The sequence below is a fragment of the Lissotriton helveticus genome, chromosome 2_1, assembly GCF_964261635.1.
Source record: "Lissotriton helveticus chromosome 2_1, aLisHel1.1, whole genome shotgun sequence".
Lineage (NCBI taxonomy): Eukaryota > Metazoa > Chordata > Amphibia > Caudata > Salamandridae > Lissotriton > Lissotriton helveticus.
Window position 1 is genome coordinate 1,233,620,598 of NC_136059.1, and position 72,089 is coordinate 1,233,692,686.

The window sequence follows — 72,089 nt, forward strand, 5'->3', positions numbered from 1 at the left end:
TACCTTTGACCTCACTTCCGGGTACTGGCAGATCTCCCTTACAGATGGAGCAAAGGAAAGGTCAGCCTTCTCCACGCCTGAGGGCCACAACCAGTTCTGTGTAATGCCCTTTGGGCTCAAGAACACTCCTGCCACCTTTCAGCGGCTGGTGAACCAGGTCCTCTCCGGGATGGAGGCCTTCTCCGCTGCTTATCTGGAGGACATTGCCGTCTTCAGCAGCAGCTGGGAGGACCATTTGTGTCATCTGCAAGCTGTTCTCCAGGCCCTGAAACAGGCTGGCTTGACAATCAAGGCCAGTAAATGTCAGATCGGGCAGTGGTCGGTGGTATACCTAGGCCACTTGGTCGTCAGGGTAACGGCGCAGCCCCTCCAGGCAAAGATTGAGGCTATCATGGCCTGGGAGCCCCCCAAGACTCAAACCGAGGTCCGAGCTTTCCTGGGCCTCACAGGTTACTACCGTCGCTTTGTAAAAGGGTATGGCACAATTGTGGCACCCTTAACTGAACTTACTTCCAAGAAGCAACCCCGACGGGTAGTCTGGACAGAGGCTTGTCAGCAAGCCTTTGACACTTTGAAATGGGCAATGTGTGCAGCTCCAGTCCTAAGGGCCCCGGATTTTTCCAAGGAATTCATTGTCCAGACAGACGCATCAGAGCATGGCATTGGGGCAGTGTTATCGCAACTTAATGAAGAGGGTCTGGATCAACCTGTTGTCTTTTTGTCCAGGAGACTGCTTCCCCGGGAACAGAGGTGGAGCGCAATTGAGCGGGAAGCCTTTGCGGTGGTATGGGCTCTGAAGAAGCTGCGGCCATACCTGTTTGGCTCGCCCTTCCTGGTGCAGACCGACCACCAACCCCTTTGTTGGCTGATGCAAATGAAGGGAGAGAATCCCAAGCTGTTGAGATGGTCTATCACCGTACAGGGAATGGACTTCCGGGTGGAACATCGGCCTGCAGTGGACCACGCCAACGCAGACGGTCTCTCTAGGTATTTCCGCCTTAGTGATGAGAAATCCCAAGGGGTTGGGCAGCTCTCCCTACTTTCAGCTGGGGGGACGCGTGTTAGACCTGTCGGCCCTTGGGGTGGTCCCTCCTATTGGTTGTTTATTTTGTCCCTTTTTGCCTCCTGGTATTTTTCATTTTTATGTTCACCGGAAATTTTTGGGTGTTGTCCTAGGGGTTAGGTGCTACCTTGCCCCTCTAACTTTCTGAAGCCAAGTTGCCCACATAAAATGATGAAAAACAGAGTCACAAAATGGAGTCCTGCCAACTGCCAAGTGCTACCTCAGGGCTTGGGGCCATTGGGTAATATGAGGGGTTCCATAACTTTCTGGTCCACTATAGACCCTCTGGTCCTGGGCTATAAATATTGGAATGTTGTGCGGCCATTTTGTGTGGAGAGAGTTGAGGGAGGTGATACTCAGGTCAAGGGCGAGCTGGAGTCCAGGCTGAGGAGCGAGGAGGTGGGCGCGCGGTAGAGGGTCTGACAGCCTCTGGGGGCTGCTTCCTCTTCACTGACTGATACCCCCCTCATCCGTAGATCTGACCCGGCGGAGCTGTCTCCTCACAACAATCTTTGAGGTACCAGAGAAGAGTATCCTTCACCCCCAGCAAGGATCGCTAGTTAAGATCTAAGTGGAACTTACAAGTAAGCGTGCCTGGGACTGATTTATAACGGGGATTACTACAAAAAAAGAACTCCCGTGGAGTCAACATCCTATTTGGTGGTTTTTAGTGACAGAGCAAAGAGATTCCCCTCAGCTATTGTGAGACTTGCCAGAATTTGCCCCTCCCTGCCCCCTCTTTACGTTGCTGTAGTCTTACCAAGGCCGGCCTGAACTCCCGGTGGCAGCCGCTTCCCTGTACCTGTGTGAGACGGATCGGCAGGTCTGCGAGGGATCGTGTGAGGAGGGGGCGCTGCGCTGAGGAAGAGTTGACGGCAGCGCCTCCCAGTGAGAGCCGAAGGTGGGGGACGGGACCCGAGCAGGACTTGATCTCCGACGGAGAGAAGCCTTCGTGCCCGTAGGAGGTCCTGCCATTGGAGGCTGTCCCGGCACTGAGAGTTGGAGCCCGGAAGGGGAAAGGCAAGAGTAAGGGAAGTGTGGAGCCCGAACCTCCGAGGGGCGCGGGGAGGAAGGGAAGCGCAAACGCTGAGGCGCTCCAGTTCCACGGAGATTTCATAAACGGATGTGGCCGCTTTAGCATATCAGGCCAGAGTTAACCCCTACACTCCCCGGATTGACGCCGTGAACCTTCAGTCTGCTGGTAGCGTGGCCGGGTGATCCTGTTAAAAAGTAAGCAGGGAAGTAGGCTGGGAAACAGAGGGTGAAGAAACCTCTCTGGGAACTCTCCCTTCACGCATAGCAGGCCAGAAAACTAAGAGAGAACTGTGGAAACATTATATACTGTGTTAGTTAGGAAAAAGGAACTGAATGTAGCAGTGCTTTCAGGGGAGGAGGATTAACACCTTTGAAGGTATGCCAACTCTGACAATCCTCTTCCTATACTTATGTGAAAGTGAGAAGAAGGTGAAACTAAAAAGGAAACTGCATTTAGGGTGTTATGTTGTTGTAAACCATTAATGTCATTGGAGACTTTTCTTTGTTGTATGCTAGCGGCTGATATTTACTGGCTATGGTGCTTTAGCAATGGATAGTGACGAATTCTCCCACTAGCCTGAGTCAAATTTGAGTAAGCCAATAATTGTATGGGTTGCGTTTGGAACCTTTTGCCCTGACGTAAAACAAAAGCTAAAGGGAGAGTCTTAGAAAAATGAGAGTTGGAACATGGGGTGTAAACTCAGAGTCAAGTACACTAAAAGTAAAATGATGAAATGTTAATGTAAAATAACTGCTGGAGGACTGAAATGCCAAGGGTTTTGCTAAACTTTTGTGTAATTGGAGAATAAGTGTAACATGTAAGACAAAACAAATTGGTGTTCTATTTATGCAAATAAGTAAAAGGTGGAAGTGCTTAATGTATTAAAAAATTTGAACTACTGAAGGAGTAAACCTATCAAAAGATTTTTATAAAGCATTTCTATTTTTCTAAAAAGGTGTGGAGTCTTCTTTTAGTGGATGGGCGCTGGGTTACTGTGATAAGTGCGACGCAAGCATAACACGATTGCCTTTGTGATAAGTCCTTACACTCTGTACCAGGCTACCCTATGTGGACTGGTAACCCCAGGTCCAACACCTACCTTAGCACCCCCACGGCTACCACCCTCCAGGTATAGGACAACCTCACTAGAACACCCCACCTGACAACGTTCCATCTCCTTATACCCCCATTCACTTTAATCCAGAATTCCCCCTGGCTCTCCAGGAGAGTCCATTTGAGCGTTGACAGACAGGTGAATATCTCATGATATCCGACCTCTACAAAAAAGGGGAAATACTGTGCTTTGAGGAGTGCACACGACTATTCAAGTTGCTACCTACAGAAGAATACCACTACCTGCAGCTTAAACACTGGATGCAGCAACCTCAGGTGAGGCTGGCCGCAACCAGAGACTTGCTACAGATTGTGAAATTTGTGCCGTCAGGGGCGGCAACGAAGGGGGCCATTTTCTATCTGTAGTCCCTCATTCGGGCAGTGAGCCCGCAAATGACCCGGCGGCACCGGAAAGTCTGGGACACTATCCTCACCAGCTCCCTAGAGGAGAAGCAATGGAGCTCTCTATACAAAGACATTCCCAAGCGTATCCGATCCATGTTTTTATGAGAAGCGCATTATAATATAATGAACGAATGGTATCTACACCCCCAGAAACTACACATAATATTCCCTAACACTTCAGATAGATGCTGGAGGGGTTGCGGGCTTTTGGGAGACATTTTGCCACATCTTGTGGGACTGCCCCTCTATTCAGCCATTCTGGAAGGAAATACTTTCCCAAATCAAACTGATCCTGGGCTACCCAATCGCAGCCACCATAACGCACACTCTCCTGGGGACCTGAGACCACAGGTTGAAATATCAAACGCAAGGGGATCAATCTATCATGTGGCTGTGCCTTAGTGCTACCAAGATGGCAATAGCCACAGCATGGAAGAAGGCGGAGGCCCTTCCCTTGCACAATGGCATGCTAGATCATGGCAGGCACTAGCCATGGAACGAATGGCAGATATAGTGGATGAATCCAGAAAGGCGTTTGACTATCTCTGGTCCCCACTGGTGGAGTATCTGTCAGAGAGCTTACCCTTGTTTGCTTCTAACCCCAGATGGAGAGCCCTTCACCTCTTTCATATCTAATAGATTGGGGACTCTTTCCCACAGGTCGTAAGACAAGACTGCCTTGAACCCCGTCCCCCCCATCTTCGACCAGACCCAGCACTCGGCCAGATTCGTAACATAACCACCATGATTTGATTGTTTGTTCATGTTTTTTTTTTAAAAAAATGTTATTACTTCAAACATGGAAGGCGACAAAAACATACATACATGCTTGCAATATTTTTAGCATATACAGTGCAATTACAGTTTAGTCCACATCATTATATCATCTGTAAGGCAATAGGGCAATTCTTAACACGGAAAGAAATACCTCTCTCAGCATACGGACACTCAAGCCGAATACTTAACCTGAAAGGGCCTCATCCGAGTCAACCCGTGGCGGCTCACATATGTCCCCTCTGAACTTGTTCCATGCCCCCCAGAATTGTTCCCATTTCCCAGGGCATCCCCGATGGACAAATATCGCCTTCTCGGCCACCATCGATACATCCATGTCCCTGCACCAGTCTCTCAATGTAGGCAGCCCACTAGAACCCCATAATCTAGCAATATTACGTTTTGCCACCATCATCCCTATCATGGCCCAGTCCTGCTGACGATGGGTTAAGTCTGCTGCATCCCATATATTTAACAAACAACAACGGGGGTCGGGTAACAGGGAAACAGCTGTGGTTTGGGAGATGGTGCGCATCACTGCAGCCCAGTACATGGCCATCCGACCACTATCCCAAATGGTGTGATAGAACGTTCCCTTCTCTCCGCATCCACGGAGACAATACTCGTGGGAGGCCTTTCCTATCTTGTGAAGGACTTTGCGGGTCATGTGCTCTGTCAACAACCTATCCTCAAGAGGAGTGGATTCCTGTAGGTTCGTCCCCGTCGGGACGACTGTCTGCAGTGCATGCCGGATTTGTATATACCTGTAGTGTTCAGACTGTGCCATATCATATTTGGTTTGTAGAAATGTGAAGTCTACTACCTTGCGCTTTTTCCAGAGGTCACCTACTACCGATATGCCTATGTTGTCCCAAGCCTGGAACCCCTTACTGTTGCACATGAAACCTAGTCTATGTGAGTCCCACAGGGGTGTCATTTGCGTGATCATATTAGCGCACCAAAGGTGTCTATGTGCCCTATACCAGAGTTGAATTGTGTGACGCGTCGGACCCAATAGATCGGACGGTACGCTACGACTGTAGAGGCTTCTTAACAGTCCCTTGGATTCCAGACACTGCCTGTCTGCCAAATAAGCGGGTTCCGTCTGCGGGGCATGCAGCCAATAATTGATTTGCTTGAGGTTGGCCGCCCAGTAGTAAAGTTCGATATGAGGAAGTGCTATACCTCCGTCATACCAGTCTTTCACCAGTTTGCATTGCGCAATCCGCGCTGGTTTCCCATCCCACAGCAAAGTAGAAACCGCCGCTGAGATCGCCGTAAAGTAGGAGGGCGGGACCGGGAATGGTGTATTTTCGAGGAGATACAGGAAGCGCGGAAGTGTCATCATTTTGAACAGTGCAGCTTTGCTCAGGAGAGTGAGAGGGAGGGAGCGCCACACCTTTACATCCCGCTTGAACCGGTCCAGTGAGGGTTTCAAATTCAGGGCGTAGAATTCGCCCAGGTCTGATGAAACGTAGACGCCCAGATACTTAAAAGCCGCCTCGGTATAACGTAAAGGGCAGCTCACCGGGAGCGAGGGTGGGAGGCCAGCAAGCATGAATAGGACCGATTTTGTCCAATTAATCCTATATCCTGACACTCTCCCAAATTTTTCGCAGACATTAAGTAGTTCTAGAATTGACTTTTTGGGGGAGGTGAGATAAAGAAGGATATCATCTGCGTAGAGAGATATTCGATCTTCCCATGTCGCCGACCACCGGATACCTTTGATGGAGGGTTCCCATCTGATCCAGATCGCTATTGGTTCAAGGACTAGCGTGAATAATAAGGGGGATAGCGGGCATCCCTGCCTCGTCCCCCGACCGAGCGGGAAGTCTCTAGAGATGTGACCATTTGCTGCTATCTGGGCCATGGACTTGGAATAAAGTAGACGAACCCAGGCGCAGAACTTGGGGCCGAAGCCCATGTGGTGGAGCACCGCAAACAGATAAGGCCATTCCACAGTGTCGAATGCCATAGTGGCTTCAAGGGAAAGGAGAACAGCCGGTTCCTGTATGTGTTCCCGGCGGGCCATCACTGCCTGCAGTCGGCGCAGGTTATGTGATGTATTACAGTATGGCATAAAGCCAGACTGATCTGGGTGCACCAGAGTGGCAAGGTGGGGGGCCAGTCGCTGCGCCAGTAATTTGGCGAGGATCTTTGGTTCCACATTTATTAAGGAGATGGGGCGGTAAGAGGCGCACGCCCCTGCCGCCTTGCGGGGTTTATGGATCGGAATGATCGTGGCGAGGTGCTGATCTTTAGGGAGCTCTCCTGCTTCTAGGCTATCGGCGAACATCTTGAGGAGATAGGGGGCTGTTATTTGAACCGTGCTCTTGTACAGTTCCACTGGGAGTCCGTTGGGGCCCAGAGCCTTACCGGACGTTAGTGCGCCGGTTGCCTCCTGTATTTCTTCTACGGTGACGTCCGCTTCAAGCAAAAGCGCTGCTTCTGGGGAGAGGCAGGGGATTGTCAGATCTTTAATATACTCATATGCTTCCTCTATCGAGTATGACGCTTGGGGGGCGTATATTATTTCAAAATGGTCAGCCAGCAGGTCGACTATGGCCTTGGGATCCGAGGTCGTTTAGCCCTCAGGTGAAGTCAGCTGCGCAATGACTCTGCCTGCCCTTTCCTTTTTGTTCAGCCAAGCCAGCATCTTCCCGGCCTTGTCCCCTAGCTCATAAACCCTGTGACGGGTAGCTTATATGGTATTCTGAACCATTTCTTTTTGGTATGTCATCCATTCAGTGCACCGTAGCCGGACTGTCTGAGTGGTTTTCAGGGATGGGTGAATCTCCTGTTCACGAATTGCTGTTTTAAGAGCCTCCTCGAGGGTGCTAAGTTCTTGTCGCTGTGTTCGCGTACTGTGGGAGTCTACTGAGCCTGAGTTCTCCTGGAAATAGTGTTTGGTGGTATTGGTTAGGATTTTACCCAAAGGGGTGGCCTGCAGATAGCCCGCGTGGATAGGGAAGATGCGGCTTCTGTGGGCGCGGTGGTTTGTGTATGTGAGTCGCAGCGGGGAATGATCAGAGATCCCCCTGAGGCGGATATCCACCTCCTTAATGCCGTGCAGCCCATCCCCAGACATCAATACGTAATCTATCCGCGAGAGACAGTCATGGGTCGCTGAGTAGTAAGTGTATTGTTTATCGTGAGGGTGTTTGTGTCGCCAGCAGTCTGTAAGTCCCAAAGCATCCAGCAGCCCGGTGAGTCGTCCGCCTCCCCGCACCGTTGTCATATGTGGGTGCCTATCAAGCTCATGATCTACAATGTCATTAAAGTCGCCCCCTATCACCAACGTCGCCGTCGGCAAGGTCAACAGGAAGGTCGTGAGAGCAGTGTGTGCTGTAGCGTGTAGGCCTGGGGGGATATATACGGACACAAAGTTGAAAAGTTGGCCTTCCCACTGAACCGTCACAGCTGCAAAGCGGCCCTGATCATCTATTCGTGTCTGTTGGCATACCATCTGGAAGTTCTTCCTTATAAGGATCCCTGTCCCCCTTGAACCAGAGGAGAAGTCTGCATGTGCGATGAACTTGTATCCCCATCTATCCATTGCCTTTGAGGCCGAGCCCACAAGATGAGTTTCCTGCAGTAGGACTATTGCTGGGTTACAGCGTTTTAGGTATTGCAGCACCAGGCCATGCTTCACTTTGTCCCCCAACCCCCGGACATTCCATGTCAGGACTGTTAGAGCTGACTGGTGGTAGGGTTCTGATATACGAGTATCAGGTGTATCTGTTACGTGTGTAGCCATTTACCGGTGTATGTAGCAGCGTGTAAGTCAATAGGGGACGTTCCTGCAATGCACTTTCTTACAAGAAACCTGTCGCCTTCCTTATCGTACAAAAAAGAAAAAGAACACAAAAAACAACCCATGCTCCCACCCACCCTGCGAAACAACCTCCCTCCCTGCTAGACAAACTTTCAACTGCCCGCCACCCCAACTCAGCAGAGCGCTTTATCCCTCCCATTACCCAATACTTGCTTGTCGGGGGAAGAGTTCAGCGAGGCACCAGCCCCTTAAAGCCCCTAGTCTTGCCCCAGTTCAGAGTCACAGGCGGCAGAAGCCTGGATAGGCGCAGGATCGCTGTCGGAATCGGAGCTTATTCCTCTTCATTGAGCAGAGAGTGGTTCAGTTCGGGGCCTCCAGAGCTAGAGCTCCCGGCCGCACCCTCAGTGTCCCGGTGCCGCTGTGGTTTTGGTAGACGATCTGATCTGCCCACAGTGCGCCAACCTTCCAGCCAGTCATGTGCAGCCTCGGGCGTGTCAAAAAACCACGTTCTCTCGTCCGCCACAACCCGAAGCCTCGCAGGGAAGAACATCCAGTAGGGTAACTCCTGTGTCCTGAGTAACTTCTTTACCTCAAAGAATCTTCGTCGTCTCCTCGAAACAGCTGCCGTGTAATCCGGAAAGAACGTCACAGCGGAGTTTAAGACGGACCGGGGGGGAGTTTCTTGCTGCTTGTAAAATGGCATCTAGGTCCATGAAATTGAATAATCTAGCGAGCACTGGTCTAGGAGGCGCACCCGGTTTAGGTTTGCCACCGGGCACCCTATGTGCACGTTTCACCAAGAAAAAGTTCGAGAGTCCCTTGGGCTGCAGTTTGGTGGTAATTAGCTCCTCAACATATAAGTCCATAGCTCTTGTACCTTCTGACTCCGGAATACCAATAATCCGAACGTTGTTGCGTCTTGCCCTCCCTTCTTGCTCATCGAGCTTCTTCGCCAGTGTTTTGTTCTCCTTTTCAAGCAGGGCGACTGAGGTTTGCAAGTCAGAAGTGTCCGCAACGAGAGACTTGGCGACTATTTCCACTTCTTTCACCCTATCCGCCATCTTGTGAAGATCCGCAAACAGGAGTGTAACGTCCGTAGATATAGTGCCCACCGACGCCTGTACATTAGCTAGCGCCTTCATCACATCTTCAAGGGTGATCTTTTTCGTCCCTTCGTCGTTCGCAGGCTTAGTTGGAGGGTGGCCGGGGGAAGATCATTTTTCATAGCCGAATTTATCCAGCTTCGCCTGTGTGGTAGTATGTCTTGGTCCCCTGCCCGCAATGGCTCCTTATTCCTGTAGCGCACGGTGTCCGCAAGTAGTTCCAGCGGGGGGGGGGCACCCGGTCAACAGGGGTCAGTGGTCCGTCTATGTGAGTACCAGTTCAGCCCATAGAGCCCAATAAACTGGCAGTTCGGCAGTCACCTACGTCAGGCCGCTGGATGAGCGCGCGCCTGCGCCAAAGGATCCTCACTGTGTAGTGTTCCACCGGAGCAGGGAAAGGCGCCGTCATCGCACCTCAGGGCACTGGCCGGCGGCCGGGTCGCAACTTTAGTCCCCGGTCTTGGTTACTCAGGTAGGCCCCAGTTCACCAATCCGTCTCTCGGCCTGATTTTAAGCCCAATTCATACGAAAGTTACATCAAGCTGTACCGCCCGCACTCCGATCCTTGGGGCCGTCGTCGGAGCAATATAATTTTGCGGATAAGTGTGCGGAGTAGTGGAAAGGGCGGCTGGGTCCCCGGAGCTCACAGGCTTGGTGGCCATCTTGATCGGCCGGTAGCCACGCCCCCTCGTTTGTTCATGTTTTGAAGTTCATTGTTCAGCATCTAGTCCTGCTCCAATGTAAGTTTGATATGGGTAATTTGGCAATGTTATGATGAACTTGATTGGGACACAAATGTTAAGAATTAAGCTAGGCTGAGACCCTGGAAACAAGCTGTATCTTCTTTTGTGATCTCTGTAACTCTTGGCCTATACACAGTGCTTGATGCATCTGCAATTTCCTTTGTAATGGTTTAAAATCAATAAAAAGATTTTGACATAAAAGACACTAAAATGCACTACATTTGAGGTAGACAATCTGGTAAAGGCAGAAGTTATCAGATTCATCATCTCACCCTACGCCCAATGCTCCTTTGCACGAGCTTTGGTATACCAACACACTGACAATGCAAGTGAATTCACTAATTCCATCTCCCAAGGTCTGTTATGCTATTTATTTACATTAATTTGTATAGAAAAAGAATACACCTGCTTGTCCTATCTTGTTTGGTTTGTTCTGTTGTGTTTGTTAGTTTTGTTCTGATTTAGTCCTTTATAATTTTCCAAATTAAGTTTAACAATTCATTGTATTGAGGCCTCTGCTTTGGGTCCTCAGAATTGGTTTGTTAAACATTTAACCGAACTGTATGTAAAAGTAATCCCTTGTAGGCACCTTTACCCAACGTTACTACTCTAGAACAATTAGAAAGGCAAACAACGCAAGAGAAATTTTCAATATTGTCTCAAACTTCACTAATCCCCAAAAACATGTGTTATTGTTGAGACAAGTGCCACTTTCCTTTCTCTCATCAGCTCCTTCTTCAAGGACAAAATACAAAAAATTCAAGATAACCTCACTCTAATTCAAGACACCGCTCCCATAAACAACCTGAACCTCCCTATACCTATGGCACAGGACAAACTATAGCTATTTCTCTCCCCAACAACTAAGGAACTGAAAGAGGTATTATCCAAAAGTAAGTCTGGTTCCCCCTTGGACTCCCTCCCACCCCAAGTTATTTAGATGTTCGGGACTGGCTTGGGTGTCATCTAACAAGAAATTTTCGCCACTTCACTGGACTCAGGGATGGTGCCCTCCCGTATGGAAAAAGGCAAATGTCATTCCTCCATTAAAAAGCTTAATGCAGACCTGGAAATACTATCAAATTCCAGACCAATATCTTTGCTTCCAGGAGTCTCTAAGTTCTTAGAAAAAGCAGTAAACACCCAGCTAATGTAATTTTGGAAACCTTCAATCTCCATCACCCCTCACAGTCCGATTTTAGAATCCGTCACAGCACTGAATCTGCACTGATGGAGATCACAGACTCCATTAAATTCGCAATAGATAAAGGACATAACACCGCACTGATCCTACTGGACCTCTCTGCAGCATTCGACACAGTCTCACATGAGATCCTGCTATGTCGCCTCACCTCCATAGGGGTGGAAGGTAAGTCCTTAGCCTGGCTAGGATCCTTTTAAAAACACAGACAACAGGCAGTCTGGCTCAAACTGTTCCTCTAAGAAACAAAAGCAAATAAATATGGTCCCCCTCAGGGCTCTGCCTTATGCCCTACTCTTTTTAATATATATATATATATATATATTTTCGCTCCTTGTTGCGTCCAGCCGCGCACTCTTGCACGGGTGCATGTCGCGAGCGACGCTGCTCGCTAAAATTACCGCTACTTTCCTTCTCTTTCGTAAAGAAAACAGCACTCGCGGGAGTAGGATCTAAGCTTTTATTATTTGATCCTTCGAGCACCAGACGCGTTTCGGCTCCTGCCTTTGTCAGTGGTACACTGACGCGCCATTTTTCAAACTTTTTTATACACACCTCATGTGACACACATTAGAGTAGTAGAAACAGGACTGCATTGAGCGCCATCTTTGAATGTCTACATAAACGCTTGATGACATTCTCACCCTTATATAAGGTTATCATTCCTCATTGCGCCCTGAATGGGCTTCCATACGTTTGAATACTGTACACATAATTACAGATCAAATTGTATATTACATACACTTATTTAGCCCTGAATGGGCATTCTGGCCCCTTTGGTCCGTCCCGCTACCACAAATATTTACACATCATACAACCTTTTCCCATCACCATTTTAAAACCATAAGATTTTCACAGGATCTCCCCCTTGCATAATTTCAGATTTGCACAATTATTTCCTTTGTTAACAGTTCTCTCTCTATACACTAAAGATTCATTTTACATTATTGCACTCAACCCAAATGTACTGTCATTTCCTCGTGACTGTTAAGACCTCCTGGGGTCTTAGTTCCGATATCTATAATGTGCCTGGATTCTAGCCTTCTTAACTTCTTCAATCTGTCCCCTCCCCGGGGATTGTTCGTTACTTGGTCCAAGGCAAAATATACTAATTGGTCACTGTTACTATTGTGATGTTGTTTGTAATGTCTCGCCACTGGGTATGTGGGATCACAGTTCGTGATTGCTCTAGAATGTTCTAGGATACGCATTTTCGTTGGATTTACTGTGCTCCCTATATACCTTAGTCCGCAAGGACATACTAAACAATAGACAGTATAGGGTGTAGTGCATGTTAGAAAAGACTTGATTTGCCGTTGTTTCCCTCGAACTTGGTATGTAAGCACCTTCTTGCTGTTTCTACACGCTTTGCAGCGTCCACATGGGTAGAAGCCTGGCATGGATTTCCCAAAGGGGTCTATAGTTGGACGGGGGAGGTAACTGCTTGTTAAAGCGTTTCTTAATGCCCTCGCTCTTCTGTAGGTTATCATTGGTTGTGTGGGGATGTCTGTACCTATGACGGGATCCGTGGTGAGCAGATTCCAGTTCTTTTTCATCACTTTTCTTAACACCCCTGCTCCTTCTGAGAATACAGTGATTAACCTAAGATTCCCATCTTGTTCTAGATCCCTTTCTTTAGCCTTTAGTGTGTCTTTACGTGGGATGTTCTCCACTTTTCTCAGGGCTTCCCCTAAGCTTTCTTCCCCATAGCCTCGCAGTTTGAATCTTTCTATACTTGCCCTAGCATTGGCTCTAAAGTCTTCTTCTGATGTACAATTACGTTTAATACGTAGGAGTTCGCCATACGGTATACTCCTGATCAAACTCGTGGGGTGACTGCTCATGGAATGAAGGGTGGAATTGCCCGCTGTGGGTTTTCTGTACAGTTGTGTGCTTATTTTACCCTGCTCAAGTCTTATTTTTAGGTCTAGGAAGCTCACTTCATTTTCATTTATCTCATGTGTAAAGCGTAAGTTATAACAGTTGACATTTAGCCTCTCTATATAATCTTCCGCTTTGCTTTCTGGGCCCCTCCATATGATCAGCAGATCATCTATGTATCTATACCAAACCAGTATGTGCTGTGTCCATTCCTGATATTTGGGGTCCCAGGCTATATTTTCCTCCCACCATCCTACAAAAATGTTTGCAAAACTGGGAGAATAGCTCGTGCCCATGGCCACTCCCACCAATTGTCTGTAGTACTGGTCTTGATACAAAAAGATGTTATTCTGTAAACTGAATCTAAGGAAGTCCAGAAGCATTGCGTTGTGCTCCCGATAGGTGGCCGCTCGAGTTTGTAAGATTTTCTCCACTGCTTCCATACCATGTTCATGACCTATGCTTGTATACAAGCTAGCAATGTCCATTGTTATCAATAGGTCTCCTTCTCTACACTCAAGCTGTTCCAATTTGCACAACAGGTCCTTTGTGTCTCTTATATAACTCCGCAAGGTCTTTACATGATTAATCAAAAAATAATCAACATAAATGGAAATAGGTTCTAAGAGGCTGCCTTGGGCACTTACAATTGGACGTCCCGGTGGTTTCTTTTTGTCCTTGTGGACCTTCGGGAGGTGATAGAAACAAGGTGTGGTTGGGTTGAGGCATCGTAAGTACAGGAACTCCTCGGTCTCAATTATTCCTTTCCCATGCCAATCCTTCAGCATTTCATGGCACTTACTGATGCTTTCCTGATAATCTTTCTTCCCCACTTTACAATAACACGTTGTGTCCTGTAGTTGCCTTAATGCTTCCTCGTTATAGGCCTTGTATGTTTGCAGGACGACATTCCCCCCCTTGTCGGAGGGTTTTATAATCAATTTTCTATCACTCTGTAAGTTCTTGATAGCCTCTTGGTGTTTCCGGGTCAGGTTCCACTGTTTATTCGTTGGTCCCTTCTTTTCGATTCTCCTTAGTTCTTTCGAGACTGTGTCTATGAAAAGATCTATATTGTCCGCCGGCATCTGTGGTACAAATGTTGATGCTGGCTTGAAATTAGTACCCCCTCCTTTCTGTGGTATGTTCAATTGTGATATATCTTCAAGTTGGCTCGCCCCCTCCGCTCTCAGTTCGTGTAGGGCTTCAAGAGCCGGGATGTCCTTCACACGAATTTCTTGTACCTCTGTCATTGTATTTTGCGTTGTTGCTTTCTTAGGTCTTAATTTATAGAATTTATGCAATTTCAATTTTCTAGAGAATTTGTACAAGTCTATTTTTGTTTGTGTGTATTCCAGCGGTTTGGATGGGCAAAAGGAGAGTCCCAATTTGAGTACTTGTTCTTCTTCTTTGGTCAGACACCGATCACTTAAATTGTACCACTGACAAAGGCAGGAGCCGAAACGCGTCTGGTGCTCGAAGGATCAAATAATAAAAGCTTAGATCCTACTCCCGCGAGTGCTGTTTTCTTTACGAAAGAGAAGGAAAGTAGCGGTAATATATATATATATATATATATATATATATATATATATATAAGACCCCACTGGCCTACCTCATTGAGGGCCAGATGTAGGAGCCATTTACCGACCGGTAACGGCCGATTTCGGCCGTTACTGACCAGTAAATGGGTTTTCGGTATGTAGGGGCACTTTTTTACAGAATCTGTAAATTTACCGATTCGGTAAATTTACCGATTCTGTAAAATACCGAATCGGTATTTTTACCGATTCGGTAAATGTAGGATGTAGGTGGGACTCTTCAGAGTCCCAAAGGCCCTACAAATTCTGTATTTTACCACCCAATCCAATTGGGTGTTAAAATACCGAATTCAGGTGTGCATGCACATGTGTGCATGCACACCTATGCCATGTGACAGACAGACATGCCCTTAGGGCATGTCTGTGTGCCACATGGCGCACATGTACATTTTTGGGGTGCCAGAGGGTGTCAAAGTGACACCCCCTGCACCCTTGCTAAAATCGGTATTTACCGATTCTGTAATTACAGAATCGGTATTTCCCATTGATTCCTATGGGCTTCACCGAATACCGAATATTACCGATTCGGTAATTCCACATCTGGAATTACCTACATCTCCCCCCCTCTATTTTACCACTTCTTAAATACCGAATCAGAAAAATTCGGTATTTAAGAAGTGGTAAAATAGATTTACCTACATCTAGCCCTGAATACTTTGGTGTCCAAGTGGTCTCCCATACGGATGATACACAACTGCTGCCAACATTAACAGTAATAACTACGAGGGTAAGCTGCCTGCATGACAGCAGTGTTGAGTTGGTTCAAATCCAACACATTACAATGCAACCTAGGCAAGACGGAGGTCTTGCTATTTGGATCAGACCCCATCCAAGGTTGGTTGGGGGCTTGGCCATCTGACTGTCCTGGTCCCACCCCTACTGAAAAGGAGAGAAACTTAGTGGTCATAGTTGACAATCACCTAGCCCTCAGATCCCAGATTACAGCCGTAGTCAAAAGTACATGCTGGATTCTTAGGATGTTGAGAAAATTCCTCAAACTGTTACCCTGGGAAGCTAAAAAAACAGTGGTCCAGGCACAGATTTTATCCAGACAGGACTACGAAAATGTTCTGTACATAAGACTCCCAGACTACCTGACACATAGATTACAAAAAGTCCAGAACATTGCGATTCGATTATTATTTATTCTCCCAAAACACACCTCAATTGCTCACTACCGTAAACAGCTACACTGGCTACTGGTAAAGAAAAGGATTATCTTTAAAGCGTGGCCCTCTCTGTCTTCTACAAAATGGGCCCCACCTATCTGCTAGGAAGTCTGACCTTCTACTGTGTGCAAATACCACTGTGCTCGCAGACAGCTCAACTTCTGTCTATCCTGCATACAATAAAAGAAAAAGTGGGTGAGTCAGCCTTTTCACTGCTGGTGGCTAAACTTTGGAATTAATTTCCTTTTCCACTCAGATGTCTACCAGACATACAGCTGTTCCGTAAGCAATTGAAAACCCACCTGTTTAAAGAAGAGATTGTCGCTGATCTCTATATTTGCCACATGCCTAGCGCCCGGTCACTCGAGTAGTAGCTGTACACTCTAAAAATCCCCTCATACATTCAGTCATTCACATATTTTGTGGTTTAGACCAACTATAGCTATAATTACAGGTTTCAATTCCAGATGGGTATTGTAGACTCTAATTGGCTCTTCTAGATGGTCAAGAATATTGGAAATGTAACTGAGAAAGCTGGCTGCTGTTAATTGCCCCTGAAGGCCATGAGGAAAAGAAAGTAGAATAAAACATACCAAGACGGAGCACTGTAGTGAATAGCAGAGGTCGATTCAACTAAAGCCAAAAGAAAAGTTCCAGTGCATACTTTCCACTTCTTTTGAGGTCGAATTGGAGTAGTACTTGGAACATAGAGCATCTTGTAATGCATAGGTTTGGGTATATTGAGATACAAGTATTAGAGCTCTTACGGTGTCTCAAACTTATATCCAAAATTATTTGTTTTCATTCAACACAACCATTATTTACCTTTTACGTTGTAAAACAAGAGTCTAATTAATTATCAACTTTAAAGGTCCAAGCATTAATTAAATTTTGACTAATGATATCCTGATGTGGACATATACATCAATCCATTGTGCATCTAAATTAAACGTAGGTGCACAAATCAATCAATCAATCAATTAATCAAGGAACCAAATGAGGCTTGTAGAATGCAGCTTTTCACACATGAGGGCATCCAAGTGCTGCTGAGATCCTGCTGTCCTGCTGCATACAGTCTTGGTGAAACAGCCAGGTCTTGAGTCCTTTCCTGAATTCAGACAGGGTCGGTGAAGTTCTGGAGGTGAAGGAGGAAGCCATTCTAGGACTTTGCTGTGAGGTAGAATAAGGAGCGTCCTCCACTGTTGCTTCAGCGGATGCGAGGGGTCTGTGCAAGGGCAAGGGAGGTACGGTAGAAGTCCAGTCTGTGGTTGATGAATGCTGGCCTAAGGTCATAAAGGGCCTTGTAGGTGTGGATGAGCATCTTGAATTGGCATCTCTTATGGATAGGGACTTAGTGGAATTTTCTGAGGTCAGGGTTATGTGGGTTCACTTCAAAAGGTCAAGGATATGTCGGGCAGATGAATTCTGTATTGTCTGCAGTCTTTCATGCTTAGAGTGCCTTGCCGTAGTCCAGCAGGCAGGTTACTAGGGTTTGGGTGAGGTTTTTCCTGGCTTTTGACGGGAAGCCATTTAAAAACCTTATGGAGCATGCGAAGAGTGAGACAGCAGGTGGAGGAGACTGTGTTGATGTGGCTTTTCATGGTGAACTTGCTTTCAGAATGATGCGGAGGATGCGGGCATGGTCTGTAGGAGTGGGTGGGGGTCCTAGTTTGGAAGGACACCAGGAGTTGTTCCACGGGTAGGAGTTGTTCCCGTAGATCAGTAATTCCATTATATCTGTGTTGAGTTTCAGGCAGCAGTCTTTCATCCAGTCAGCAACGCTCGTCATGCACCTGTGGAAGTTGGTCCTCGTGGTTGATGGGTCTTCAGATAGCGAGAGGATGAAGTGGGTGTCATCAGCGTGGGATACGATGTTTAGTCCATGGGTTCTGATGATGTTGGCCCGCAGGGTCATGTAGGTTTTGAACAGTGTGGGACGAGCCTGGAGAAATGCCTCAGATGATCTTCTTTAGTTCCGAGGAGTAAGGAGGAAGGGAGATTCTCTGGGTTCTGCCATTAAGATAAGGAGGCCATCCATTTGAGGGTATCGCCTTCAATTCCAATGTGATGAAGTCTTTAGATGAGAGTGGGATGAGATATGGTGTTGAAAGCTGCTGAAAGGTCGAGGAGGATCAGGTCAGCTTATTCTGTGCGGTTCTGATGTCATCAGTGGCCGCGATCAGAGCTGTTTCAGTGCTATTGCTGGTGGGAAATCCTGACAGAGAGGTGTCCAGAAGGCTGGTGTGCTCCAGGTGTTCTGTGAGCTGCCGGTTGATGGCTTTTTTGAGGACTTTGGTGGGGTAGGGGAGCAGAGAGATGGGGGCAGTAGTTACTGAGTTCGCTGGGGTCGGTGGGCGGTTTCTTAAGAAGACTTTTGACCTCTGCATCTGTTCAATCTACGGGGAAGGTGGCAGTGGTGATGGAAGTGTTGAAGATAGTGGTGTGCTTGCTGCTGATGGTCTTACTCCTGAGGTTGTAGATGTGGTAGGGACATGGGCCCGTGTGTGCTCAAGAGTGGACAGAGTTCATGATAGCAGTGGTGGTTTGTGTGGGAAGGGAGATCCAGGTGGTTGGCAGGTGGTTGGGCTTGCTTCTGTGGGAGTGAGGGGTCTGAGGAACTCAGCAAAGGTGGGATGGGGTTCAAAGTTTTTGTAGATGGTAGAGAACTTATTGTAGAAGAAGTCCTCCAGGGTGTTGCAGAGTTCCTGGGAGGTTGTGATGATGTTTTATGTGGCTTAGGGATTGGAGAACTCTTTGACGATGTTGGAGCTGACTTCGATGTGAGTGGCGAGAGTGCTCCTTTTTGTTTCTTTGACAAATTGGTACTAATGGCAGAGGGATGATTGGAAGGGGGCTCGGTCTGTGGATTCTTTTCTGGTTCGCCATTTTCTTTCAAGTCATTTGCAGTTGTATTTGGTGATTCTGAGTTACGTGGTGTACCAGCTGGCCTGTTTGGAGGATCTCTGGAGTTTGGTGGTCTTGCAGAGATGACTCTGTAAGCAGAGTTGGTTATCCAGGTGGAGAAGTTCTTAACAGCCTGTTCAAGGTTGGTAGAGGAGTTTGGGTGGGAGGTGTTGAGGGCATTGGTCCACTGGTTCTATGATACTTTGTTTCAGGTTTGGTGGGTGCTGCTGTGCAGTTTAGAGGCTGTGCCGTGGGATCTTGTGATGGTGAAGTGGACAATGGCATGTTCAGTCTAGGTGAGCTCAATGACATGGCTGAACTTGATTATGTCGCTGACCGTGATTATGAGTTTGAATGTGTGTCCTTTGATGTGTGTGGGGTTGGTGATTAGTATTGTGAGGCTTATGTTGTTCATGCTTTTGAGGAGGTTGGTGTCATTAGGGTAATTGAAGTGAAAGTTGAGGTCCCCGAGGAAGATGTAGAGTTTGGAGTCAATGGCTAGTGGTGCGACAAGTCCTAGAATGGCATCGCAGAAGCTGGGGCAAGGCCTAGGAGGTCTGTAGGCAAGGGTGCAACTGATGGTGCTTTTGCAGTTCTTTTGGAGTTGAAAGTTGAGGTTCCCCCGTGATTGGGGTGGTATCATCTGTGGGTGTGGTGCAGTGGATGGTTTCCTTATGGATGATGGTGAATCCACCTCTTTCTTTGTAGATGTGGTTTAAGTGTTCTTTGTGTGTGGAGTGCTTGCAGAGAGATGGGGCATTGAGCAGGAGGCAGTGAAGTTGCTCTGAAACGGTCATAGTCCGCATGGAGATGGTCACTATATGTGCGGGTGCTCCAGTGTAGCAGGAGAAGAGACAGTGCAGGCAGGTGAAAGGTCCTACTGTGGATCGCTGTGAGGTGGGGCAGGAATTGCTGTTGCGAGGCTCGGGTTCAGGGCTTGGAGCTCGGTGGATGTGTATCTTCGAGTGACTGGAGAATCAGGGTTCCTACCACTGGGAACAGTCCAGGCAAGGATGGGCGCAGATGGGCTTAACTTTGGTGCACCAGCCATGCTGCAGCCACATAAGTAGGTCCTGGGATGCAGTGGGTGTGACTGGCGAGGAGCGAAAAGCTGTAGTGAAGGATCGTGGTAAAAAAATGGCAGGAAAGCAAGCAGGTGGCAGGGGTAGCGGCGGACAATTAAGAAGACACAAAATGTAAAAAATAACACAAACTATGTGGGCTTGACATGTTTATAATGAAGCTGAGAGCAGAAATACAGTAAAAGTACAATAGAAGATCTAGAAGGCTCTGGTAGTGCAAAAAGCAGAAATACAGCAAGTACAATAACAGGTCGAGAGGGCGCTAAGAAAGGACTATGCAAGGGGAAAGTGATATGGTTAAAAGTAGCTGTATGCTGGCGGGCTTGAGAAATAGGCTGACTTCTGGCTCAGCACCAGAGTGCCCGGGAAGGTACCAGGGAGTGACCACAGAAAGGGTGACTCAGGTTTGCCTCCGCAACGGGAAGGAAAGAACAGGATAGCACAAAAACATTCTCTAAAGGTTCCCAAAAGACTTTTGAGGCGAGGGATTCCTAGACCGCTTCTGAGCAGAGGAAGGGTTATTTTTTATAAAGAAGCACATGCTACCCTATGACCAGGCCCAGTGTTATAACTGTATCCAGCCAGGGCAAACTGTATGTAACTGGATGCCACCCACATTAGACACTTCACTGGGTGACTTATTTAGCACTATGGAAGGGTATTCCCCTAGTGTCCCATAGATGGGAGGTGGACCATGAATTCTAAGTTGATGATCCCTGAGGGTGGTAGAAATCATTGCCACAAGGGCACAGTAAATGGGGTCCCTGTCTATGCTATGTGGGATATCTGTCCCTGTCAGACCTTGGTGGTAGGTTGGCTGTTTTTTTCACAACAGCCAGGACAGGTCTGTAAAGTATCAAAGGCCCATGGCAGGAGCATGTGCATCCTATGACTATGCTATCCTTAGAATGGGCGGGGGTACTTGCTCAAACGATGGTCCAGAGATGCCCATTGATGGCATCCTTGGCAATGAACTCCCACCAGTGATTAAAAAAAGCCTGGAGGAGCAACTACCAGGGGCACGTTGAAGTGCAGATTTCTGGGGGTAGTGCCCCTAAGCAGAGAGTACCAAGGCCCTGACGAAAAGTAAGGAGTACAATGTGGATGTCTTCCTCAGTCTGGGGACCAGATGGTCAGGGGTTACCTGCTCTGAGAGGAGAGCACCACAAGGCTGACCCTGGTGAGGCCACTGACCTGGTTTGCTGCCTGCACTGTTTCAGAGACAGAGGACATGAGACCTGTGCAGAGCAGACCCCTACAGGATACCTCAGAGTTAGTCCCCCTTGGGACTGTGTGTCCTCCCAGGTATTCATGAACTGCCAGTCACATGTTCTGTACCAGGGTACAAACCCTGAACTGAAATGTCAGTCTCAAGGTGTCAACCCTGAGGTAGCAGATGTAAGAGTAGAAGAGAGGTTTCTGCAATCTGAAGTCGTAGACCATCACTCTGAGAAACCTAATATGCTCAAGAGACCTCAGGAGCAAATGGGTGAATCACTGCCAGCCCAAAAGCTGGAGTTGAGGCCTACCCCTGTACAGGAAATGAGCATTCCCTTTTCAGTGGATGACCAATGGCCTCGCTTCTGACACTGAGAGCTGTTAGTGGTCTCTGTTGGTGATTAGTCTTTTGTGCAATGCTTGCCCTCTTTTGGGGCAGAGGTCTGACTCAAGGGGAAGAATGGGCCACATCACCATGTTGACCATCGGTGTACTGTTCTCTTACTGAGGTGGATCTGTGAGCAAGCTAGGGCTCGTCCCCTTACAGGTGGGGTTGGTAGGTGAGAATGTTTCCTCATGGACAAGAGTCAGTGACAAGGGAAGATGTTGATAGAGGGGTACTGGTAGGTGGATATTGTCATGCAGTAGAGAGGCTCCACTGTGCTGCGGCAGATTGCCCACATTCTATCACCTAAGCAAGGAAATCCATCAAGAGATTAATTAGTCTAACCTAGCTCTAGGCTGGGACCGGCCTTTGTAGGAAATCCTCCCTTTCTACATTGCATGGACAGGCAGCGGAAAGGCAGCAAGACAGCAAGTGGCAGCAGGCAAGCTGAAAGGGTTAGCATGGAAAGGCTTGGTCAGAACGCAGTCAGCAAGGCGGCGGCCATAGCAGCAATCCTGTTCGTAGGCGGAGCATCGGCATACCAGGGGATGGCAACGTGCGTGGGTCACGTCTCCATCCGTCCGCCCTTTCGAGTGAAGACGGTCTCTTGCCCTGGTCCGCCCAGTGTATGTGCTTTGGCCCAAAGTGGATATTAGGGTCAGTTGGCTGACCTCCTGTGGCTACAGGGAGGCAATAAGCTGCAGGAGGCCTTTTTCCTGAAAGTAACCAGCTGGCCAGTGGCAACTGGACAATGAATAGACCCTACGTTTGGGTTCTACCTGACATCCTGTATGTATTTGACCTGTGCTCTATCGTGGTCAGCGTGAAATTGACCCAAGGTCCCTTCTGCCACAACAATGGACTGTCGTAGGTGCTTAGCAGTTTTTGATGCTATTTCAACTTAAAACTTTAAAAAGTCAAATCTCCAGATCCCCTTATTGGATTCTTGTCAATGTGTTTATTACTTTTTTTAATTCAGTTTGCGATATATATTGTTTTTCATTTTGACTTTATTACAGTTTTGATGTTTGATAAATACTATACATATTGCCCTAAGTTAAGCCTGCCTGCTTTGAGCAATAGTTACCAGGGGGTTAAGAGCTCAGGTTAATTTTGTGACTTAGAGGGTTCACTGTGACAACGTTTGTGATTAGTCCTTGAAGTTGACAGTCCCCCACATGAAATAATAATCTAATTTCTTACAGTGAAACATTATTGTAGACTTAGTTGTGAATTCTGGGGAGGTCATAAAATAACTACAATCCTAATAACCACAGGATTAAATATCTGACATTTTATGAATTGAGTCCTTTATAGTGTGTAGGCAAGAAATGTACTTACTGCAACATGACACTGATAATTGGGTGTCCATGGCCTTTCCTTCTTTCATATTTTCATATATAATGAATCTATCTTGTTTCCACATTTGCCTACATTTTTCCTTTCAGTGTCGAGTATACCCAGATGTGGTTGCCCTGCTAGCTATCCCATAAGACTCAAGCTATACCTCATTGGTGAGACTTAAGTAGGCCGAAACCGATCTGGGGTTGCTTGTAGTTCATTTTGGAAGGGGCCTAGCCTAGCAGTTCAGGACAGAGGACTATGAGGAGAAGAGTTCATGCTGACCTTTGTCTAAAGTGGCATGGTGGGTGAAAAATGATGGACTGGAATGCAGCCTGAGTGTTTACCCCTGGCTGAGATTAATTTAAGGATTCAATCCATCATCTTGATATTGCGGTTTATGCTGAAAAGGCGACAAGTATGCACAGATGTGGGTGCCCTGTTCACTATGCCATAAGACTCAAACTATACGTCACTGATGAGAACTATGTAGGGTTAAATGGTCTGTGGTTTTGGCAGGTCCTTTCTGGAGGGGGCCTCGCATGACAGTTCAGGATGGACTGTTCCGAGGTGGAGTAGAGTTGGTACTGATTTGCAGAAGGCAGACCTTTCTCTTAGGTGGCATAGTGGGAGAAAAACAGTTAACTGGAATGCGCTCCCAATCAATTGCCAATGGTTAAGATTAATTCAAGCATTCTATCCATCATCTTGGTGTTGTTGCAATCAGGTATAGACAGACAAAGAAATGTGTGTCCTTGGTGAATTAATGAATTAATGAAACGTGAACATGAACATATGCTTGTTTCATTGTTTTATTCTTCAAAATAAATACTATTATTACAATACGAACATAAGTTTCACACAAATTCATTGTGTACATTTATTACAAAGTCACATTAAAAATCCTGCAATGAGGTAATACTTCTTAGAAAGTCTATACAGCCAAGTGAACAATAAATGCACAATGAAATATATTCATTACTTTGAAGCTGCTCTGGATTTGAAAATACAAAAAAACAACCTCGTCATTCCTACACGTCCAAGCAGCAACGTCATTAACAAGAATTTTGAAAGTGTGTCAAGCATATTAGTAACAGGACAAGTTGTCGTGAGATGCATGAAATCACAATTGCTAACTGGTAAATATCCTTTAAAGCTAGTGAAACCTGAAACACGTCTGAGCCTCTGTCAAACTGCCCCAAAATATACCTTAATTCATTTTGCTCTACAGATCCATCTTATTTATATGATGAATCAAACAACTTCTAGGATGATGAAGGGCAATCCTTAAACTTGGGACGTGGACTGATGATTTACCAGAATGACCGGGGTGATGCTGGCTGACCCATAAGCATATGTTGGATTGTACCTACAAAGTTGCATCAGTAAACAAAGGGCACACAAAGGTCATCAAGGGTAGTGTGTTTTGTGAACTATGTCCAAGCGCGTTGGGTTTGTGCACATCTGGTTGGTTCTATTCTAAGCCTGAGATAGTACATTGGTGTTTGCATCTGAAAGGTGACCCATCTGATCAAAGGCAGAGTTATTTTATCATCAAAAACCATCTACCAGATTATGATAAAAATACCTTTTTCAGTTCATAAATAATCCTTGTGGAAAATATCCCTATCCTTCCTTGCTTGACCTCAGTCAATTTCCATTTAAATTGGCATGCTGCTGTACTGATTAAACATGTTTTTTCGGCAGGTATACATATGGAACCAGTTTTAGAAGTGTTACTGTCTTTACAACACAAGGCGCCTTCTTTACTTTGCCTGATGAAACACCAGTGACCACAAACCATTCAACAAGTCTTCTGTTGATTATGGTGTTAGCGCAGTACACACAAAAAGTTAATTGAACAAGTCATTGTGCATCACACTACCACAAATATGAATGTGGTGCAGTAAGGATGTGGCCAGTCTGGCCTTTTGAGCAACCGGGCATTTCCTTGTGGGGACGGAGCCATTGGAGGCCAGCAGCGCTTAACCTTCAGTTGAGGCCCATTGGCACCGTTTTTTGGAGAGCTGGATTTATTTGTTAAAGATTATTTTTTTGACCGAGAACAAAAGAAAGAAAGGCAGTCTTAGAAAAAAAAGGTGCAAGAGAAAGATGGAAAACAGTGACAAACAGAGAAAGCAGAGATGAAAAGGAACCTGCAAGAGTGAGAGGTATAGGGGCAGGGACACTATATTGGTGGATGTAAGAGGCATGTGGTGAAATGAAGACTGGGCAGCCTTGTTACTCACCAAACCCCGACATTCAGAGCCCTTCTGAAAACCAATTGAGGCCCTGGCACTTATTTTTGTTTTACAAATGAAGACCTGAAGGCTAGTTTGAAACCTCAGGGTCGCTGCTGGAGACCCCATCACTTTCTCCAGGTCCCTGAGGTCAACTGAAGTAGCTGCATGGGCCTTCAAGAGAGAGGGAGTGAGGGAGTTAGAGACCTTCAATAGGTAGGGAGCAAGGGAGAGACAGGTAGACTAGGGAAAGAGAAAGAGAGAGGAGACAGATGGATGGACGGGTGGTGGGTGGTTGGCTGGATGGATAGATCAGGGCTGGCTTAAGTTTCTTTTGCCAGGTCTTCTTCTGCTTCCCCAGCCTGGTCATCAGTAAGGAGTGTATATCACATGGATTTGAGTGATAATTCTAGGTAAATAAAAAACAGAACCGGACATGACCAAGAACTTGAGCAGGCGGAGAGCGTTGGTGAGCGTTTACCAACCCTTCCTCCCATAGGGTGAGCAATGTAGAGAATTCAATCTGGAGAGGCTCACCCATTAAACACTAATCCTAAAGAGGGGCCTAATATTTGACCTGTCTGAACTGAAAATAAATTACAACTAAAAGATCATGTGAGGTATGAGTGTAAGGAAAGCGTTTTTAAATATGGTCTAACAGCTTGCTGTTAATAAATAAAAAGTGGTCCAATTATCTTGGACAAAATATGCATGTATAAGTAAGTTGTTCCTGCTGCATTTGGGCACAACGCTACATTTGTATTTGCTGGCTAATGTATTTGTCCCATGGACATGGAGGGGGCGGGAGAAAAAGATTATCGACCATTCTATTCGCCTGAAACAATGATAATGGTGTCTTTAAAAGAAACACACACAAAAACAGACATTGTAGTTGAAAGACAAAGTCGTCTATTTGCCACAGTTATTCATAGAGATTTCTGCCTGGTGTTTTATGTGGTTCAGTCATGGATTTGAAAGTCGATGATTTTGTGTACAGCACTACACCGTGTTGGTCACATTGGGCACCATTTTCATAAAATGTTCCTGGACCCACGCTGAGTGGATATCAAAACCAAGCAAAACTCTGTCTCCAAAGCGGAAACATCCCGTTTGCAAAACAACAAAAAGAAAATGAGTAAACAAATTAAGTTTTTCAAGTTGCTAAGAATTGCATGTTTACTCAGCTGATGAAGGCATGCTCACAAACATTTACATCTCCATAATATTTTTCAAGCGTCAATTCTCCCTCACTTTCTATGATATACATAATTCAGTTTGTACACGCATACATAATCACTAAAGGAGTCTAAGTAGAGAGACAGCATTTCTAAGGCTTAATGGAACGTCACCTCAGGAAAAGAACAATGCACATAAGTTAAACATAAGTTATCATATTACAACTGTGATCAACACAGGTTCACTGAGAAATTAACTGTACCTTATATCTTCCATAGGATGAAAAAACTTGAACAACATACTTCCCTATTTTTCGAAAAATATAATCACAAAACATCTCAATTAGAACCTCAGTAGCCATCTTGACAGTCATTATCATCCGCATCGCCAGCGGGCCTGTTGTGGTACACATCAAATATTAACCTCCGGCTTTCAAATTCATTGCTTTTGGATATGCTGTCATCTTCCTCGCTGCTGCTTTCACTGGATTTACTGGGCACCACTTCTGAAGATTTGCTGTCATCATTTTCATCAGATTTGCTCTCCATCTCCCTCTTCTCTGCTGGCTTACCCTGTTCTTCATCGGAGGTGCTGTCTTTGTCCTCTCTGGAAACGTGGTTACTCTCAATCGATGTGCTGTGGGATTTGCTGCCAAGTTCAGAGCTATCTTCTCTTGAATTAATTTCCTCCGAAGACAAACTGTCTTGATTTAAATTAACATCGTCATCTTCGTCTTCTTGCGTAGAAGTATCATTTTCATTGGATGATCTGCCACCAAAATCATCAAATTTGCTCCCCTTTACATTTGTTATTTTGACATTGTCAAGTTCATTTGATTCCTGGCTGCTTTCTTTAGATTTACTGTTGGTTTCTAGGGATTCACTGCTGAGATGTTTGGATTTACTGTCATCTTTTTCTAAATCACTGCTGTCTTCTCTGGATTTGCTGGGTTTGTTCGATTCATTGCTTTCTTCTTTGGAGTGGCTTTCGGTATCTTCTAATGATGTACTGTTGTCTTCATTAGATTTCGTGATGTCTTCAACTGATTTGCTTTGAACATTCTTCAGTTTGCTTTGATCATTTTCTTTAGACTGACTGTCATGACTATCCTTGGAATCATTGTTATCTTCATTGGATTCACTTATATCTATAACGGATTTGCTTTTATTTTCCGCAGATACACTGTCAACATCTTCAGATTTTGTATCCACTTCTTCTGATTTGCTGTCAGTGTTCTTTGGTTTTTGAACACTCTTTTCCAGTTTCTTCCCCTCCATTCCAAACTTGCTGATATCTTCATTTGATTTGCTTTCATCTTCGATAATCTCACTTTTATCTTCCAATGATTTGCTATGTTCTTCCATGGATTCACTACTAATTTCTTTGGATTTAGTGTCATCTTCTGTAGACTTACTGTCATGCTCTTTAGATTGGCTGTGTCCTTCTTTTGACTGACTGTGATATTCCTTCGATTTGCTGTGTTCCTCGGTTGATTTGCTGTTATCATTTGATTTGCTGTGGCCTTCTTCTGAATTGCTGTGAGCTGTCACTTTGCCGGTATCTTCTGCTGATTTCCCATCATCTTCAGTGGAAACGGTCTTATCTTCATGACTGTCATCATCTTTAGATGGACTGTCTTCAGTTGATAGAGTATCACCTTGAGTAATACTCCTAATATCCTGTTTCATTCCTTTGTCAGCCTTTCTGGTTGGTTTCATCTTTCTCAATGCTTTAGGTGTACCTTGAAGGTGTTGGCGTCTCTTCTTCCCTGTAATTTCATGGCTGTTTTCATTTGAGGTTGTTGAAGTGCTGTTGCTGCTTGCTGTGCTTGGATCGTCTCCTTGCATTCCTTCTTCAACAGATTCACTGCTGGTTTCTTGGCTTACATCACTTCCAAACTGTTTGATAGAGCCGTTGTTGTCAGAAGCAGCTTCACTGTCATCCTTTTTTTCTTCTTCGCTGCTGGCACTCTCGCTGCTACTACTGCTGCTTCCTTTGCCTTCATGAAGAACTTTCATGTTGATATGAACTTCAGGCTGATTATCATCTATATTATGTACATCATCCCCATTTTCAAAATGATTTTCATTTATATGATCATTATTCTCTTGCTTGTCTGCACTGTCGATACTGCTGTTTTCTTCGCTACTGCTGCTTGTGTTTTGAACTAAATCATCGCTTTTATTGTGTTTTTCATCTTCAGGGCTTTGAGCGTTTTCCTGACTTTCAACTTGTTCAACGATTGAATCCCCACTAGCTTCTGTTTCCTCAGACTGATCATCGCTTGCACCCTGACCATTGTTGGAAAGATCATCTTCATTTGCATTGTGTAATGTGTCCTTCATACCAGCACTGTCATTTGATTCAGTGCTATTGCTGTCACTTTCAGCACTCTGGTCGGTGGCTTCGATGGCTCTACTGTCGATGTTGTCAGAGCTGACACTGGCGCTGGTATCTAGACTAGAATGTTGATCGTGGTCCCCCTAAATTTCAAAGATAGGTATAAATTACTGTTATTGTAACAACTTCATATCATTTGTAAACAATATACGTAACTGTAAGGCGTACACTATTTGTGGTCAATTTTCAAATTCCGATGAGTCAATTATCAATTGAGGATCAACTCAAATTCAGAAGCACATTACAAATCTGCTGTTCTACACAATTATGATGTCTGTATTACGTTATGTGCATGTGTAAAGCCCACTAACACTTGCAAGGGATTTCTTGTGTATTTTTCATTTGTTTTTCTGTTCGATTATAACAGTCCAGCACCAGCACACCCATAGTTTGGGTTATTGCACTTCATAATTATAAATATTATCGCACACATAATTCCACCATTTTCAAATCAAATTTTTCTCACTTTTAAAGGTTTTAACACTTTTCTCATCCAGCGTTTTCCAGCTTCCAATGCTATCCTCCTTTTTTGAACGCAGCAGCTTCACATTTGCTTCTAGAAAACTGTTTTATGATAAACTCTTAGCTCTTATGGTTACAACGGCTGGTTGTTGACTATTGAATTAAGCATCCTCTTTTAGGTAATGTTTGCACCCAGTTTTATTAAGTCATGAAGAGTTTGAAAAAGATGTGGGACCTAGGAACCAGCATATAAGATACGCACCAGCATACAGTGGAGACTGGCTGTACTTTGAATCAACATAAGAAAGTAGACTTCATCTTTAGAAGTGCCACTTGGTACAGGTTCTCACAATAAAAAACATTTCATAAAAAACAGTGGGAAATGTAGAAAATATAGATGCATCTGGACAGGGCACCTGTTATTTTACAAATAGTATATTTACACAGAACATCATAAATAGCTACTTTTCATATACTTACTGTGCACTGTATATGTGTGTTTTGTGGAAGTGGCTCTGCATCTTCGCTGCTTTTTCCATCGTCCTTTTTATCATCATGTTCTTCTGAATTCACTTTAGGTGCCTCATCCTCCTTGCTATTAACCTTAGAATCTGCACCATCTTCAGCACTTTCGGCTACCGCACCATCCTCTGGTACACTGTTATCCGAATCATGTCCATCAGGTTCTGAGCTGCTCTTTGAAGCCTCATTGGATGAGACGTCTTCTAGATCCACTGTCACATCATCTTCGTTGTGGTCATCATCATGGACTCCATTAGCCCCATCAGATGATTTGACTCCAAAATATGCCTTGCTTATAAAGTCACTATCGATATCATGGTCGTCATAGTCCTCCTTTCTTTCACTGGTCGGTTCTACAGCGGCACTCTTTTGAGTGGTAAGTTCTTCACTTGAAGTATCCTGCTGAAAACAGAAAACAGAAGGTTGCAGATCATGCTCCGTTATTTCGAGTGCTTACACTTAACGGCATTAATGTGTGTAATATCATGTCGCCTAGAGCCTAATTATCTATAAAGCACGTACCTATAGGTACTTGTAGAGCACAAACCTGTCTGGAGAGAAAAGGATCACTGAACACTGTAGGATCTTCTATAATGCAGTCAACATCCATAATGAGGTCATTGTGATACCAGGGGCCATAAGCATGACTGTCACAAGTTAGGCCTTTTGTGAAATCCTCCCTCCAACTTTATTGAAAATGTGAGAACAGAACATAGATTTTTCGACTAGCGAAGAGACATGGGTGTGCGGCAATTGAGTATTTAAGTACAAAAATCTCTGTGACTCTGGCAAACTTTGAATTGAAGTCAGGGAGTGGTCAAGTGAGCAGTATGGAGCATAACAGTCTTCTCCTCCATTGAGAGACTGGGCCCTGGTGGACTGGCATAAATATAGCATGGCTGTGCTTTCTCCTAGAGCAGGGCATGATGACACATATTTCCAAGCAGGCCACAGAAATTCTATTCACATGCATGTACATGCATGCACATTATCCCTGTTACCAATAGCCAATTTCAAATCTACAGTTTCAGCCTAACTTGTTTAAGGGAGTAGTAATTAGAGAAATTCAGCGGAGTTTGGAATACTGCATGTGATCAGCAGATGGTCCGTCAAGGTCAAAGACAGATGGGGTGCGAAAATGATGCTTCTCTTCATAGTAGAGATGCAGATAGCACAGCGAGATTTAAGGAATGTTGTCACATTGATATTGTTGCCACTGTCTCTTGCATTATTGACCACATTGTGATGGGAAAAAACATTGATTATCAGTGTGCAGTGCGGCTAGGATGCACAGACTATTTTACATTAAAAGCAGCGTTGTGTCTACAATTAGCAGGAAATCAGTTTCTTTTGGAATTTAGTAACACCTAAGGTCTACTCCAGGGGAATATGGGCCAGATGTAGGTAGCCAAATACCGGTCGGTAACGGCCGATTTCGGCCGTTACCGACCGGTATTTGGCTTTTGAGATGTAGGTGGGTCGTTATTTACAGAATCGGTATATTTACCGAATCGGTAAATTTACCACTTCGGTATTTTACAGAATCGGTAAATATACAGATTCTGTAAATCCATATGTAACTGACACTCCTAAGAGTGCCACAGGCCCTTAAGAGTCGGTATTTTACCACACAATCCTATTGTGTGGTAAAATACCGAATTCAGGTGTGCATGCACATCTGTGCATGCACACCTGTGCAATGTGACACACAGACATGCCCTTAGGGCATGTATGTGTGCCACATGTCACACAAGCCTGCACTTGGGGTGCTAGAGGGTGTCAAAGTGACACCCCCTGCACCCTTGCAGGATTCGGTATTTACCGATTCTGTAAATACCGAATCTGTATTTCCCATTGATTCCTATGGGCTTCAAGGCCCATAGGAATCAATGTGAAATACCGATTCGGTATTTACAGAATCGGTAAATACCGAATCCTACCGAATCGGTAATTGGAAAATAAGATTTACCTACATATGCCTCCTTCCTATTTACCTACTCTTAAATACCGAATCGGTATGATTCGGTATTTAAGAGTCGGTAAATAGGAATTACCTACATCTGGCCCTAAATCTCTTACCCTTGTTTTCCCTAACACTACACCTCAGGATTGTGCTCAGGGAACACAATCTGTAAGCATAGGATGGAAAGAAATTTGCTTTAATTCACCCTTGCTTCTAACTTCAAAAACAGAGAAAAGAGGTGGGTAAATGGGGTACCTTCTAAAGCTAATCGTAATACTTGCACCTACTTCTTAAGACATACGTTTAGATGTGTAGTTAGGGTTGAAAAAACATTGTTAATCTTTGGAAATACCCACAAATGTACAACTTTATTGGTGTTTACAAACTATTCAATACCTTTCCTCTGGTACTCCTTGGCATATCCATGCACCTCTGGCAATTTAACAGCACAAGACCTTCCCATCTGGTAGGTTTAGCACTGTTATGAATACAATAGGCACATTTTTAAAGATGCCCAAATCCATATTTCGTTAACCAGGATCTTGCAATTCCAAGTACTAGTGACACTTTTTCCACCCACAGCTGACTTTGATAGACAGAAAATGTTCTGAGTATCTGTTGCGGGAGCCTTATGTTGCAGACAACTGTGCCGGCACAGTGTTCCATAATTGTAAGCGTGATTTCCTACTTCTGTTTGATATGTCCAAGGTAACTTTGGAATTGGGCATCTGGGGTGATTCAGGGCATGTTACTGCTTTGAGGCATTGCTTAGAATAGGGGCATGGATAGGTGCGCCGCAACTACCTCCGCTTTAATGACAGCAAAACTGTAGGGACATATGTAGCAATATTGAGGTCAGGAATATCGACCTGAACATATAATGACTACAATATTGTATACAAACATATCATCAAGATAACCGTACATAAGGAAGCACCAATATACTATTTAAACTCCGTATCGAAACACCATGACAACATACCATCAAGGTAACCATACTTAAGGAGCACAGATTTGCTTTTCCTAACTTCACATCGAATTATCTTGATGATATGTTGGTGGTCGATATTTTGGAGTCGATCAGTCGATATAAGTGCCAATCACTATTTGATCTTTGACATTGTGGTAAACACCAATGGCAGTCCTCTTCCAGTGGTGTCAAGCTCAGTGAAAAAGCTATTGAAAGAGAGGGAGTATTTGATGCCATTCATGCCCCTAGATCGATGCATGGCTTAAAAGGGCCACATCCACATCACTACACTAAATTAGAAGGCAAAATCATAGATAAATAATCCATCTCTGAAAAACAATTAACAAGCTCGTTTGTTGTGGGATTAATCATTCCACAGTTCTAATTTAATTTTAAACAGTACTCAATGCAAACAAGGACAACACATTACCTGCTCTTCCGAACTGTCTGTTTGAGTCTCCACTGACTCACTGCTGACCTGTAAACACAAAGAGACATTGCTACATTTAAACAAATATATTGCAACATTTCCTCATTCTGCTCCACTTAAATGGCCTAGCAAATACCATGCATGCTTTTCCTATACCTAACCGTGAGTGAACACAAATACTTTTTGTTTTAAACTCTCTTTCTCACGTTTGTATAAAGTGTTCACAGATCAAGGAGATATATAGTGTGCGAATTTTCTTTCATTTAAATTTCGATAGATTTAAAGGGAATTGTACAAAATGAAATGAAACTTTGCACAATTTTCTTTGTGGTATGCCACATGAAAATTAAAACAAAAGTGTATACCTCGGGTTCAAAATCCATGTGACACACCCTCCAGGGAACTGGTCGGCTCCAGGAGAAAATGTATCCTGCAAGACATTTTCTGCCCGAACCAAGGGGCCGATTAGGATGGTGGTGAATACGCATCCTCCGGGCCGGCGGAAGCTACCGCCGGCCTGGAGGATGCGGATTTACCGCCGCAGACATTGGAAACACCCACCGCCACATAAGGGTGGCGGTGGGATCAGCGGCGGACGGCAAGCCCGTCCGCCGCTGCTCTGCGGTGTATGCTGGCAAATATGGTGGCGGTGTCTGCAAGACACTGCCAGCCATATTAGGATGCAGGCTGAAACATACTTTTCCACGGCGGCTTTTCCGCCGTGGAAAAGCATGTGGTCTTTTGTGTTTGGGGGCCCGTTGTGGGCCCCAAGGGTGTCGAGGGTGGGGGATGCACATGGGGGGTACCTATAGTACCCCCCAGCATTTACATGCACAAAGCGGCAGGCACCGCGCGGTGCCTGCCGCTTTGTGCATGTATATGCAAAGCATCCATTTTTAACCTTGCAGCGGCACCCGCCGCAAGGTTAAAGATACGGGATGTGACCGCCAGGGTGGCGGTCACATCCTAATTGCACCGGAGGGACCGCCGCTGCCCCTGCGGACGGTCCCTCCACCTCGGGGGTGGCGGACGGACGCAGGTCCGTCCGCCATCCTAATAGGCCTCCAAGTTCCTGTGAGATATTTTCTGCTCAAATGAGTTTGCTGCATTCAGAAATTATGAAATATTTCACACTGATGAGTTTTGCTATTTTCACGTAACCCAACATTTGCACATTTGACTGGTGTCATTAAATTTTGGACTGACCTAATGAAGTAAAGGTTAATTGATCTGCAACACGTACATGTGAGAATAATCTTATTTTAGCGGGTTACAAGTACTAACAGGCACATGCATCAAAGGATTTTGCGATCGCAAACGGTGCGAATCGCAAAAATCGGCCTTTTGCGATCGCAAAATCTGCTTTTAGAATGCATGAAGGGTGAAGGCCCTCGCAATTTGAGAATTCGCAAATATTTGCGAATTCTCAAATTGCGATTGCATTTAAGGAATCGCATTTTGCGATTCCTTAAATGCAATGCATGAAACTTAAAAAAATTGTGATTTCGCAATTAGGGGGAGCAAATTACCATGAGGTTGAACCTCATGGTAATTTGCAAAAACTTTGAAAAATGCACTTTTGTGCATTTTTCAAAGTTTCATGTTGTGCACACACATGCCCTTAGGGCATGTGTGTGCACAACATATGTGCACAGACTGATTTCAGGGGTGCAATAGGGTGTCCTTTGGACACCCCTGCACCCTTGAAATCGCATTCTCAATTTGCGATTCGCTAATTGCGAATCGCAAATTGAGAATGTCTTCCCATTCATTCCTATTGGCCTCTAGGCCCTTAGGAATGAATGGGGAGGTATTCCTTGATTGCACTCGCAATTTGCGAGTCGCAATTAAGGAATATTAAGAAATCGCAATTTATTTAGCGATTTCTTGATGCATTGCATTTGGCAATTCCTTAATTGCGATTCCTTATTTTTCGCAATTAAGGAATCGCAAAAAGCAATATTGATGCATGTGCCTGTAAGTGTTGTACTAATGAGTCAAAAAGTGACAACGTAGTACATCACACCGAGTAGCGCATGTATACATACATATGGTGTAAATCGTGTCCTTTCTAGGTCATGCAAGTAGGGATTGTGCAAATAACGACGTGCTTTAAAGGAGCGCGCAGTGGCATACTGTGTGACACATTTAAGAACTGAATACCAAGTGTTCCAATTTCATGATTTATTTGAACTGAGATGCTGCCCTAAGAAGGGTGAAATTGTGAATTGACCTTGACAGGTTCTAGTTGATGACCTTACACGTCACACAGACGCCAGCAGCAAATGATCAGCAGTGAAGAATGATAAAAGTGGAGATAGATTACAGATTCGTGTATTGATGTATTGATCAAGCAATCAGTCAGTATCTGGGGTGGAAATGTGTGAGGTGGCAAGGCATGCAGCTGTAGGCGGATGACACAAGGAGAGGTGGGTATGTGGGCAATGGGATGAGGCATCGAGGCTTACTGTGGGAAGTGTGTTCTGAAGAGTGGGTGAATCTGGAAGGTGGCAGGACGATAGGAGCCCCTCTGGATACATGAAGAAATTGTACTGGGAGAAAATGGCTGCCTAAAAAGGTTCAGATAAGATCACGCTAGAATGATTTGATGGGAGCAAAATAAGGAACCTGAAGGCTAGGAAGGGTTGTATGTCACAATATTGTAGTCAGAAATGTTGTGTGTCATAAATAACGTGTCCTAATATTGCCCCATTGGGTGCAGGTGTTTAGTTATTGACTCCAATGGGGTGACTGCTTGTAAAAGATATTCAGAGCACAGTATTTCGATCAGGCGATATTCTGACTACGATTTTCTTTTACTACACACTACATGCATGGTACAGGTAATGCACTCACTAAGGAGAAAAAGATTTTTAGTGCATGCTATAATTGAAATCACAAAAATCAGGTGATCGTGTCTTACCGTCGGCGGTGTAGGCATCTTGGATAAAGATGCGCTTTCAACCTGCATACAAAAGTGAAACTGCTTAGTGCAAGGAATATTGCATGGCAGAAAAATGTGTGAATATTGATCTCATCTCAATGTTCTTTATTACAGTGAAACTGATGGGCCGACTCAATGTGGCAGAAATGGTCCTGAATCTAGTTCTTAAGGCAAAGTCGCTACTATGCAGTATGAAGAGGCCATGCTTAGGTGAGAGAGGTTAGGTGGTTCCAAGGAAACTACTTCCTAGACTCTACTCAGTGGCATGTTTATGGTTTCCTTGAGAAAAATGAGTATTGTCTAGAAGATATTTACTCATTTCAGGGTCTTCATTCTGGTATGCAATACATCCTAAACCATATCACTGTTACAGCTATTCTATGTTGAAATAAAAAGTACCAAAGATCTGTTTAGCAGTTTTTCTCTCATCCTTCTCTTTTTCAAATATGTAAATACAATTACGAAGCAGTACCATGCTATGTGTAGAACTTTCATGTTAAGGTCAAAGCATTGACCGACTTCAGGAGATGTGTTTTCGAGGGTTTGGCTGTGTACGTAACGTACAGGGTTTGTTAATAGCCACATATTTTGCCTATGCTGGATGGCTAATCTAAATACTTCTCCCTTTCTAGGACTCTCCCCATTGACTGCCTCCATGCATATTTTGGGGGGTAGTTTTGAGGGATAGACACAGCAGTGGAATATGACATCACCTTTAATTAAGGAACAGAAGGTTCTAGGAAATACAATATTGACACAGTTGCTTTCATAGTAACCCCAGCAAATGGTCCTTCTACTTCCGGTCTGAGATAAGAGATGATGGCTACCTTCGGCCTGGACTGAACGCTGAAGCAGCCCTGAAAAACGTTTCAAGGTCAGCTGCATATTGCAAAGGTGAGCTAGAGAGTTCGCCAGACTCTCTTCCTGAAGGTTTATGGGGATCCCAAAATTATTTGGAAGGGCTAAACTATTTATTCTGAAGCAGGATCATCGGGTAAAAGGTCATTGGCATTCCAGTCAGTTTTGAGCAAGGTTTATCAAATATTCCAACAATTCATAACCTAGCGCTGAACCCTGGAACATTATTTTGCCACTGGGGCAAATAATGTATCTGCCTAAAAGCTTTCCGTGGCATTCCCTCTGGACTCTTTTCACCATTGAAATTACTAAAAAAAAAACCTCAGGCACACTTGGCCCCTAAAAATAGCCCACAATCCCCCTTTTCGTCGTACCATTTGGGCAGTCGACCTCTGAGAGAGAGAGTACATAAGTACTGCAAGAGAATTGTCTTTCAATTGACAGTTTGTTATTTATAGCTGTAGAATATGGCCAAACATCTAAAAACGTTCTTTCTACATGAACATGTTAAAACTCAGGAACATATTTACAAGGGCTCATTGCCACAGGAACATCAATGTTTGCGACTTTTCTGTGGCAATAATCCCTTCGCCTTATCTACTTCCGGCCTGATATAAGAGATGAAGGCTACCTTCAGCCTGACGATTTGCAACTTCTATGTGTGCTGTGCAGCACACATAGACATTATAAATCACCATTAGTGAATGTTTATGTGCAGGAAGGGACACCTTCCTGCAAATAAACAATCATTCCGTCAACACAGGCACTATTGCACTATGGTGCAAGGGTGCCTGCATTGTCGCTAGGCAGCTGAGTTTCGCACCCACGCAAGGGAAAACGCAGGAATGTGTCGCACCATTACAAATAAGGGGCATCCCTGAATTTTCAAAATGGTGGGGCTTGGTGTTAACATTTTTGCTTAATGCCACACTTCGCCATTTACTTGTAAATATGCCCCTCAGTAGTCTGTCATGTGCTGATCATAATCGAACACAACAATTTTGCATCTTACACCTTGTATAGTTTAACATTTTGTTCAATTGCAAACGTTTACATATGCTGTTAGCTTTTGAAAAAATGATTTTACAATTCACGTTTTATCTGAAAACGTTCCATCTGTGAGTTAGAAATGTAGTATAAGCAATGCAATGGAGGAAAAAAACCATGGATGATGCAAAAGTTCAGTTACATTTATGCACTTCAAAACACCTCAAATGACCTAGGAAGCTCATACCTGGAGCTCTTCTGAGCTTTGGGACTGCTCATCTGAATGTTTGTCCACCTAAAACACCAAATAAATGAGTACATAAATTAATACAAATTAGATAATATATTTTAAGCAGAACAAAGACAATTACATTACATGATGTTTTCTATGAATTGTTGAGGTGGGTTTCAGTACTTACAGGGAACGTCAACGCGAAACCAATGAGGCCGACAAAAAGCAATGCCACCTTCATTGCTGCTGGTGAGGTCTGTTGATGAAAACAAAAATGCATCAGTCACCACAAAATGCCTGCAGTGTCAACTTAAATAGATCCTATTGAACTGGAATGCACTTGTCAAACAAACTGAAAGCCACCTCCCAGCATGTCACATCTTTAAAAAATAAAACAATATTGCACTTTATTTCCCAACGTATTCTAACAATGAACAGTAATAGAACTAGGAAGAATCACTTGTATAACGAATGCCACAAGGCCCATTGACCAATGCATAGTATGGCACCATGTACATTGTTACAAGATGGTAGCAGGACGGTGGGCGAGAGCTGAGAGGCTCCTGCAGGGCAAACCCAAAACAAGGGTTTAAAAAAGGGGAGGCTAACTAACTTAGGGTCATATGTATCAAGATACCCATTTGCGATTCTCAAATAGCGATTTTTAAGATATCGCTATTTGAGAATCGCAAATGGGTATGTATGTACAAAATTGCATTTTTTATTCGATTCCTTAGAATTCCTTAATTGCGATTAGCAAATTGCGAATCGCAATTAAGGAATACTTTCCCATTCATTTCTATGGGCCAGGAGGCCCATAGGAATGAATGGGAAGTTATTCTCAATTTGCGATTCGCAATTTGCTAATCGCAAATTGAGAATAATTTCAAGGGTGCAGGGGTGTTCAAAGGACACCCTGTTGCACCCCTGAAATATGCATGGGTGCACATGTGGCGCACATACATGCCCTTAGGGCATGTATGTGCGTCACATGGCACTTTGAAAAATGCAAAAATGTGCATTTTTCAAGGAATTCGCAACTTACCACCAACTAGAAGTTGGTGGTAATTTGCGATTCCTTAAGGGCATTTTGCTAATTTTTTTTGCTACATACATTGCATTTAAGGAATCGCAAAATTTGCGATTCCTTAAATGCAATTGCAAAATAAGGAATCGCAAATTTTGCGATTCCTTATTTTGCATCAGTTTTGCTTCATACATTCCATTTAGCAAATTTGGATTCGCAAAGGCCAAAATTCTGCGAATTTCGGCCTTTGTGATTGCGAATTTGCATGATACATTTGGCCCCTAACTACCTATTATCCTGTGAGGGATAGCCCTTCCAATGCACAATGGACCAGGAAAGGCAGGGTGAGGGTAAAAAATCCAGAGCTTGCTATGACAAACACTTGGCAGAGGTGAATGTGTTTCAGAGGCATGCTGGGTACCTTTCTCCAATCTACACAAAGTATCTTACAGTCTCCTACGTCCACAAAAACAGTCCTTACCACTCTTTTTTTAAGTTATATAGCATAGCCATGCTAGCTTTACCTTTAAGAGGTCAACATCAATAGTTGTGGCACTTGTCACTGTTGGTTTTTTTTTACTCAATCTTGTGGTGTATTGTAAGAACTGCCTGATTTGCAATAAGTGGCTATTCCTGATCCACATTTTTAGGGCGATCCCTCTCTGGTTGTGAAAGACTTATTGTGGGCTTACCAGGAGCATAGAAGGACTTGCAGCCCATCTATTACTTTCCATTGGTCAGCTTCACTGTCACTCTTTTTTACCTGCTTCCTATTGAATGGCTTGCCTTGCCCATCTTATGTCTATCACTCCCCTGGAACATATGCAATTTACTTTTACCCTTCCACTGCTACTTTTAGGGAATTTCTTTCTTCTTTTTTCTCAAGTCCTCCAAAAGAATGCATGTGTCTTCAAGCTGTATCCCTAGTGTGCTTCTCTTCCCCTGTCATGCTCGATGTTGCTCTTTTAATCCCAATTGCTTCTCTCCTTCATCCTTTCGTGATGCACTCACGATTGTGTGCTTCTCCTCCATTGTTGCTTTCTCAGCCGTGTGCTTCTCTCCCCATATCGCTGTTCCTCTCTCTCTCTCTCTCATGTTTGCTTTTCTCCTTCCCTTACCCATGCCCTCCCTGTTACAACTCGGATTGCAAAAAAAAAAAGTGTAAAAAAAATGTGCCTGAGTCATTTTGTAGGTGTGCACATGCATGGTTCACCTACATTCAAAATGACGGAGCCGTCATGGGATTTTTATTATTAATATTCTTTAGCTATGCTGCACAGCATCTTGGATGCTGTCGAACCGGGCTAAAAACCATTGGCAATAACAAATAGGTCACAAAATGTAAGACCTGTTGGCTTTGCCAGCGCTTGTGATGCTTTTCCAAAAAGCAGTATTTTTTCTAGGAGCACTCTAGCCCTGAGCGTCATTATGTGTTTACAGAACCTAGGTTAAACTTTAGGGAAAAATGTCTGTGTCTTCTAAATGTGACCATGGATCAAAGTGGCAAGACTTAAAGTATTGGTTACTTCAAGATGGCGGCCATTACTATGGGCCTCTATAGCTGCAATGCTAACAACTTTGTCAATCCCAGTCTTATCTCCCACGCACTCAACATCAAAAACGTGGGGAAATAGGCATCCTTCCATACATGGAGTGCATGTAATTAACTGGTATCTCTGAAGCCATCAGTGAATTCATCCCTGCAACTTAATTTAGCCGTAAGTCAATCCATCCATCTATCCATCCATGTTTCTATATGTTTATTTTATTTGTGTAGCACATACTGTATAATTGATTTGCTTCAAGGTGTGTTCAGAGAATATTGACAGTATAAGCAGTTTACATAGTGCTCTTGGGATACCTTTGTAATTGCAAATGGTTGGGTTTTTTGCGGGGCCTCTTCTAACGCACAGCGCATTGCATTATGGGTTACTCTCTCATCACTGAAACGGCAGCACGGTACAGGCCACTGCAGCCTACTACGCAATGCCGAGCTGGTATGCAATTGTCTATGGTGAGAGAAAGGGTATTATAATATTATTACATAACTGCCTCCAGCACGGCGTTTCTGCCTGTACACTCAGCCGTGGTTTCCAGGATACTCGGCAGCAGTGAATAAATAACCCACCAGGCACAGTAACATTCTCACACGATACAAGAGGCACTGTGCGTTGAACGCGGAAGACATTTAGTATGCGGGAACTTTGTTTCCGCCGTGCTACTTAACTTATTTCCCTGCACAATTTACCATAGGAAATTCAGTGTGGTAAAAGTGTTTTGTCAGTGCGCCTATACTGAACAGTTTTCTCTTTATAAATAGGGAGGTAATAAAGTCACACCACGAACATGTTGATCACGTATCAACTTCTTCCCACACCTCTGTACAGGATGTCTTTAATGTCAGTAGGAAAAAAAGACTATCAGGTGACACTAATTCATCCATGTTACCGCACTGGTCTCAACTCAACATAGTAGCTGGAGCCAACGCCAAATAACACAAGTAATATTATTTTAAGGGCTATTTCAAAAGACACATGCTGCTTTCAGACCTAACGGGCTCTGGGCTGCCTCAGCCAATTAAATGTCTTGTTGTAGTTATTGATGGCTGTTTTAATTTATGCTCCTCCTAGAGGATTTCCTAAACATTGAGAGAGTAATAATGTTCTGCAGTCTTAAATGTACTCAATAATGAAAAGGGGATTCTATCGTTCAATAGTATCCTCATGCGAATCCAACATTGTACAGGAAATAGCAGATACGTGAAACATGTTTCTTGCACTTACTGTTCAAGGGGGTCATAGCAAAGGTGGTGGCACCTCGTGTTCTCCAGGAGCCACTGAAACCGATGCACAACACACGTCATCAGGTGCAGCACAACACTCGGGCCTCATTTACAAGAAGCCTGCGCCGCCGGAGCGTCGCTTTTAATGACGCTTCGGTGTCAGGGCCTTTCAATCATATATGATATATCTACGTCGCCACCAAAAGCCACCCTGCCTGACTTTTCATGGCCTGGTAGATATGATGTGAGGCGTACCATGGGTGTTCTAATGTAACACAGATGGCATTTACACATTTCCAGATTTACAACAACTTGTAGGCCTTGGCAATGCATCAAAAGTATCCACCTCCCCAGGGATGGCAGTAGGATTGTTTTTGTACAGGAAGGTGTCCCTTTCTGAGGGAAAGCAACCTGATTTCAACGCAGGCACCTTTGCACCATGGCGCCCATTTGTGTGCTAGCGCAGTAGAAGAGGACAGGCACATTCCTTCCCTTTTCTTTTGATGTAGGGCAGAGCAGCACGAAGGTCTGCGGCACTACCCTATGCCAGAAAAAAGTAAATTGCGCCCTCAGTCTGCAGCTAAATTGAAGTTAGATTCTTTGGAGGTTGTCTTTTAGGAGGGAGGTTGTTTATGTAGTAGTGGGAGGGTAAAGATATGTGTTTCAGATATTCACTAGTGCTTCACAAGGGACTTTGCTTTCTTGCAGCAGGTGAAAGCTCCAGTGGAACACTACCCACAGCAGAGTTCATGAGTAAGTTATGATTCCAATACAGGCCAGCAACTATCCGATACGGGCCAGCAACTATCCTTAGTGGAGAAGTGTGGCTCAATGATTAGAGCGGCAGACCCTGTTTCAGAGGTCTGGCCCGGACCAGGGTTCAATTCCTGCCTCGGCGGGTCTTGGGCTCAATTTCCCCGGACCTGATAATTCTCGCCTCGGCGCCTATTCTAATCATGGGTCCCACTCTGTAACTCTGGGCAATAGCTTGCTTAATCTCCACAACAGCCCCAACAGCGCTAGGATGCCTGGCTTCACCTTGGGGGTGTCTAGGTGTGGGCACTTCACAGGGAAAGGCCAGGAAGGGTTCCACAGCGGTATGTGTACAGTGCCTTGAGACTCCTTCGGGGGTGATACGTGCGCTATATAAGCACTATTACATTTACATTTACTTAGTGAGCCCATCCAGAGACATTTTAAGGCATGGGTAAAATGAACAATTGCCTAGGGTCCCCAACTTTCATGGGGCCACCTCGTAAAGTGAAGTAATTCTCAGTGTCATCTTTATTTCTCTAAGGCAACCTTTTTCCTCTCTGTCTACCTCTCCTTCTGTCTCTTTCTGTCCATCCTTATATGGATTTTGGGGCCCTGAGCAAGGTCAATTTTTTTTTATTTTTTATTATAAACCCTTTTTGTTGGGTTTAACTTGTCGGCAAAGCGAAAAGTAAGCATCTTATCCTCATAAGGGCAAGGCATATTTGAGCTTTCTTTGAGTGACTCCCTTTCTGAATGTTTGCTTGGCTTCATGGGCTTGAATTAGCAGAAAATCGGCAATAAAATGCAAAGTTGTTTCCAGCAAGAGCCCTCAAAGTATGTCTTGCCCAGGCCCCACAAATTCTCCAAACGATACTGAACCCATTAGAATTAACAGGCCACCAGAAATGAAAAGGGGGGGCCCTCGGCCCCCCCGCACGCATGGCGGCGCGGCGACCGCCTCACCCCCTCTCTCCTCGGGTCTTTCGACGGTGGGGGCGTGCCCTGGGGGCGCGGCCCACCGCCGATTGGCCGGCGCCCCTCCTGACCCGGAATCAATGGACTGGTTCCGGGTCGGGGGGGGCGGGCGTTAGGAGGGGCCATCCGGCCCCTCGGGAATAAGAGGTAGGGAGCGCCCAGGAGACCCCCTTGTCCCTGGACGCTCCCTCGCTGAACGTTGTGCCCCGCGTTCGGGGCTTCTTTGTTTCCCACCCACCATCCCTTGGTACAAAGTTTAAGCAGCGTTATGTTCGGTCTAAGGGTAAGTCTCGTAGGTATAGACCGCTGTAGAGAGTAGGTTTTGTTGTTTTTCGTGATCTGTTGTCAGGCCTTTTTTCCCTTTGTAGAAAAGTGATGTATGAAGTGAACTATATTTGAAGATATGTGTCTTTAGGCCTTTTTTCCCTTTGTAGATATACGTAGGTATTGTGATTAGGAGCAACATGTGTGAACCGAAGTGTAATTTTATGCCAGTGTCATTAGGCCTTTTTTCCCTTTTGCTATGCGTAGATACTGTTATTTATTAGCCAGTGTAGTTGTCCTTTAGACTTTTTTCCATAGGTCGTCGTATTTATTAGGTATGGGGCATGCGGTAAGGTCATTATCGGTGAGCACATATTTGAGGTCTGAGGGGGCGGGCATCATCCTATGGAGGTTCCCGCCCAGGGGGAGGGGCCTGCGGGCCACTCCCAGTACTCCAGGGGCAAGGTAATATGCAAAGGAGCGCGGGTAGGAGTAGTTCACGCTTTCCTTAGGCTGGTAGCCACCCCGCGCGCGTGGACTCATGACGCCACCGGCGCAGAGTAAGGGCCCTCCTTTAGTGGGTAAATGGAGTTTGGGGCGTAGACCGGGCAATTCCCGGGGTAACACTGCGCATGCGCACTTCTAAGGCGAAGGCGCAGCTTGTAGGACCTGACACCGGTAGTGACCCTGCCATATGGCCAGAAATGTACAAAAATCAAGATAGGATGTTTAGTTAAGCTAGGAACAACTTGTATTAGAGTTTTGTTAAGGTCAGGCTCTCAAACTTGTTGATAACGATTGTATAACTGAATGTCCTGCTGATTTTTGTATTTCATTGTTGATTATGCAATTAAAACCTTTTTTAATTTCATACTTTAATAAATACGGCCGGGCGACTAGCGCCCGCCTTCCAAAAGTAAACACGTCTCGTGTCCACGTTCCTTGGTGTTGGGTGCCGGATTGGGGGGGAGGCGGCAGCTAGTCGCTGACCATGTGAAGGCCTTGGGGTCACTGTTCGCAATACCTTTTCTATATCACCCACGATTGTAATTTCGAATTGGCTTGTCCAGTACTGCCTAGGGATGTGAAATCATAATATTTTATGCTAGGCTTTGGGTAGCTGTAGTTTAGGGCGCGGTTGCTTGCAGAGTAAACGTGTTACGTCTTACGTGTGCGAGGGGCTGAGCGGAGGCCCTGGTGACGTGTCTGGCACGTGACCTGCTCGAGACAGCCCCAGGTGTTGTCTAATGACCCACAGCGCGCGGTGCTGGGCGCTCACGGCAACTCGACGAAAACACTTCGGGGAAGGAAAGCTGTAAATAGGCATGTTGGTGTTGACAGGGACACGGCGTTCCCCTGAAATGATAGTGATGAAAGTTGCGCGGTGCTATTTCTGCTGTCATTTTCCAGAAATTACAGGCCTTCGTTTCTCTGGCTGAGGTTTGAGGTAGCATGGGAACTCCCTTGCTGGGCCCTCAGGCCTTGGCACGCTCTGTGGAACAACTTTCCAACCATATCCTTATTTTTACAGCACTATTTTCAAATTGAGTGACCAGCCGTGTTAATAATTTCAAGCTTGTCAGGATGCAGCCAAGTCGTTCTTTCATTGAAATAGAAGATGTGGTGGTGGTGGGGGGGGGGGGCTGCATCAAACAGACAACCTTCATTTTGACTCATGACTCCAACTACAGAGTTGCGGTCAGCTACAGCTATAAAGGCAAACACCCTTTCTGTGAACATCATCAGACTGTAGTTGAAAGAACACTAAAGGACCGAAAGAAGTAGAGAAAGAAAGGGGACTTAGAGGCATACATATTAATTAAATGAGCTGTCCAAGATAGCAAAACGCATTGTCAAATGTTCTTCATACCTTCAAATGCATACCTGCGAACGACAGCCACCTCACAATGATACATATTAAGGCCATAATTTGAAACTCTTCATTACGCTATACCCCGATTGACTCTAAGTGCCCGAAAGGAAGTTAGTTACCTGTCAGGATTGAACATTGTATGACAGGTATGTCAGACAGCCAAAATCTCCAGTTTAAACTACAGCGGGCCATATTATGTACAATACCCCAGAAGTGCAGTCAAGCATACTGTAAATTAGCTCTAGCCTTTAAAGTATATAAAATGGCGAAAGGAACTAAAAAGCAATTATGATTCCAGATCTCTGAGGGCCGTGAATTGATTACGAACGTGCTACCAGACAAATTAAGAACAAAACGTCCTAAGAAATTACTTGAAGGACGCCTTTTCTTTAATTTAAAGTAAGAATGATTTAATATAATCTTGAAGTAAAAAGCACACTACTAGGATAAACTCAAATTAGGGATCCCGCACTAACTATATGCATTCTATTCACTTTTTCAGAAAGAAGAAGTATACCTGCTTTTAATTCATTCTGTCCTGATGAAGGTGCACCAAGCATAACAAACGCACCGAAACTCGTCGACTTTTGGACTGTTTTAAAGTGAAAAAATGTTTTTTATCAATTTACTGTATTGTTGTATTTTAAATATTGAGTGCATACTATAAAGTGGTGACTTTGTGATAGAAAACCGTAATACGGAATTGTTAGTTAGTGGATATATACCTGTACCAGAGCACCACAGTGTAAAATTGAACGTGTATTTAAAATGAATTCCTAAATATGATCTTTTATGAAAATAAACTTTGAGTAAAAAGTATAATCATCCTAGTGTGGAGCATAAATTTTGACTTCTTGTTTTTGTCAATTGCAAATGTTTAATACAGCTAATTGACATGGATAGGCCTCATGGTCACCTTTTGAAATAATTACACAGAAAGGAATCTTTTTTTTTCAAATACCAATACCCCAGAGGTGCCACAAGCATGTGCACCCTTCTTTTACACTCCTGGAGTACTGCAGTATTACAGTAAGGGTAGGAAACATTTGTGTGGCCCCTTCTGTAATACATATAGTGCCAGCGTTATTTTAACAGGGTGTTCCCTTATTTGCATGGGTGAGGTCCCATGCGAATCAGTAAAATCTATTTGCCTCTCCACCCTTTCTGTTTTATAGATGCAGATGCAGGGAAAGAGGCTGTTGGGCAGGACAGTAACTGTGCACCAGAAAAAGGTGGTGCAGTCTGGGCCGGACTTGGAACCAAAACCGCACCTGGCAACGTGCTTGGCCGGCCCCCCGCCCCCGGGGGGTTGGGGGTGCGACCGAGCTGTATGCCTCGGCTGGTTTCAGACGATTTCGTTACAGCGGCCGATATTGCAACTATGCTGCAAAAATGGTCCTGTAACAAAATCGGCTCCCAGGGGCCCAAAACCAGCCCCCAACCCTGGCGGCCCACTGGGGAAAGGCCCGGTGCCCGCTATGGCCAGTCCGGCCCTGGGTGCATTCCTCTGAAGATGAGAGAAGAGGTCTCATGGACCACCCCACACACTCCACTGCTGGACAGGTGCAGTCATTTACTGAACACATCTATAGGGAGATCTCATGCCCACCTTTGAAGTGCAGGTGTGTGCCTCCGGCACAGGGAAAAATGAAGCGGCTGCTTTAACTAGACACTATGTCTTTCACTAACGTGCTGCTCTTAGGTCAGACACGATTTTGCTGCTGCCCTAAGGGCATTGCATTATCAGTAATTGGGCCTGGCACAAACAGGGACAGTTAGCCCTATTTGTAATATTATATCAGGAAGACACTTGTGACAAACGCCTACTACCATGTTTTAGTTCCTCAGATGGAAGTATTTCTGCTTCCCTGGACTTACAGATGCCCCCAGTGTTGGTAACTCTGGGGTAGGGGATTAAATACCGGGCAAAAAACAGCCCCACTCAGAATCCCACCCTTGATCCCAAAACAACATAAAAGAATATGTATCCGAAAACGTAAACACAAAGCCTATTGGCTATTATTTAATCTATGTTTAAAAAAATACTTTATAATATTGGTTGTTATACGTGATGACACCAGTAGTCCAAACATTTCGAGGTATGAAAACAGCTATTGAAACCATTTATCTGAAATAATGCTATTTGCAAGTTGCTTACAGGTGCAGGGAATGTCACCCTGCAGCAAGTTACTTCCCATACTAAACTAGTATCAATATGTGCTGCTTCCAGCTTCATGCTGCCAAAGTCGGAATCTCTAAATGTGAAACAGGGCAAATTGACATCTTCAGCCACTTTGATAACCTGGTGCCCAGTGCAATGAAATACAAGAAATGCTATGAAAGAAGGCATACAGCAGATTATAAACATAGATGCTGTATAGCTAGAAAGAGCCAACAACATATGATTTGAATATGTAGCATCTGAACAGACTCAGTAACTGAGGGATTTAGGGCAAAGTTGTCTGTGCATTTCCATTGTCATAACATCTTGGTACATACCCCCACCAAAATGGAAATCAAACAGTCCTCAAACCACTGCTTCGAGGACAGTGAGTGGACATAAAGGTAATTATAGGTGGGATGCCCTTCTTCAGAAAATTAAGCCTATTTAATAATGTACTTTTCAGAAGACTGAACATGTGATTTGAGGATCATGTTACAAGAAATTCAAGCAAGGTTCTCGAAAAAAAATAAAAAAAATAACAAACAACCCATAACCCATAAATATTGGAAATGCATGCATTGTGTGAACATCAAAGTGAAATCTCATAGTATCAATCAGAAGCTCTTGACCTCGTGAGTAGCTATGACATAAAGGCAAATACAATGTTCTTGGTGTTATTGCATTATTCCCTACAGCTCATGTGTGGCTAAAATAACAGCATCAGTTTAATCATTAGCTGTTTGTATAAATCTCTGGGTCCTCAAAATAATTGTGACACTCAAAGACCGTGAAAGTCTTTTGACACTGTAAATCTTGTCCATCTAAAGCCTTTATTTAATTCAGCACCTTTAGACACAGGCAGTTATCATTCAAGTAATTTGTATGGCTTGTACTTCAACCAAAATGTCCCCTTTTGGTTATGCATTCTTTCATGCCTAGGGATGGTTCCTTCTACTGTTGGACACACGTTGTATTTGGGCCATGCTGATAGTATGGAATAGCTAATGCCACCTCTTTCACAATGACATGTTGTGATGCTAAACTGAACAAGGAGTTCATTACATATGTTCACCATAGCCCGTGAGGTCCACTATGCACAGCAGGGGAAACAACCTTTACAGCGCAACTTTTACAACGCACTACCATTACAACAAAACTTTTTCAACGCAACATCCATGACATCGCATGCCATTACAACGCAACCATTACAACGCATGACACTACAACGCATACCACTACAATGCATGTCATTACAACGCATACCATAACAACGCATAACATTACAACGCATAGTACCCTTACACTATCTAACACTTACCCTACTGTTGCACCCCCATGGAGTTAGAATAGTAATTTTTACCCATACACTATCCAATACTTACCCTACTGTTGCACCCCCCTGGAGTTAGAATAGTAATTTTTACCCCTACACTATCCAATACTTACCATACATGCCATGTAATGTTATGCGTGTTAATGGTATGCGCTGTAAAGGTAGTATGCGTTGTAATGGAATGCGTTGTAAAGGTAGTTTTTAAAAATTAGTTGGAATGGCATGTGTTGTAATGGAATGCGTTGTAATGGATGTTGCGTTGTAAAAAATGCGTTGTAAAGGTATGCGTTGTAAAAGTATGCGTTGTAACGTCATACATCCCACAGCAGGATGCATTATGGTCATTTACAGATTAGGTATTATGCTATGACTATACTTAACAAAGAAGGGAGGTAGAGTATAAAGTAGGATTCCTACTCCACGGGCACTGATAATTAAACAAGAAGAATCCTACTACCTGTGTAAAAGGGAAAAGGAGGGGGGAACACTCAGTGTTGTGTAAAATACCCCTCACACACCAACAGGCCCCTTGGTGTCATGCTTCATCATCGGGGTCTTCGCACCCCGCTAAGGGGATGCGGCACGCTTCGACCTGCGACTACGCGGGAGCGTTGACAATTCAGACTATGTGTGGTGTGTGTTGAGTGCAAGTGAAGGGTTTGGATGTGAGTGGGAGGTGTAGTGATAAGTTTAAAAAGTACCTGGCTAGTGGGTGAAATAAAAAACTTTATTAAATACCCCTGGCTGGTGCTGTTAAAAAAAAGTGCAAAAGAACGAGGTTTTCGGTCTTAATTAGGGACAGAACCTCTGGTGTGCGTCGACATGTTTCGGTACGGGTGTACCTTCTTCAGGACGGGGCACAACTCCCAACCCTACTCACGTTTTTCTAAAGAAAATGGGTTTTATTTTGTTTTTTAAAAAAGTGATTACACTCATTAAAGACGGCTACAATGTGCCTACAGCGGTTCTCTGGTACATGTAATTACATGTCTTGTGGTCTTGGTTGGCTATTACCTCATGAGCAAGTCCTGGGCATCAAGGTAGGTAGGTGGAGCAGCACAAGGTGGTAGAAGGAGGCCAATATAGGCGGATTTCATTGTGGATCCACCTACCTACCTTGATGCCCAGGACTTGCTCATGAGGTAATAGCCAACCAAGACCACAAGACATGTAATTACATGTACCAGAGAACCGCTGTAGGCACATTGTAGCCGTCTTTAATGAGTGTAATCACTTTTTTAAAAAACAAAATAAAACCCATTTTCTTTAGAAAAACGTGAGTAGGGTTGGGAGTTGTGCCCTGTCCTGAAGAAGGTACACCCGTACCGAAACATGTCGACGCACACCAGAGGTTCTGTCCCTAATTAAGACCGAAAACCTCGTTCTTTTGCACTTTTTTTTAACAGCACCAGCCAGGGGTATTTAATAAAGTTTTTTATTTCACCCACTAGCCAGGTACTTTTTAAACTTATCACTACACCTCCCACTCACATCCAAACCCTTCACTTGCACTCAACACACACCACACATAGTCTGAATTGTCAACGCTCCCGCGTAGTTGCAGGTCGAAGCGTGCCGCATCCCCTTAGAGGGGTGCGAAGACCCCGATGATGAAGCATGACACCAAGGGGCCTGTTGGTGTGTGAGGGGTATTTTACACAACACTGAGTGTTCCCCCCTCCTTTTCCCTTTTACACAGGTAGTAGGATTCTTCTTGTTTAATTATTATGCTATGACTGCCAAGGTCTTGGATTCCTTGATATAAGATTTTGTTTGTGTTGACTGGTCAGAAACTGGGCAATCCAAGCAGCTTGTGTAAGACAGTGCTCAAATGGTAATAATTAAATGACTAACGAAGAAATAAAATAAGTTCAGTGGGTCCAACAATTTTCTTAGCAAACCGCCACCTGTGCTGCCGAAAGCCAGGCTTGTTGAATAACAAGTCTACCTAGAGACAGTTCCACCTAATGCTTCTTTCTTCCATCACGATAGACCTATTTTCTCTTTAACTCACCCGTGTAGATTTTTGAACAAACATGATTTTTCTCTTTGCCACTGTTTTTCTCACTCCGCCTTCCCCCTTATTTCTCTTTTTATGCCCTTCAGTCAAAGTCGGAAGAGGAAGATGAAAAATAAGTCCTGGTGCTAAAAACGTGACTGCCAGTGCCCACCATGTGCAAACACCGGCACAAATTAAGCACTGGTTTTAGGGAGAAGAGGTCAGAAAAAGCTACGCGGGCCATGCAACTGATTATTGTTTGCAATCTTCCATGCCAGTTTTATATGTTCTTTCATGTCCTAAATTCATTGGTTATTGCCGATTAGTGTTTTAATATCGGAGCTCTCGTAGTCCTATGCAGTAGTGCCTTGCAAGTGACGTAGAAGAGCAGTATAGCTTGGAATAATAGCAATGCGGACAAGAGAGCGAGGAAGCGAAAGGGTTTCCTATCAACACCAGCTTGGATCCCACAGCAGTTATGATCACCACACCTACGGTGAAGACATACAAAGTGTGACTGACATGCTTCGAAAAGAGAAAAAAATGCCAGACAAATAAATGTTGGCTCTAAATAAAAGTTAGATTTTTTGCTGTCTAGCAGCAGGTGGTGTTGGTCTCCAGAAATTGAACATTGTAGTGAAGCAGATAATGGTGACTAAAAGACATAAAATGACACACGGGGCAGAAGAACTAAACAATAATCCGTTTTTGAGTTAAATATGATTGAAATGATAATTTAAACACCACTTCCTGCTGCAGGTTTGCAGACTCAAAGTGCTGCACAACCCCCGACATATTGGTACTCCACTTGTCTACTGAGCCAATGAAGGAATGTAAATACGATCAGATTTTGAACCTGTGACTGCCCAACTAACGACACCCAACCCACTGAGTTACATTACATTACCAGAAACACTTCAACCCAAGCATTCCAGGTCAGGCATAAACTGCACTTTTTTAAGTGAAATAAAGAGTGGGAGCTATTATGTGCTTTGCCCATGATCCTGTGCATTCGTTTTACAACTAGTCCTCCAAGGCTCAGCAGGAAAGAATACTATTACTTACAACTAGTCCTCCACGGCTCAGGAGTAAAAAGTATTATTACTCCGGTGACATTCTCACTAAAATACCAGGGTCCCAGAGGCCATGATGTGATGGGATCGCAAATAGAACTGAGCACAGCAGTGGCACCAAAAAATTGCCTCTCCCAGATTGACACCCCATGCTTTCAAACTCCTGTTGAGCTGAATGGTGCAGAGTCATCTTTATAGTACTTTACAAAAATGTAGCAAATATTTGGTAAATTGGTCAAAGGAGTGTACAGTGAAGAAAGTTAATAATCCTAGTGCGAGCCACTAAACTGTGGCATTCGTCATGTGTCTCTATCTGGCTTCCACTCTTATTCTTGGGCGAGGAACACACTTTAAGAAATTTTGAGACCCAATATCAATGTATACATTTTCCAAATTGACTCTTGGGCAGATAACGACAAATACCCTTAAAGAGGAACTGGGCATTTATCCCAAACCATCAACACTATTGACTAAATATGTGATATTCGTATCTATAAAGTATTATTATCTTGCCAGGTGCATTAATGTAGTTGATGCAACCATTTAATTATATAAAACTACTTAAAAAGTCAAACTACTGAAGGAGACCTCAACAGTCCTGACTCCATATAATTTCTTATCCTATTCTTCTCCTATTCAGCAAGTGCTGCGAAACCCTGTTAGGGTAGCCATGCGCTATACAAGAACTCCATAATAATAATAATCTTCGATTCTACATGGTTCTATAGCAATTGATCTCTCTCAGTATCGAACTTGACATTGAGAAAATGCTTGTACCTGACTTTCAATGGCTGCAATAGAAAGAGGTGCGAGGGAATGGGTATTTTGTAAACGGAAGAGAAAGGCCTGGGTTATGAGTGCCAATAATTAATCCCTGACATTGCCCTATCCATTTCAATTGACATCCAGGTAAATCTGCAGGCAGGTATATTGCAGGGAGTAAATCACCATTTTGACCGAATAATAATATATAAAGTGTGCAATAATTATAATTTGGCCCAAAGGCTGGCAAACATTTCATTTTCATGAAGCCGCAGTTTGTGGCCTTTGCAAAGATTCTGCTGCAAGTGACATTTCTATGCAAAAATATTTTACAGGAGAAATCTTCTGCAAAAAAATAGGTTTTACTGTTTTGTTTTTTTGTGTGCAAAAAAAACCCTCTTTTTGTGTGTTTTTAGCCTGACGAGTGCATTTAAAACTTCATCAACAGCTTGATAGTGCCAAAGTTAAAAAAAAATAACAATGGTAACAAAAAAAACGCTACTATATCTCACACCTAGTATATCAGATCAAACAGAGCACCAATCGGTCCATCTGCTTCTCAGGCGTAGGCGCACTTGCTGTACTTATCCGCAAGCTCGATGTTTGTAAAACCACATCATCTCTCCCCAGACCCATCAACAAGGACCAAACATCCACTTAAGCCGCACACAGGACAATGAACCACAATATCAGTGAAGTTTTACCTCTTGTGCCAAACTCGCAGGATCTCTCGGCAGGTTCCACTTCAGCGGATTCCTTTTTGATGCTTGTCAGAGTCCCATATCTCACCCTGGCTTTTGTATTTTAGAACGTAGCAAACACTGCTTGAATTTAAACTCTACTTCTGATAGCCAACAGCCAATCAGCACACTGATGTGTAGGAACGACGTCGCTAAATGTCACCAGGAAGCTTGCACACCCACGCTTCCGCTCTGCCTGAGAGGAGCCTTGCACCTAAAACGCTTCTGTGGTTGGGGATTGACTAGACATGTTTGTATTTAATGAGAGCCCTGGCCGGGGCTTTATTTTCACTTCTAAATGTATTCTCTTCCTATACATGTAGTATTTAAACAATTATATCCCACGCAACAGGAATCTGTCGTGACCAGGATGGTGGGCCTACCGTTTCCTGTCAAGGCGTGTGTTTAACCTATGCACTGGAATAGGATGGTGGGTAAACACGCCCCGGCGCCTGACCCGCTCGTAAACCCTAAATGCTCTCAATTGTGAGCAGTGTGTATCTTGGGATGTTTTTTGTATGCGGCTGCATGGAGCCTGGAAAAGAGCACGGGGAATATAATTAAGTATACTCGGCTCAAAGGAAGAGAAATGATATTACGGAAGCTTTTGGTTATCTCTGTGGGTGGGAATTTCACTTTATCCTATATTTACGTAGCAGGAACTTTCCTCTTAGTTGAAAGTACCCATCTATCAAACACTCAGACAGGTCTGGGCATTCAGTGCTTATTGGGTAAAACCAGTAGAGAATGTCTACTGATTGCGTTTGGTAGTTCTGCATGGATCATAGAGTTTCAGGATAGGGAAGAGAAGCCACTCCACCGATAAATGGAATCGTTGTTTCTTTAAGGTCTCCCCTAGTTAGAGGAATTACATGCAGACACATTGCAGCCACTCCTCCCCTACTCTTACTCATACCCTTGCAGGTTGATGTGAGGGAGTTTGGTGAGTTCATCTGTCATCAAACACATGCATGGACTATTGTTCTGTATAGTCATGCGGTCCCAGCTCCTTATAAAATGAAGTGTTATAGATCACTTCATGTTAAGGGACAGTCCTGTTGATGTCTGGATGCGCAAATGGGTGTTTGATGCAAGGGGTAACTTGCCGGATTTCCCAAATGTGTGTCTCACATTCTTTTCTGTTCCATTTGAAAAACACAGAAATGAAATGACACGAATCGTGAAGATTTAAAAATATATATTTAGATGTTTATAACATTTGTATAGCCCACAAGAATAGCTATGTGTTATGGAGTAGGTGGGGTGTGATTAGAACCGCAAAAAGAGATTCAGAAAAGCAATGTTTTTGAATGCGAGGTAATTGTTGGTGTTTTGTAGTTGTTGAGGAAGGTTGTTCCAGGTGACAGATGATGTTCTGCTGCTGATATTTATCTGCCATCAAGGTGCCTGAATTTAGTTTTAGGGACGGAGAGGAGATTGAAAAGGGCGCATTGCTTGATTTTGCTTTTTAAGTGCTTTGGCGCTGAGACTAAGACATTTAGGCAGGAAGTAGAGTGTTGTGGAAGTGACTGTCATTTACCACCAGACACTGGAGAATTGTGCAATGCTGAGTGATGTTTTTGATTTTGCCCAGGCCGTAGGCAAAGGCATACTACTGAAGCTTGCACTCTTTACAGGCTGCTGGTTTGGTAGAGTAAATGAGTGTAGAGTACGAGTTTGAACCAACAACTGAGGGAGAGTATTTTTTAGGTGTGTTCTGGACCTTCTCTAGAATCAAAATCCAATGGGTCTTTTTAGCAGTATGTAAGGGTAGAGGGAAAAAAGTTGTTAATTATTGCCAATCAGTTCAACAGGAATTTCTCTGGGCACATAGAAACCACAGATTACTGTGTAAAATTAGTTAATTTATTACAAAGCCAAGAATAACTCAACATAAAGACACTCCAAAATAAGGGTGTAGAAATGCATCAGAATCAGCATAAAGCCAAACCTACTTATCCAATGTAAGCAATGTAGCATAAACAAAACAATTAATTCAAGGGGCAGAATACAGAGGATCAAAGAGCACAAGTCCAAGTTTCCCTGCTTTGAGGGTTGATTACTATGAAGCATTAATGTATCTCTACCCTATCACTAAAGTGGTGATGGAGCGAGGGTGAAAACAAACATTTTTGTATACCCCTCATGAAGTCACCTTCCCTTAACCGTAATATGTATTAATTGTGTGGGTTTAAAATTAACCAACGTAGAATAGAAAGCACATATACAAATGCACGTGGGATACTAATTTGCTTGTGTTGCAAACTGTAATACATTAATTGTGTGAAACTGTCCTACTAATATAGTGCGCAAATGCTATATTCTAATGAAAGGCTATGCATGTATGTTTTTTAAAGGTATAATTGTGGCAGAAATGGTGGAGAATGATAAGAAAACAATGCATATGTGTAGTTTTAAAGCTAGGTAATAACTAACAGGATCAACCTAGAATGGGGGGAGGTAAACAGAAGGGCTTTACTTCGAAAGCTAACGTTTAATTGTGTTTGTTTATATAATAGTTCTCGTTATGACCCATGCGGCCTAGTAAAACAAGGAGGATTTGCGAAACTCCAAGAGAATGTCTTTCTACGCATGCGCGACTATGCTCAAGAGATGTGCAAGCAGTCTGTGCCTGTACGGCTGGTGTCAAGGTCAGCGTGGCCTGAAGAGCAGAATGGTGCCAAATTAAGATGTCCGTGTTGTGAGCCTGGGAAAGTTGAGCGAAGTGACAAGTTAAAGGACACGAGTGAAAGAATGTAATAACAAATAATCTGAACTTTATTGTGCTTAGAACTATGATTAGGCGGAAATATGGACGATGAGGAGATGAGGTTACCCTCATCCACCCCTTGAATGGACCAATGAGAATTGCGTGTGGACCCTAAGAGTTTCAAATTATAGCTAGATATTTAAGGAAAAAGAGTATAAAAGAGGTCATTCGGTAGAGAAAAAAGAGCTTGCTTTTGAATGACTTTCGCACCACGACATGCTGTCGGACTGATCGATTTTCCTTGGTGCAAAGACTTTGACATTTTCTTGACTTTAACTTTTGATGGGTTGGAGTCCTGATGGGTGGTGAACATCGAGAAAGAATAGGAGGCTGTTTTTGGGAACTTTGCCGTACTAATCCTGATTTCCATTGCCGAGAAGATTGGTAATATGTCTTTGACTTATTTTTCTCAACTATTCTGCTAATAAATGTAAACTGTTTGAATTAGTTTTCTCTTTCTTTAGATGATAAATACAATGTTTAATTGAATTAGACCCAAAAAAAGTTTAATTAAGTAAGGTCATGCTAGGAGATCTAACATTTAAAATAAAAATTAAATAAATGGAGAATTAAGCTGGTCTTGTTGTCCATTAGTTAACTTTTACTTGCTGAACCATTGACCAAACAGGGGGGTGTCTTAAAGGTTTTTCTCGAGAATTAAAACCACGGTAAGATCTAATAAAATGCATACGTATATAATGTATAGAATTTAGATTAAACAGGTGAAGTATGACTCTCCGCTATTTCCAGCAGCTCATCCTCTGGTTTTCACTGATCTTGGGAGCAGGGTGATTTGTGCGAATGAGTGACTCGCGGTCCCTTGGGCCCCACCGAAGAGTAAAGTGTGATAGCTCTTGGGAAAGATAGTGATGGTTTAGAGGTTTGTTTTAGAGCAGCGCTGGATCAGTTTTTCTTGGTAGCAGGAGTCTGGTTGCTATAGGTTAACTTGGACCGGCAATTTATAGATTTATTTGGGTAATGTATATAGAGTTTTGATGTACAGAAATGATGACTAACATTATATGTTGAGTCTGTATTACGTTGTGTGTAGTCGGAATTGTAAGTCTTCTGGGAAGTAAGAAGCTGGTTACTCTGCCTAGAAAGAGGAAGGTGTGGCATGTAAGTTGCACGTTACATAGTCTGTTTCAAAGTAGTAACAAGTTAGGGACATTTTATTTGTAAAAGTGGTGAATGTATAGCAAAGGCAACCTATAAAATCTTGGTCTTAGGCACTGGAATCAATGTGTATTCTGATTAAAACTTATCCCTGAGAGAGTAATAGAGTTTTCACCTAAGCTTGAGAGCAGAGTAAGGCAGAGGGAAGTGCTACTTTATCGGCGAAACTAAAATCCTTTGGTAGAAAAGAGGTAAGCGCTGTCTACCGGAAATACAGAATTCCTGTGAGTTTGAGGAAACTATCACTTTGGTTTTAGTAAAGCAGACGAATGGAAATTTTCTATGTGGTTACTAACTGGTTTTAGATGTATAAAGGTGTAAATATAGTGTGCCGATAATTTTTGTAAAGGGGGGTCAGCCAGAGCTGCAGAAGTCGGGGTAGGGCTGACGTCAGAGGTGTTGCGCTGGGATTGGTCCGCGTGACTAGAACATAGTGAATGTTGATTGGTGCGTTAGAAAAAGCTGTGAAAGCATTGGTTGAAAGTGATTGCAACATATTCTGTTCTGATTGGTGCGTTAGTGTGAAACGCGCTGTAATAGGTTAGTGTAACGAAGCAGTTCGCAGGAGAGTGTGCGATTATTTGAAAGTTAGGAACCGATCGGAAAAATTGAGTTTTATTATGGAGATGAAAGAGAAAAGCCTACATGGTTTAAGAAATTGAAAAACATGTTTAAAAAGTACAAGGAAATAGTTACCAGAGAGGGAAAATTGCTTCCTCCACCTAAAACGCCTGCATTGTACACAATGACAAAATATGGCTATCATACTTGCATATGGTTAGAAAATTGGGCTAGATACACTAAGAATGATGGAGTGTTGGGATTTCCAGAAGTAGGTTCTTTTAGTACTGCTGTGTTACAAAATTTGAGACAGAAAATGACTAAGCTTGAACCGAGACCTAGACTAACTCAATTTGAGGCATTGACCGAATGGGAAGATGAAATGCATGAATGAGAGCGAGAAAGATTTGAAGAGTTCAGAGGACCTAGAGGTAGATTGAGAGGTTTGTGGGGAACGACTCATGAGAGTAGAATGCGGAGATGGAGAAATGCTGATATGTGTGATGGAATGTATCCGGTAAGAACAGTTGAGGAAATGGTCGGACGGAAGTGTACGGAGAAGAGGAATAATGTGGAACCAGGAAAAAAGAGTTATGGGGATATCGAGACAGAGGATGAAGTGTTTGAGGAGATATTAAATAGAAGACCCCCACCGTATCAACCGAGTCGAGTAGCAGTGACTCCAAATGCCCCACCAATTGAGACCAGATTTTACGGGCACTCCAAGATGATTTTCAGAAAATAAAAATAATGCTGAGAGAGAAGAATTAAGGTATGATTTAAATGTCCCGTCAATGGAGACTAGGTTTGCTGGTACTCCAAGACAATATTGTGAAACTAGAGACAGTATGGATAGAGCTGAAAGAAGATTTGAATAAAATCCAAGTACGTCCGTATATGTGCGATCTACTAATGAATTGACTGAAAAGATACAGGAACTCACAAAAAATATAGAAGCTGTGACTGTCCCAGCAACAATAGGTCCTGTGATTCGGGTGTTCGAAAATCAGAAAATAAAAGAACCAACGTTAACTATTCCTTTGAATCCGAGTTTACAAATAAGAGAACAGGTTTATCCAGATTTATCTGAAGTTAGGCATACTATGACACCGCCTGATTTGACCTTTAATCAGAGTCTTCCATATAAATTACCGATGGGTGCGGAATCAGAGTCTGCAACCCCTGAAAGGAGTTTAGATAAAATTGATTTAACGCAAACTCCTGTAGGACTGACAGAAAAGGAATTAAGTGATTGGCTCAAAACCATGAAATTAAAAGATCAACAGCCAGATTCATCAAGCCAAAATCGGCTCGCAAAGGGCCAGATTCTGAGAATCTGGCCCTTTGCGAGCGCTATTTTTGCATCTGGATTCATCATCCCAAATGCAAAAATCTCAATTTTAGAAATCGCTAAATTGCGAATTATTGCATTTAAGGAATCTCAATTTGAGATTCCTTAAATGCAATTCATGAACCATTTTAAAATTGCGAAATTCGCAATCTGGGGCCGCTATTTACCGCGAAGTCTAACTACGTGGTAAATAGCGAAAATTTAGAAAAATGCACTTTAGTGCATTTTTCTAAGTTGTATGTTACACACACACATGTCCTTTGGACATGTGTGTGCGCAACACCAGTGTACCTTACCATTTCAGGGGTGCTACAGGGTGTCCTTTGGACACCCTGGCACCCTTGAAATCGCTTCCTTATTTGCGATTCGCTAATTGCTAATCGCAAATAAGGAATGACTCCCCATTCATTCCTATGGGCCTTTAGGCCCATAGGAATGAATGGGAAAGCCATTCCTTATTTGCGATTAGCAATTAGCGAATCGCAAATAAGGCAGCAGTAGAAATCGCACAAAATATTGCAATTTCTACATGCATCCCGTTTTGCGAGTCTTTATTAGCGATTCCTTAAAAATCGCTATTAAGGACTCGCAAAACGGGAATTTGATGAATCTGGGGGCAAGAACCTAAAGCATTAGATGTGGTCAGATTAAAAATCGACATGGAAGAATTAATAATTAGAGCACTTGGAATGGATAGATTAAGAGCATACCAAGATGAAGAATTAATGTTCATGTGTAAAAGCATTACATGGAGAGCTAAAAATCTGCATGATCGATTAGAGGGATTGGCAAATGAACTTGATATAGACTTTGCAAAAATTAGGACATTACAAAAGCCTTACAGAGTAGATTTTACTGAAAAGGACATTGACAATATGAATACTGCCGGAAGATTAACTCAGATAAAATAATTGATTGTATTGCTAAGGAAGTGGGGAGATGTGGAACGGTGGAAGAGTAAATGGAGAAAGAAAAGAGAAGAAATTAATGACAAAACATCGTTAGCGTTTCCAGTTAGAGAAAAAGAGCCTGTAGCGAATGAATTTCCTATGAGAGAAATACCAGGAGGAGGGTATGTGCATGTTCCTTGGACTAGACAGGGTATATTGTCATTTACAAATGATTTCCCTAGGTTACGAGAAAAAACAGTGGAATGGTACCGACAAGTGGATTGATTTATAAAGGTCTCTAAAGTGTTATGGGAAGATTTAGATGGGTTGTTTGACATAGTAGTACCAGCAGATTTATGGTCTAAATGCAAGATTCCTGTGGATTGGCCAAAAACAGAGTACCAAAGAGATTCAGAAACGGGTGCTCCAGGACCTGAAGGAATGCGGAAATATGAACAGGTAATAACATTCTTGAAGAATAAAACTCCCCCAAAGGAAACAGATTGGGTAAAGATTGACATGACATTGCAAGAACCCAAAGAATCAGTACATTCATATTATGAAAGATTGCTGTTAGTGTTTAATTAGTATAGTGGATATGAGGAATTGAGCAAAAAGGACATGAGTCATTTTGTGTATCAATTTGTCTTTGAATTAAGACCAGAGATAGGGGATATGATCAAGCATAACTTGATGGGATGGCAGTCATGCTCTGTCGATGAAGTGTTATGGCATGCAAAATATTGTAGTGATGAGTTTGAAGTTAAGCAAAGAATGCTTAAGGAGAAAGCCATGTGGGCACAAGTGAAAGTGGCTGAACATCAAGTGGCTCAATTAGAGAACAAAAGTCATGATGGAGGTCAAGCGAGAATGAAAGAGAACCTAAACAAAGGAAAAGGAATGGGTAATTTAGAAGAGGCGAAGAAAACATTTCCATTTTACAATTGCGGCAGGTTAGGGCATTGGAAGAAAGAGTGTAAGTTAACACCAAGAGTTAATCCCGAAAATACATCATTTAATTCACAGGTGCAGAATGAGGTAAATCAGCAATCATCGCCACAGCAACAGGTAGTTACCCAGCAGAGTCAGGTGCCACAAGCACCACTTCCACACAGTGTAAATCTACAGAAATACAGTGCAGAGACAGGATTCTTCGGAGGAGAGCAGGTAACAAGATCACCTCGAGTGAATGTGAGTCCACAGTATTGGATAAAGGAAGATGAGAGTGAGTCAGATGAAAGTTATTAACGGTGCCTAGGAGAGGGAGAAGAGTGCGTACTTGGCGCAACTCTAGAGGTAGATCAATCTGGTCCTTTTGTGAATGGAAAGGGGAATGGTGTAAATGTAACTTTCCTAGTGGACACAGGTGCTACCCGTTCTACTGTTAGATTAGTAGAAGTTCAAAATCTTCCTCTCTCAGGTGACTTTATCCAAGTAGTAGGTGTAGCGAATAGGCAGAATAAAACATCCCTTACTGAACCAGTTGAGGTTGAGATTGGCAATTTCAAAGATATGCATCGATTTGTAGTATGTGATAGTAGTCCTGTTAACCTTCTTGGTAGGGACAAACTGTGTGAGATGAACTTTGCCATTTATTGTTCACCAGATGGCATGGAACTCCAAACTCCAGATGAAGATAGATTGTATAGAATGACCATGTCAATGATAGATTCAGAGCAAAATAGCATGTTGCCTGTATATGACAAAGAAAATATACCTGGCGAATTAAAAAAGACTGTCAAGGAAGAGGTGTGGGGTTTCACAGGAGACGATATTGGATTAATGAAAGGTGTGGGTCCTGTAAAAGTAGCTGTAAAAGGAGTGAGCTACCCAAATATTCCTCAGTATAGATTGACAACAGAAATAATTGAAGGAATAACTCCTGTAATAAACAAAATGATTGAACAGGGAATTTTGAGAGAAATAGTAAGCAGTCCATGTAATTCACCTATAATGGGCTTGAAAAAGCCCAACGGAACATTTAAGATAGTACAAGATTTAAGAAAAGTTAATAACAGTGTTGTCCCATGCTGTCCTGTTGTGCCAAATCCAGCAGTGATCCTGTACCAAATTCCACACGATGCAGAATGGTATACAGTCATTGACCTATGCAATGCGTTCTTTACAGTTCCATTATTCCTTGATAGCCAGCCAATATCTGCATTCCAGTTTGGAGACTGTATTTTGGCATGGTGCCAAATTCCTCAGGGGTATACTGAGAGTCCCTCCATATTTAATCAACTGTTAAAGAAGTCATTGGAAAATTTTAACATGCCTGGAAATTCAGTATTGGTTCAATATATTGATGCGTAATAACAACAAGAATTCATGGGTCTGAAAAACTGGATGTGTGTGTTATTCAAGGTTGAAAACAAAGAATGGATTACACCAGAAAAGAGTCAACACAAAAGTAATAAGAATATCTCTAAAAGAAGTAGATTCCCATCAGTCACCGAAGTGATATTTGTCATCCTTTGGGAACCTCATCTGTACCTTCCAGTTGTAAAGAAGAAGGTACTCACAGATCTTATGATACAGTCTGTGGTTAAAACATGATATAGTGCATGTGATTGTGCAGTGTGGTGATACAGGTTTAAAATTTGATGACCAAAAGGAAAATTGTGTTTATTAAGTATCCTTTGGTCTCAAAGATAAAATAAAAAGTGCATGGACGCCCTTAATAGATATGTGGGCGTACTAATGCGGTCGACATGTTTCAGCCTATTTCTTCAGGACCAGATATTATAAACTACTGCACCTGTAGTCAAAAGTGAATAGAGATAGATACATACAACCTTACACCTTTGTACAGCTATAATTTGTCAGCTTAGGCTTAGGTGTGGACTCCTGTAAAGATACAAATTAGGAATAACAAGTAAATGGTGAAAGCAAACACATTGTTTCCACACTGAAAACACACAGAAAGAACATTCCTATTGATATGTGTTCAGAAATTGCATTTTAACCTTTAAATTGAAAAGACATTTGACCTTACCTGTTAAAAATCGGGAAGATACTATCCGCTCCTGGCAACAGCTCAGGGCGTGAGGCAACGCTCTCCAAGAAGAAAATGAAGGTACCAAATGTAGTAACCCATTTGTTTAAAAGTCTGATATGTCACATGTCAACTTAGAAAAAATCGAACCATGTGCTATCAGATAGAAGAAAGAGATACATTTGTTTAAAAGAAAGCACTATGACTCTGTGGCAAGTAGTTAGTTAATTTTGTAGGGAAAGGCATAAGGAAGATAGCCAGAGAGTGGAGTAGTTCTCTCTGACTATACCTCACAAAAAGCATCAAAGTTGACTAGTGAGTATACAAGGGAAAGACAGATATAGCCTCTCTTACCTAGTCTGTCGCTACCCCGGGTCGGAACCTGAGAGTCACCGGCAGTGACGTTCCAGTCGGGGTAGCGGTTTAAATACCGGTGTTAATTGGATGGAAAAAGTCACAGCTGTGGATTCTAGAACATCACGCGCTCACGTGGCTCAAAAGCCACCAATAGGACCGTGCAAGTTCATTGAACTATCAAAAAGCCGCTAGTGGCGTCAGAAACAGTAGTGCACACCCCGTGTGAAGGAGAGCATTCACTGGTTTGTTACTTGTAGATGGCGAGACCAACGACCGATTTCTAAGGTCTAGCCGTGAGTATGCGTCACAAAAGGCACCAATCACATCTGTCATGCTGCCGAGCGACTAACCGGCAGCGCGAGTGATTACAGAGCGGCGCCAGTGAGGTTGGGCAATGTAGTTTGAAAACCTTGTGAAAGTCCGGGCCTGCATATGAATATAAAATCATGTCCACTGTGTAGATTTAATAGGTGGCAATGATCCTAAAACGCCCTTATAAAAATTGTAGTATAGGAGAGAATGATTCAGATGATATAAAATGCGGAGGGAATTTCTAACTGATAGCTGTCTCGAACCGGCATATAAAATCATGTCCACTGTGTAGATTTAATAGGTGGCAATGATCCTAAAACGCCCTTATAAAAATTGTAGTATCGGAAAGAATGATTCAGATGATATAAAATGCGGAGGGAATTTCTAACTGATCGCTGTCTCGAACCGGCACTGGGAACTCAAAGCTTGAGTCTCACACTCTTGAGCTAAAGCTCTGCCCTGTTCAAGAAGGTGAAAAAATGATTGTTGAAACAAGGGCAAAAAGTATGAATTAATATTTTATAGGTATCGTTATTGTGTTTATTAGGTGCCAATGATCAAAAAGCACCTTTGTAAAAAAATACATTCAAAGATCATAATTTGGATAGTGTTTAAACACAAAACGAAACTTTATGAAATTTTAATATGCTGATAGCTGTCTAGAACCGGCAAAATGAGCACTACGGCCTCTATGTTTGAGTCTCTGACCCCCAAGCTAAACCTCAACACTGATGTAATGTGTAAAATAGAGTGTATATAAGCAAAAGGCAGAAGCTAGGGGAAAAGGACCTCTATTTGCACGGTACTAGAAAAACTAGAGAGACAGTGATCAAGACATTCAAAGGGAAGTCCATAAGATCTCGTCATTGAGACCGTTAACATCACTTGTTAATTTGAATATCCAACGTTGTTCCTTTCTAAATAGAAAAGTGGCAATGTCACTAATGTGTGAGGGTATGTAAGGTTGCTCAAGAACTGTCCAACACATTTCCTCTGGTTTATGTTTCTGTTCCAAGAAATGGTTTGTCAGGAGTGTGGCTTGTTTCCTGCAGCGGATAGTGCTCTTGTGTTCCATTATGCGCTGTTTTATCTTTCGTGTGGTCATCCCTACGTAACGCTTTTGGCATGGGCAGGTAATCAAATATATCACTCTCTCGAATAGAGAAAAACGCGTTTCTCTTTTAAAAGAGGTAAGAACTTACGAGATTGGTTAGTACACACACGACCACGGGGCTCCACCAATGCTGCACAGAACACCCTCTGGAATATGCCAGCAGTACATGGACATTATCCATGTGGCACTTGTTCCGTGTGCCCGCAAACAAAACACACGACTGTAATTGACATCGGCACTTCTCGTCCATGGAGGCAGTGCAAACACACCAACTGCAACAGCGACATTGCTAGTTTTCTATTTAGAAAGGAACAACGTTGGATATTCAAATTAACAAGTGATGTTAACGGTCTCAATGACGAGATCTTATGGACTATACACACTTGACGTGGAATATTCCGCCGAGTGTTAATATGTGGATAAATGACTGGTCAAAGAAAGGTTACTCATCCAGTGTTTTGTTACATAGATGAATATGTTAGTTTGTCATTCTATGGTTTTTTGTATGTTCATGTGTAAACTAATGTGGTTTAATGAATGTTTGTAATTTGTGTTTCACAATTAAGTATTGCCCTTCACAGAGTCATGTGACAATCTAACATTTACAAAAAAAAAAAAAAACACCAAGTGTGATAAATCACAAGGACTATTGAAATCAGAACATTGGTACCTTTTGTTTTAAGTATATAATACATTGTGGCAACTAGATACTCTGTTTGTACTAGTGGGTTGGCAGCACTGATTGTGTCACCCACTTAAATAGCCCTTTTAAAGAAGTCTCAGGCATGCCATTGTAGTCTGTGTGTGCAGTTTAAAACTTCCATTTTGGTTGCGCAAAATAAACCTTTTGCAAAGACTAAATCTTCCGTTTAATACATATAGGTCACCCCACAGGACAGGGTGCAGTGTATTTAAAAAGTATGACATGTAGTTTTGACTTTTACATGTCCTAGTAGTTAAAGACTCTTAAATTCGTTTTTCACTCCTGCAAGGCCTGCCTCTCCCTTAGGATAACATTGTGTTACCTAATTACTTATGTAAGTGATAACTTACAATTGGGAGCTGTAGGAAGCTGGCTCTCTATATTGTGCACTAAAATGAAGTACACTGTGTAGAGATTCCAGTGAGACCCAGATTGGTATATAGAGGCAAAAGTAGATAATAATAGTGCTCTATTTGTGGTAGTGTGGGTGAGCAGTTAGGCTTATCAGAGGGTAGTGCTAAGCCTTTGTTGTACTCACAGAGGCAATAAATGATACACACACTCAAGAAAAATTCTAAGACCAATGTATAAAAATAACACTGATTATTATGTAATTTTTCAGACCAAGAACTTAATTCTACAGTAGGTACTTTTCAAGATATGCATTTTTCAAATTCTCAAAATCGCTTTTGTGCACAATTACTCTCCATTGAAGTCAATGGGAGAAAATGAAAAATACATTCAAAATCATGCAGTTGGATTTCGAGGTTGACATTCAGGATTTAGGTATGTAGCAAGACCAGGTCCAATGTTCCACCAGCGTATTTTTGGGTGCTAATATCCTGTAGCCTGTGTGCTGTAACAATTCAGCTACCCTGTATGCCAGGTGGGCTGCTGTGAAGAACAATGCCATGCCGATTAGGCTGCAGCCTGTGTCGTTGACCCTGTATGACAGGTAGGGCCTCCGAAAAGATCGCTACTGTGCAGATCAGTCCATAGCCTGTGCGCAGAGGAGAAACGGTGACCAGGTATGCCTGGGGGGCCTCAGGACAAGGCAAGGCATGTGGTCTGGTCAAGACTGTTGATGGAGGAAGGAGCCTGAATTGGTGATCCGAGCGCGCCCAACCTGTGACTGAAAACCAGCACCACAAGCATTGCACCCCTATTCACCTGTGGGGAGGACCCCACGAAATTAAGCAAGAATTTTTGCACCATTGAGAACCTTCAAGCCTCGGCCGTACCATATGTGGGGAACTCTAGTACATCCAACCACGGCCATCCATGGCCTCTTGCGAAAGACTTACCGGAGGCAGCCACTGCAGATTCAGTGCCCATGAAGGGGGCGCTCACAGGGACTCTAGTACTTGGATCCTACTGGTGTGGGTAAGATTGCTTTTCTGGCCAGGCGACCCTGGGAGGATTTGCCGCCCAGATAGCGATTCGACACTGACTTTAATAAAGAGCCAGAGTAGGACTTCTGAGACTACCAGTGGGGTTTAACTTAAGTGCTGCCTATAGCACATCGGAAAAAAACACTATTGCCAGAGAGAAGGGAGTGTGGCTCAGGGACCCACCTATGAAACACTAGAGCCCTGTCCTCAGGGGACTGTGTTTTGTTTGTGAATGTCCTATTTTACTTTGTGACTGCATCTAAATACTCTTTATTACCATAAAAGCAAGTATTTGACTGGACAATCATTTGTATTGTTGCTTCAGGGTGCATTTTTAGTAGTGAGCCTGTGTTCACCCACCTATGTCTACCTCCCCCAGAGAGCCGTGGACTGCTCAAATTTGCATTACCACTAAGAGTCAAGTGCTAATGGAGTTCTTGGCCCAGTTTATTGCTGAGATTCTGCCCAAGAACAGAACTATGCGTAGACTGAATGTCTTAAAGTTAGGATTTTTCTCAGTGTAGGAGTAGTAAAGTTAGGACTCCTAACTTTATGACGCCTAAATGCCTTTGGTGAATACCGAGAGTCTTAAAGTTAGGATTTTTCTCAGTTGAGAAGTCCTAACTTTACTACTCCTAAACTGAGAAAAATCCTAACTTTAAGACTTTCGGTATTCACAGAAGGCATTTAGGAGTCCTAAAGTTAGGAGTCCTAACTTCTATGAATACCAAAATGAGTAAGTGCCTTCTGTGAGTACCAAAATGAGTAAGTGCCTTCTGTGAATACCAAAATGGTAGTAAGTTTAGAATTTTGTCTTAAGTTAGTTCTGTGAATCGGGCCCACAGACAGTAAAAAGCACTGGGTTGGGAATAGACCTCAGCACCATGTCTATAGATCAGATGAAGGATTTCTGTAGGGACAGAGAGTGGAGGGTTCCCAGAAGTAGGGACAGAGAGGTCCTTACTAACTTCATTAGGGACCAGTTTGAGACACTGGGCAAAAGGGATGAGGCTATAGTTGACTCTAGGAAGGGAACCATGGTAGGAAACAAGGAAGACAGTGCTGTGGTGACAGGTGTTAGGATCCTCTTAGGACAGATCTATCCCAGACACACGCAGAGTATGTCCCCTAATGCATTTTCGAGAGGTTCACCAAGACACTCACCACCTTCAGGGTCATATTTTTGATTATATCATGCAGTGCAGCAAGTCACTTTGTTGAGCTGTGCTACATGATAGGGAAAGGGCAGGCATGCGCCATACTTAACATTGTATGGTGCATTTCTGCCTTTTCCCGGTGTTTTTGCACAATGTGCTGTCTAGTGCCGACACAGACACTCTTGCACCATGGTGCAAGGGTGCCTGCATTGTTAGAAGGGTCCTTTTTATACAGGAACGAGCACTTTCCTGCACAAAACAATCCCCTGAGGCATTTTCCTCTTTCCATTTGTCCTGCAGAATGCAGCACACATGGAAAGAAGAAAATACGATTTGAAATAAAGATATTTTCGCGCCTTCCAGGTCTACCTCTTATAGTCAGTCTGGGAAAGCTTCAAAATCCATCGGTTTTGCGTTGGAACACTCATGCTCCACCCACTGAACTTCTCCCTTGGGTAGAGTACCTCAACGCAGCAATTTGATCTGCATTGCATTACTCTGGATATATCAAGTTACTCCGGGCCAAGCAAGGGGGCTTGGGGGCTTGATGAATCACAGCTTAAGGGTTGCATCACTTTTGCACCCCATTGCGTGGTGCAAAAGTGACACAACCATTTGATAAATATGGCCCTTAATTTCTAGAATACCCCAGGTGTGTACACTGTGTACAACACCTTGAATTTCTAGGATACCACTGTCACCAATTCAAGGAATTAATCCCTTGAGTGTATCAGGGACCCTGAGCTAGCAGCCGGTGCTTCAGAAAGCTAAGGCTGAGGTAGAAGAGAAGGCCCGAGAGTTTGAGAGGGAGAAGCTAAGGGACTCTATCAGGAACAAGACAAGAGGAGCATGGTTGGGTGGAATTCACACAGTTTCACTCTTTGGAATTCCACTGAGTCACATAAAAATTCAGCGAAATTCTGTGTAGTTCTTCCAACGAGCGGAAAATATGCACATCGTGCTGCAATTTAGCATCAGTAGGTTGAGCTGTCCTGAACAATCAGCACGAATGGCACCATGCAGTGTGACAGTGTGTGGCCATTCAAGTTGGTTTTGCTTCCGATTGAGCAGAAAATCGACTTGAACGGTAGCAAATCTACTCAATAGGTAGCTCCCTGTCCGTGACTACAGCACATTAAACCATTGTGCCAGGAGATGCCAAATCTCACTCCTGCTCACCAGTTCTCATTCTGGCGCCTCGAGGGAAAAATAATCTGCCATGCGCCGATAGGCGGAATTTGGCCAGAACTTCGTGTTACAAGAGTAACACGGAGTCACCAAATTATGCCATTTCACCCTTAGAGAGGAGTAGGGAGCGACAGGAGGAGCGGGCCCGGGAAGAGAATTTGTGACAGAGGGCAGAGAAACAGAGGGAACAGAGGTGGAACAGAGACAGTGGGAGGAGAAACAGAAGGAAATGGAAAGAGAGCTGAAAAGGCAAAGGATGGCCCTTGAGAGATAGAGGATGGCAGCAATGACAACTCCATCTGTGATAAGTGACTCTACATCCAGTTCTGGCCAGGTTGTGGCCAAGGTTCCAAGAAATCATGTGCATGTGTATGCAGAAGGTCAGGACATCTTGGAATGGTTTGTGAGCTTTGAGGTTTCTTGTAAGGCATAGGCCTTGAATGCAGTGCCTAAGGCAGATTCCTTAATGTGGTGCATGCCATTGGAAGGTGCTGCCATCATTGGCGGGTCAGCTGGTCTATGAGTAAATGAAGGAAGCTTTGATTAGGCAGTTGGGCTGAAGCCAGTTGAGTGCCATCAGAGATTCCAGGACTGCAAGAGAGCCGATAGTGTTCCATTTAAGACTTGGATTGATAGTGTATTGCATGGTTGGAATGAGTAGGTGAGAGGGATGGAGGCCAAGGACTTTCAGTCCCTTAACCAGTTCATGCTGACTGGGCGACTGAAGGAGGATTGCTCTACCCCACTTAGGTAATACCTGTCTGATTTGACAGAGAGGGATCTGGAGAAACTTGCAGTGTTGACTCATAAGCTGTTAACTAACAGGGTTCACAAGGAACTAGAACAGCACAGTTCTAAGCCAAAGGAGGAGAGGAACATTCCACAAACTGGTTCTAAACCAAAGGGTAAGGGTCAGGGTATTTCCCATGTGACTCATAGAGGGCTCAGGAGAAATGGTAATGGTAATGGTGTGCCTGGGAAGGAGCTTCATGAGAAGGGAGGACTGGGAAGTTCTTCCAAATCCAAGGTGGTGACTTGTTACAAGTGCTATCAGGTGGGACACTTCAAGTGAGATTGTCAAGCAAAAGACCCTGACCCGGGCAACACAAATGATAGCAAGCATGTGATACGTAGGTGAAGGAACCCGATAGGGCCCAGATGCACTCAACCTAGTAGCTATGGATATCTGGGAGAGGAACCTGAATATTCCTAAGCAAATTTATTCTAACACAATGGGGTTTGTAGAGGAAGTTTTATCAATGGGAAGAAAGTGCTTACCCTGAGGTATAATGAAGCCTTCGTCACTATGGTTGAGAGGAAGCACCTTAGGCCTGAAGAGATTTTCCCTTGGACCAAGGATACAGGTTTGGTAGGCAGGAGAGAGGCATTGAGTCTTTGCTTGCAAGGGTTGAGATTCAGCTTAAAGACAAGGCGCCCATGATTGATGTTGGAGTAAAGGAAACGCAAGATGCTGGATGTCTCTTAGGCAATATTTTGATTGCCCCTGGGTTGGTGCCAGGGGCAGAAGCCTTTATGGCAGGGACAATGTTTTCTGTGTTGACAAGAGCACACATTGAACATCATTCTTAGAGGGGAACTGGGATTTTTCCTGATTTGCAGGGACCAGGACAAGGTAGTTTGCAGGAAAAGGAGGTCTCAGGGAAGGCGATGGCTGTGGATGTGATCACTTTTGTTCCAGAGGGAGGGAAGGATAAGGCTCCTGAAGTGGAACAATTGTAGGAGTCTGGGTCTCTTCCAGAGCTGCAGGGATTACTGGCTGCTGGATGGCCTACCCAGGAAGATTTCTGCAGGGCACAGGTGGAGTCCTCTACACTTGTGGGACTTTGGAAGAAAGCCCTGGAACAAGTCAGTAAAGAAGTGGTTGGGAAACATTTGTTGGCCGGGAGGATGATCTACTTTATAGTGAGCCAGTGGATCCTGGGCCAAGAACTGGTAAGAGGCTGGTGGTTCCATTAGTGCATGGGAATTTACTGTTGTCGCCGGCCCACGAAATTCCCTTAGCAGCGCAATTAGGGATGAGAAGGACCCAAAATGGATTGGACCCTCTGTTCTACTGGTCAGGAATGTGCCGAGACAGAGAGATGTTACGCTTGCCAGATGAGTGGTAACACAGGAGGGAGGATTAAGTCACCTTTAGTGCTTTTACCTGTTGTAGGTGTTCCTTTTGAGCAGGTGGAAATAGACATAGTTGATAATTGGCTTATTTGATCCTTCCCCTCTTAGTCAGGCAACAAGTATATCTTAGTTGTGGTGGATCAGGCCACTAGGTACCCAGAAGCGGTACCTCTGAGGAGCGAATGTATGACATTACAACGCATGCTTTTACCACGCATGCTGTTACAACGCAGTTTTTACAATGCATGCTGTTACAACGCAT

General features: G+C 43.7%; 1 protein-coding gene across 1 annotated transcript; it reads right to left on the reverse strand.

Moving 5' to 3' along the window:
* Nucleotides 1-23,592: 23,592 nt before the first annotated feature.
* LOC144818584 (uncharacterized) lies at nt 23,593-53,792 on the reverse strand. Its single transcript, XM_078676123.1, has 7 exons — nt 53,691-53,792; nt 38,166-38,234; nt 37,994-38,041; nt 35,881-35,922; nt 32,958-33,005; nt 29,553-29,996; nt 23,593-28,693 (listed from the first exon to the last, which is right to left on the reverse strand). Exons 2-7 carry the CDS (start codon nt 38,217-38,219, stop codon nt 26,561-26,563), a joined length of 2,769 nt encoding a protein of 922 aa, XP_078532249.1. The 5' UTR covers nt 38,220-38,234; nt 53,691-53,792; the 3' UTR covers nt 23,593-26,560.
* Between the last annotated feature and the right edge of the window lie 18,297 nt (nt 53,793-72,089).

What these genes read in the sequence shown, in the direction of transcription:
- LOC144818584 (XM_078676123.1), bottom strand. Translation starts at nt 38,219, where the DNA reads ATGAAGGTGGCATTGCTTTTTGTCGGCCTCATTGGTTTCGCGTTGACG. An exon ending in CAGACAGTTCGGAAGAGCAG is followed by an intron (nt 29,997 to 32,957) that starts GTAATGTGTTGT and finishes TTCTGTTTTCAG; the next exon opens with CAGGATACTTCAAGTGAAGA. An exon ending in ACACACATATACAGTGCACA is followed by an intron (nt 28,694 to 29,552) that starts GTAAGTATATGA and finishes TTTGAAATTTAG; the next exon opens with GGGGACCACGATCAACATTC.